Consider the following 57,987-nt stretch of genomic DNA (forward strand, 5'->3'; position numbering starts at 1 on the left):
CGTTGCCACGGGCAGGCAGAAAAAGGCATCCTTTCAATCTAGTACCGTGAACCAAACTTGACTGTTTTCTAATTTTGTCAAAAAGTTATAGGGATTGGCTACTACAGGGTATACATCTTTTGTGGTCCTATTGATGTCCCTTAAATCCTGAACTATGCGATAGGTTCCATCTGCTTTCTAACTCGGCCTATATGGAGTGTTATATTCTGACTCGCATTCAGTAATAGTCCATATTTAAGAAAGTTATTGATTATTCCTTCCATTCCCCTTCTGTCTTCCACCTTTACTGGGTATTGCTTTTAGCATACCTTGGGAGCATTTTCCTTTTCTTTTTTTTTTTTTAATTTTTTTTTACAGGCACTACATTCTTTGCTCCCCCAGGTATTCCTGTAGCCCAAACTCCCAGATACATTTGGTTCATGATTACATCCATTCAGGGAGTCCTATCTAGAGCTTTCTCTGGAGTCACCAGGAATAGATTTCAGAGTTTAATATGTTACCTTTATTTCCATTTTCCCTTGTCCAAAAGAAATCTTTGCATCCAATTTTTCCAGCAAGTCCCTTCCTAATAAGGGCCTTGGCGAATTGGGCAAGTATAAAAATTGATGTATTCAACTCATTTTTCCCCAATTTAAATTTCAAGCACTGAAAAAAAAAAAAATCAACAAAAAACACCTTTTCCTGTTGGCCAGTTGCTCCTATTACATTTACAGACTCAGCACTTTTCCAGAATCAATTTTTGGATTAACACAGAGAAAGAGGCTCCCGTAACCAACAAAAAATCCAAGCCTCTCTCTTCGTTCTCTAGCTTCATTTCTCTAGCTTGTTAGTAATAGGCAATAAATCTTACTGTCTCCCTATGCTGAGTCTGTTTTGCCCGTCACAATAATTGTTGACCGATCTCCCTGTCCTTCTCTCAACCCTTGAGCCCTTTTTATTGTATTTCTCCCCCTTTCCCTTTGAGGAAGGGGAGTGAGGGAGTTGTTGTGGTGGAGCTTGGCCACCCACCCAAGTAAAACCACCACACCTCTAGTAACCTCTAAGAGCATTCTAGAAGTCTACCTGGAAAACCCAGCAGATGCTAGAGTGCACTGGGAGTGTTGTGAGGTCTCCAGGGGTCACAAGAGCACACCATGAGGCACTGGGATGCATGCCAGGTATGTTAAACAGCACTGGTGGGTGTGGGGGAGTGAACGAATGGCTGTATGGTGTTCAGACGCCTGCTGGGTTAACCACAAGATCCAGTCATGGCAGAAAGTCAGCCAGAGATCAAGAAGCTTTTGGACAACGCTGTCAGATATATGGTTTAATTTTTAGGTAGTCCTGTGTGAAGCCAGCTGTTAGACTTGACGATCAGTCCTTGTGAACCCCTTCCAACTCAGGATAGTTGATGATGATCTCCGTGAACTTGGCCCAGATCCCATGAGCTGACCTGATGAGTCACAAAGCTGTGCACACATCTCATGCTGCTAGGAGAAGAACTTCAGGTGAAATGAGTTTTCTTGAATGGAGTGTCTCTAGAGGCCAAGTATCCTGGCTCTGATGCGCTAGCTGTAGCCAGGGTTTTAGATACCACGGTAGGCAGGCCTGGTTGGGGGAACATAGCTAAACAAGGCGTGTGCCCTGTCAAGCTCCTTATCTGGAAAGTACAGGCGCATCTTGTCCAGGAGATGGCCTGGCCAGAAGTTATTGTCGCTTGACTTTTGATTCTTATTCTTCTCAAGAGGCCTAGAGAAAAAGAAAGAAAAAAAGAAAAGAAAGAAAAAGGTAAGAGAGAGTGGCATGTTTTATGGAAATAAAATTCTCGGCAACTTCACTGCTATTACCAGTAATGGCAAATGCGAGCCTGACAAGAACCAGCTACTAGGACTTCTGGAAATCCCTGCCTGTCCTTCTTATACATGACTGACATTGGAAATGCCAACTTGCGAAGCTATCTTAAGAGCTGATGCGTTGCCTGTCACTGTAGTATATAAACTCTCTGAGATGAACTGGGAAGATTGTGCTCTATTTTGCAAAGTGTTTTTTCTCCTCAAAAGCTTCTCCAGTCTTGCAAAGTTGGATTCTTTAGGACTGCCTTTCTTCCACGAGCTCAGCTGTGAGGCTGAGTCTTTCTATTCAATCGGATTTGGGAATCACTTTGACTAAAGAAGACGCTGCAAGTGCTATGACCAAGCTGGCAGTGGACATCCCAGTTTCATGGGTCAGGAAAGACCTTTGCACACTCATGAACTCCTTGGACAGTACGAGTCTGAAGACAGCAGGGACAAGGACAGCAAAAGAACTTGGACTCGTTTGGGAAGAAAAGCTTTTGTGGGTGACCTGAGATGGAAGAAAAATTAGGGCAAACTGCCTCTGTTCTCAGGGCTGACATTGTGTCTATGTCCAGAAAACATGCATCTCCAGATCCTACAGATAAATGTTGAGATGCAAAGAATGTTGCTCCGTAAAACAGATCTGCCACCTGCATCTGACTTTCCTCCTGCAACGTTTAGTAACGTTCTGAAGGGTCAGTTTTCTAGAGAAACAGAGGAACTGAGGTATAATGGGAGGAAAATAAGCACTGCCCTACTAGGAGCAGCTGGCTGCTGGCTGCACGCTTCTGCAGCGGGCTGCTTCTGCCCCTGACTGGGGAGCTTCTCCAGGCATCCACAGCTGGATTCTTTGGGATTGCCTTTCTTATGCAAGAAAAAACGTTCTCTGAGGGGATTTCCAAGAAGTGCTGGGTTGGCCTGACGAGGACCGTCTTAGGTGAGAAGTTCTGTCATCTCTGCAGATTGGAGTACAGAGAAACTGTTCGCCAGCACCACTGCAACCCCGCAAGTCAGCACAAACACAGCCGTGGCCGTGTAGCTGAGAAGAGATCTCGCTCTCTCTCTGCTATCGCTCGCTGCTCCCTTGCAGCATCCTAATGTTTCACTTCAGTACCTCAGTACCACCTCTGATGCAGTGGGAGCTGATGCACAGCAGGGCAGCAGGAAGGGACTGATCATAAGCCCTCTTTGAACCAACCTTTTTTCTGCCTCTTTGGCCTGTTTTCCTGATGCACTTTTTGACTTGGACATGCTCAGAGAAGATGTGGCGTCAGCATGTCCTGTGCTGTAGTATCCTCCAGGCTGCCTGATCTTCCTCACGTCTTCTCCTTCTTTGATGATCTTGTCTCCTGGGTGCAGCAGGCCTGTTGACAAAGTGCACAGAGAAGAGCAACGGTGTATGGACAGCCAATGCTGAATATATTTATCCAAGAAAACTCTGTTCTCCTGTTGCCCCAAGCCTGTCCCCGTGCTGTCTCTCCCCATCCGATCCAGGTCACCTCTGGGTTTGGTCAGTGATACTGACCAGGAGGGGACAGAAAAGACGTCCCCACTCTGGAAAGGAGGAAGACATGATGGCCCAGCAAGTACTGAGAGGACACGATGGCCCTGGCCAACTTCACATGGGGCCTCTTCCCGCATTCTCTGCCCTGGGCTCAGGAGCCCCATTTCAGCTCAGCCCTTGGCTCACGTTGCAGGTATAGCAGTGTCCAGCTCTGACACAGCTGTGCCACAGCTGTGCCTGGCCATGGACCTGCCGAACCTGACCATGGTCTGGCCTCCCTGCTTGACCTTGCACCTGCCCCATCACCATGAGCTTGCCTCATTAGCTGCACTTGTGTTTGGTCCTGGCTACCAGTCCAGGGGGACGTGGCCCTGGCTGCTCTGTAGCGCTCTTTGCTAGCTCAGCCCTGCTCTGGCCCTGCTGATGGTATCGCTGATCCTAACCAGCAGCATCTGCCGTGGCCCTCCAAGGGCTGCAAACATTCTCCATCAGCAGTGCCCCACCCTGAACATGCATCGTGCTTCTGGGTCTTGGGAAGAGGCATGAGCATGTCAGGCTTAGTACGTTCACATTAGTACGTTCCTTGCTCTTTGCTTTACCTCTTTGCAGCGCTTTGTCAGTGAGACAAATGTTACGCTCCTTGCACAGCTTGGAGCAATTCAGATAGCTCACAACGGCATTTCTGCGATACCGGTCAACCAGTGCTCCCATGTCACCCTCTGTAGTTGATGGCAGGCAGTGTTCATCAACAGGTGCATCCCCAGATCTCACCAGCCGACACTTTTCTTTCCATTCTATCGGGCTGTCTTTGATCTGCAAGTAAAGGAATGGTCCCCGTTAGCTTTCAGTGAGGCCCTGGAGTTGCTACATTCCCTTTGGAGAAACTACAGGCAGGGATCCATCTCAGAAGTGTGTGTAGATGGGACTCAGCACCCTGCGATGGGACCAAGCACTTATCCGGGAGTACCATTCCCTTCCAGTGCCAGGCCCGCAGGCGGGTGCTCCCTAGAGCACCAGGCAGAAGAGCAGCATACTGGACATAGGTGCCCCAGATGAAAAAAGTCTCCCAGCCACCATCTTTTTCTGATTGTGTCAGGTTGACTAGAGCTCAGATGACTCCATCGCCACACCTAAACGTCGCTTCAACTCCCATTTCTTGCCACTTCAGTTACCCAGAAAAGAGTGTTTACATCACCAAAGTGTTCAGAAGCCAAACCAGTTGTTTGAGACAGCTTGTAGCATCTCAGCTGTGAGGCACTATGTGGTCAAGGGACTACCTGACCTTCTACTCCGAGAAGTTAATATTCAGAACAATCTCCAACCTTGTCCTTTGCTGCCCACCCCACATTCGCAAGCACGTAGAGGTGCGCCTTTTTTCCTGCCACAGTACCTTCTCCAGCCGTCTCCTCTCTCTTGAGCGTTTTCCAATCTCTTCCATTTCATCACAGTTTAAATGTCGCCGGCCTGGCTCAATGTTGACTGGGGGCACTTCCAAGAGTGTTAGCTTTTCTTTGGGCTCGGTAGGAGAGCAAGGCTTCGTCCCCACAGCTTTGTCCCCAGCAGAAGGTGGAGAAGTGGCAGCTTTGCAAGCGTTTCTCCGGACCTGAGGCTGTACATCTACAGCAGTTTAAAAAGCAAACAAATGAAAAGCTCAGAGAAATCCTGTTAGACAGTAGCAGAAATAAAAAACAAGGCTGATCAATGTTTATAAGGCAAAAAGCTCTGGCATTTTGTGCAGTCTGGAGCACCCAACAGATGACGGTCTTTGAATGGAAGCATCCTTTAGCTTTCAATCCAGGCATACGTATTACAGACTACTCCCATCTCCGCTTTGCCCCATTCTGTTTCACGCTCACAATACATGTTTAGTCTACAAAACAATTAGTACAACAACACAGCAGCAAAACGCCTCTTCTCTCCAAGATGTGAAACCTTCAGACAAAAATGACACGGGTACCATGGCAAGCCTTCAGGTTTGGGCTAGGTTTTAAAGAGTAGGACCTTTGAATCTGCATTATCCAGCTGCCCTCAACAGCTGGAGAAAGGGTCTGCTTCTGATCAGCCGGATGATCAACGCTAACCAATAAAATACAGTACAGGAGGTTAAACCTCAGGGTTCAGATTCCGAGTCAAACCGAAAAGACCGGATAAGCTGTCTCCCACAAACGGGCTGAGTATTGCACTTCCCCTGGATTCTTTAGCTTCTCCCCAGAGGTCTCCTTTCAGCAACCCCGTTGCAGGACAGTAGTGGCAAGGAGCCATATTCTGGACTCACTTTGGCATTCCCTAATGCCACCTGTGTACTTTTAGGGCATCTGTAAGGATATAGAGAGAGATTCCCAGCCCAGGGTTCTCCTCTCACCTTTGCTGGTCTCTTTGGGCTGTCCTTTCCTCATTTCCAGCCATTGCTTTTGACATTCCATCAGCTCTTCACTGCTTACATAATTCCCCCGTTTTGAAGAAGTCAAGAAGATGACCACATCCTCCAGTTCCTTGTCACTGATGGGAACTTTTGCCTGGCAACCAAAACAGAAGACGACAGTGTGATCAATAAAAAAACAAGGCTTGGCCCAGAGTAGGGGGGATGAGCTTTGCTGTTGTTTTAAATGCTTTTTCAGAAAAGGCACAGAGGCAACCTGTTGAGCTTTAAGCTTTACAGGAGTTTACCAAGCACTGAAAAATTTACCGGTCTTCTGCTGGCCTCTGCTGAGCTCTCAGTTTTCAGTGTGCCAAACTTCTCAGCCATCTGGGCGTCAAGAAGCTAATTTGGCTTGGAACAGAATACCAGAAAACACCTGAACTGCTAAACCCTAACAGACCTGGGCATGCTCTTGACAGTTCTGTACCGCTGCAGCCTGTGGAAAGTGAGACTCAGCATGAGCTCTGCTGTGCCAACAGGTACTAAAAGGCAGTGCAGCGGGCAGACATATGAAACTGGTCAAGGAAAGACCAAGTATCACCACGAGGAAACTTGATGCCACTTCAGGCCACGTTACTCAGCACCGACTGTCTTTAGAGACTATGAGGCAATGAGTTTCACTCCCTCCTGGGACTCAGTCTGGGTGACACCTCGCATCCCTGCAGCCTTCCCTTCCCTCTTCCCTTCAACATTTCACTGGCTGTGGGAGCCATCCTCTGAGAGTAACACAAGAGAAGTTGGAGCTTTTCCAGTTCTCTGGGTTGGCATGCAGCAAAACAAGGCAAAGTTGCAGCAGTTCCTTACTTTTCTCTTCCCTACATACCTCCTTGATGACTTTAATGAAGTCTGCTCTCATGATCTTTCTCTGTTCCATTCCAGCCTTTCTGAAGATGTCTACCATTGTCAACTTCTGTTGTTGTAGGAGGTTATGCAGTTTGAGAAGAGCTTGAGGGTATGGTGCACGAATAAGGGGAAGGCTACCCTTCTTCCGGGTCTGGCTCCTTGTTGGTGGTGAGCACTGAAAAGGAATTAGAAAATGCCCTCAAATCACCGTTATCCAGAATCACTGTGCCAGCAGATGCAGAAGTGGCTGGGATAAAGCAGTGTCACGCTGCCGACGTATGAGCAGATGCTGAGGCCGTGGCACGGCCACAGGAGATGAAGTACAGTAATCCCAAGAGTGGCACAACACAAGGTATACTTACGTCTGGCCTGTCGGTCACGGCTGACTTGCTTTTAGCCCTCTGGTCTACTCCAGCTGCCATTATTCGTTTCCTGACTCTACTTTCCAGTCTGCTTAAGGTAGGTTTATGACTCAGCCATTTCTCAACATCTCCAAAGCTTTCCAGCTGAGATCGGAGTTGCTTCCTCTCCTGAATCCAAGCCTCCAGCTTTTGTAGATCATCTTTTGTATCACAGGTGATCTCTGGGGAGCTGAGGCTATCTTCTTCTTCCTGTAGCTGCTGAAAAACAGACAAATGACAGAAATCGGTGTCCTGAGTTGGTTTCAAACAGGGAGAGCCTGGTCTTGCCACACAGGGAGCAAAAACGAATGCGACATCTGGAGCATGGAGCAAACCTACTTGCTTTCCGTTTAAAGACAAACTTTGGATACAGTTTTCTCCAATGGTACAGTTTGAAACCCTGCTCCAAAACCACTTCTGGCTTGACATTAGTCAAACCATCAGCCGTATCCTCGCTGCTTGTGTTAGTACTTTAACAACAGATGAGCTTCTTACAAAACCTACTGTTGAGATCGCATTGGTATAATGGTTTTGGAGGGGACTTCCTGCTCTGAGGCTTTTCTGAGATAGAGATGGGAGGGGTGTCTGGGCCTGCCACCAATCCCAGGTGTATGAGAGCGCTGAGAAACAGCCATCGGGCAGTCACAGAACAGCATCAAGACACGTGCGTCCTGCCTCTTATCAAGGTGTTGGCTCCCTGCCCTGAAAGAGCAGCTGGAACAAAACGTCAGCTGTTACGCTCACGAAAAATGGTCTTAGTGCTCTTCATGTTAACTGAAGAGACCGGAAGTAACAGCTGCTCCTGGAGCTCTCCTGCAGCATGCTGCAGCTGGAGCTGCCTCAAGCCACTGGACTCAAGTTCCAGGGCAGGGAAAAGGTGTCCTCCTGTCAAGGGACAGAGAGTGTGCTTCTGCCCTCACTCTGCTAGACTGCTCTTGGTGTCCCCTGGCTTCTACCAGGAATTCCTTCCTCATGGCAATGTGCCAGCGGCAATAAAAGCAACAGCCACGTGCCCTGCTCTCTAGAGGTGGCAATATTGCTGGGACTCAGAGACCTTCACAACTCAGCTTCACCCCAGCCAGCAAAATGCTACTCTGTGGGATGCTTTACAGGGCCTCCCGTACCTGGGCCATCCACATCTCATCCCTTTGTCTCTCATCTTGCTCTTCCAGCACTTCTGGAAATGTGACCCTTTTTGCTTCTCTGGTCTCTTCTTTCTCCTTGCTGGCCACGGATGCCTCCAGTTTCCCTCCAGCCTGCATCCCCAGTACAGAGCGTGCTTCCTAGAGGAACCCAGAAATGCAATAGCAGCAGTTATTCATCTGGTTTTTTTCTTTTTCATTTTATTTTTATTTTTAATACTGTTCTTCTCTCCCTCATCTTCTCTATTTTTCCCTGAAGGTTCGTCAGCAATTTTTTGCTCCCAGGTTCTTACAGACGCAACCAGAAAGCCGTTCTGTTATGACCAATGAGCTAACTCATGAACGAGCTATTTTTCAAAATGGGCCACTGCTTTTTTCTTTCTTTCTTTCTTTCTTTCTTTCTTTCTTTCTTTCTTTCTTTCTTTCTTTCTTTCTTTCTTTCTTTCTTTCTTTTTTTTTTTTTCTGAAGTAAACTATGCCCAAATAAAGTTTCTGGCATGCTCCATGAAACTATGGATGTGAACAGGGGATTGCTAAGATTCAGAGAAATGCACATCTTTGAAATACTCAGAACAGAAAAATGGACATACAGTAAAGGGATCTTTTCACAATAAACATCTAAGTATTTAGCGCGTACATCCTTTTCCTAAGATACCCCCACATGATCATCTACAATCAAAAGAGACACAAAAATTATCTTGGTCCATGTTACATACCTGTCCTGTGTGTCTATGATCTTCAGAAGTAAGCAATGGCAATTTAAGCCTCTTGCAGGGAGTTTCTTTGTGCTGCCTTCCTTCTGGGTCTGGACATTCAGGGAACAGTCTGAAAATAAACACCAGCATGAGTCAGGAAGTGAATCTGAGTGCAGGAAGAGTTTCTTTTCTCCACCCTCTCTCCAAACTGAGAGACCAGGCTCATGGAAATCTAAAGAACCATGCGCATGACTCGCAGCTGCTGGGATAATGATCAGCATTAATCACCAAGAAGACCTCAACACTGGAAGCAGTCAGGAGATAAAGGAAGACACATAAGAGAGTCACAAGACACCGCAACACAATTCCCACAAGCACCTGTGAGGCACTTCCCATCCAGCAAGGCAATGCTCTGCATAGTGACGTGTGTTGAGGCAGGGCACGCTTGGACAGGGCAGAGCATCCCCCCCCACTCAGGAGAATAGCTCATCTGCCGGCTGTCTACCTACAGCTAAACCGCCGTGGTCTGCACCAGGCAGAAAGCTCTTTCTAGAAAGTCTGTGGCGACCCAGACTGAATGCCCGCTCAAAAAGGCAGCAGTTCAGGTCTCTGGATGCAGGGAGTGCCTGAGCCTGTCGCTGCCATCAGAGGGTGGCAGAGACTCCGTGTGTGTGTGAGGTGTGAGCAGGTGGATGACCTGGTCAGCCTGGTGGCAGAGCTCAGGGAGGAGGTGGAGAGGCTAAGGGCTATCGGGGAGTGTGAGCAGGAGTTAGACTGGTGGAGCAACTCCCTGCCAGGCCTGAAAGAAAGGCACCGGGGTGAGACACCCCAGCAAGTGGTGGACCCCCTGCCCTGTCGCTGTCGGGCAGAGGGAGGGACCTAGGAGATGAAGAGGAATGGGAACGGGTCCCTGCTCGGTGTCGCAGGGAACCCCTCTCCCTACCAGCTTCGCCTTCCCAGGCGCACTTACACAACACGTTTGAGGCCTTGGAGCTTGAGAGACTAGTGGGGGAGGATGTGTTTGAAAGTCCACCCAGGAGGTTGCCTAGGGCGAGGAAGTTGACTCCACACCTCAGGACTGCCTCCACCAAGAAAGAAAGAAGGGTAATCGTTGTAGGCAACTCCCTTCTCAGGGGAACAGAGGGCCCTATATGTCGGCCTGACCCTACCCGTAGGGAAGTCTGCTGCCTCCCTGGGGCCCAGGTCAGGGACATTGCCAGAAACCCTCCCAACCTGGTTCGCCCCTCTGATTGCTATCCTCTATTGATAGTCCAGGCTGGCAGTGATGAAATTGCTGAGAGAAGCCTGGAGGCTATCCAAAGGGATTTCAGGGGACTGGGGCGGTTAGTAGATGGAGCGGGAGTACAGGTGGTGGTTTCCTCCATCCCTACAGTGCAAGGGAAGGGTACAGAGTGGGTACTCCCACATGCCCAGTGATAGGACGAGGGGGAATGGGCTAAAGTTGCGCCAGGGGAGGTTTTGTTGGATATTGGGACAAACATCTTTACGGAAAGGGTTGTCAGGCACTGCGTTGGGATGCCCAGGGAAGTGGTTGAGTCACCGTCCCTGGAGGTCTTCAAAAGACGTTTAGACGTAGAGCTTAGTGATATGGTTTAGTGGAGGACTTGTTAGTGTTAGGTCAGAGGTTGGACTAGGTGATCTTGGAGGTCTCTTCCAACCTCAATGATTCTGTCGTTCTGCGATTCAGTATAAGGGCCAGTTCTCTTCAATGTCTTTATCGATGATCTGGATGAGGGGATCGAGTGCACCCTCAATAAGTTTGCAGACGACATCAAGTCAGGTGCAACCAGCACCTGACTTCAGAGCAATCTGAGCAACCAGCTCTGACTTCAGAGCTGATCACACTTGCAGCAGCCCACTGGACTGAGACCTCCTGAGAAGTAGGATCCTATAAAGCATGCCACACAAGCACAAGAGCATGAGGCCACTCTAACAAATCCTTTACATCTCACCTGCCAGGAGGCTCTTTTGCCTTTGTTTTCTCCTCTGCTTCTTCCTTCACTTTAGCTGTGGCCAACGTGTTTGGAGAAAGTCTCCTTCGCAATCGCAGAAGTTGTAATGTATGAAGAGACGCTGTAAACACAAAAGGAGAAAACCTCTCAGGACATCAGGCACAGATCTGCTCTGCAATGTTATAAGCTAGTTGAGGTATCCCTGTGACTCCTTCTGAGACCTGTTTTCCAGAAGATTGCAAGCCCTTTCCTGACACCAGGTCCCATCTGACCTTTGATATCCACAGTGCTGCATTACTCCTTTTGGTGTGAGCTTTCTACTGCTGCAGCAAGTCCATCCCCTCTGAACAGTGGGGGTTTTGCGGGGAGACGCATTTTGGTGCCTAACAATCTCTTTTGGGGCAACAATTTCTTGGAGCGGCATAAATGGTTTTTATACACAGGCTTTCTATCCTGGTGCATTCAACTCAAGCACATTATATCTGTGATATTCACGAGGAATTAAGAATGAGGAGTTCCCAGCTTTAGAGGAGAACCAAAGTTTTGGCACAGCTTGGCAACCTTTGTGCACTGTTCTCTACACAATTTTTCTCTCATCAAATGACAACATGGTGATTCAAAGGGGTATGCCCAACCCCTCAGTCTCCCACAACTCAAGACGGAGTTTGTTATTCACGGTGCTAGTGGACTTGCCAAACATTTACTCCCTCCTGCACAAACAAACCCATAAAATGGAAGAGAGGCACTCTTTGGCACGTAATGCAGGGGAAAAACATCCTTCAGCACTATCTTGTTCAAAATGTGTCCCTTGAGATTTACCAGGAGGGTAAACAGAGGCACAGAGGGTGCCTCTGCTATCCCAGGCATCTCACTGTAACCTGAGTGCCAAGCACCCCCCAGTGAGGACAACAGGGAAAGGCACAAACCTCCACCAGCAGTCAGTCATTAACATTACCTTGTTCATCAAGCATCTCTTCCTCTGCAAGATGCTCCCTAGCAAGCCGAGGTACCGCCTTAATCTCAAACCTGGAAATAGGAAGAAGGCAGCATTCTGTGAAAAGGGCTCCTTTGCCAGATTAATGTCAAGGTATCTGTGGGGAGTCCAACACATGCCCTAAACCATTCAAACTGAGCAGTGCTGGCCTCGGGAACAGCTCAGCTGCCCCTCGCTAGACAGAGGTTTGGGTTTTTATTTTGCCCCAGTGCTCCTGTGTCATCCTGACACAAGAAGGCATTTCAGAGTTCCTTTGATTGACACGAGTTTCACAAAAGACATGGAAACATCACAGACAGAGGACAAGCATAGATCTGGTCCTTGTTCCACCTGCTAAGAGATCCTGTCCGTGTTGCATTCAAAACAACAGAAATATTAGGATCTTACTTCTTTTAGATATTTTGGCAGTTTTAACCACATAAAAGAGAAGAAGCAGATGAAACATTAGGTGAGTTGCTTCAACGCCTCTGCAGAGCAAACCAGTTGCCTCTGACTGGAGTAACGGTAAAATGCAGAACACAGTCAGTAACTGAGGATGATGCATAAGTCCAAGCTAAGCAAAAGCAAGGATGAAATTAACTGCAAAACAGTAATTTGGAAGAGCACTACCGATCATGAGCTGAGCACACGTGAGTGTGCACAGAGAAGGGTTGCAGGAACAAATATACTCACTGAGGGAGCAGGTGGGCACGGCCAAAATGGCTTGGAAAGAGGGCAGTTTCTTTGTCCAGTCTGACCAACTTTTTCTGCAGCAGGGACAGAAACATCTGACATCAGTCCAAGGAAATGATCTCAACAGTCACAGAGGCCTTTCTATAGCTCCACGAATTCACTGCCTCTCAGCAAACTTCTTGACAAGCGCCTCAGCCAGTTAAAACACACTGCACAGCACATGATCTGCTAGGGTGAGGAACACTGCCAACCTTTTCACAAGGACCGTAGTTAACAGCCTCAGCCTGTGAACAAGTCAACGGAGCAAACACAAGGGAAGGCCCATCGTGAGCCCCGGCTTCCAGCTGCTGCTTTCAGTGGGGTCACTTGCTTTAACTATTCCTGAATGCAGCGCAAATGGGTCAGAGCTGGTTTTATCCCCAGAGTTCTTCATAGGAGTCAGAGGATTGCATTGGCAGTGTGGAGGAACACAGAGACCAGACCTTTTCTGCTGGGTCAGGAGAACCACACCAACGGCCTGCCTGCAGCCAAAAGGGCCTGGTGTCCTTGTGCCTCAGCCTCACACCCGCAGCGGCGGGGACATCATCAGCCTAGCCGTTGCTTTGGCTTTTTTCCTATTTATGGCGAGGCCCTTCCAGGGCTATCCTTTGCCCAGCAACGATACGACTGCACGCATTGCCAGCAGTCATACAGCAAATAAAAGAAGGAAAACAAAAAGCTTTCACTGCGATGGACTGTGCCTAGCTCCAGCGTCCTGGCAGCTCACAGCTGCCAGCAGGGCTCAGTGCCCCCAGCCTTTGATGGGGCTTCAAACCCTCTCTAAGTAGGACTGCAGAAACAATAAACTTACAGCGACCAGCTTCTCTACCACGTATGTGGACTTGTTGAGACTGTGTAAAAACTCTTCAGAAAATGTCATTTTCACTCTTTGCCCTCGGATAGCAAGAGTGCCAACATCCTTTAACGTGAAGTCCGTGTCTTCCCTATTTGTGAGGATGCGGTAGAAGTATTGCAAGGTCTCCTCCAAACAGCTCTGCACAGTTTCCTTGGTGTAGGGGACGTTCAAGCGTATATTCTCATAGCTCAGCACCACTATCTTCATATCATCTGGAAAAAATGAGGAACAATGCAACCTGCACTGCAGTTGAGCAGATTCAAACAAAGTGCCAGGAGCTTCCAGCTCAAACATGCTGCTGTAGCTGCCGTCGTCTAAGCCTGGTACGACTCCTTAAAGCAGCTGATGTATGCTCCCCCTCAAGATAAACTGAAATCACTCCATCAATGTACCAAGTGCACAGCTGTGACTCCTCAGCCCAACAACCTCAGCCGTCCGCGGAACGCAGGAGGAGGAGGCGAGAAGAATGCGGCTGGTTCCCATGCAAAGAGCCCAGGCTCAGTGCACTCCTGGTCTGGGGAGACCTGCCTCGCACTGAGACAGGCAAGCACAAGAACTCTTCCAGACAGTTCTGGACAGTCCCTGTGGCCTTCAAAACTGAGGACCAAATGTCTCTGCTTTTGGTACCAGAGCCCTTTACCCCGGGGCTGCCCGACGGAAGTTCCTATCCAGGAGAAGCTGGGAGCCATTGGAAAGAGAAGAACCACCCCAAATGAAGCACCAAGCTCTCAGTGCTGCGCAGGTCTCATCCATGGCACACTGTAGCCAAAGCAATGGCAGCAGTCGACAGAAATTACAGCAAATCTGGCCATTGATGGCTTTCTATGCCAGCCGTCTTTTCTGTCTCTCAGGGCCTTCCGATGGCATCTGAGCTGTCTATCAGCACTTCTAAACAGCAATCAGCACAACCCCTTAATAGATGTACACATGGGAAAACAAGACTTTAATTGGTATTCTTACCAGGAACACGTACACAACGGTGTTTCAGCTTACGAATCTGTCCAAGAGTCTTGGACAGCGAAAACACAGGTCTCCGAAATGTGAGCACCTGGCCGTTTTCAAAAGATAACCATTTTTTAATATGGAATGTCCCCAGTCCTGTTACAGTGACGGCCCGAGGCTGGTAAAGAAAAGAAGGGGAAGCATGTTTAAGTTGGAAAACAGAGTGAGGACTTGTGACATCTTGCAAGGGGGTGCCCTGTGCCCTGCCCACTCCTAATGCGGCATGGGGTAAGATGGGGGAGCTGGGAAAGCTCATGAGAGCTGAGTATGCCCACATACTCAGGGCATTTTCTCTCCCTTTCCTTTGCCCCTCAAGAAAATATGCGGTGAAGTAAAGCAGGTGGAGGAGGTCTAGCCCATCCTTCAGCTAGGTCCCTTCCAGCAACTGGGGATAACCCTGGAAGCATCCCCAGCTGTCTGTTTGCTCTCTCCACTCTGAGAGCGAAGAACAGAGAAGCCCCCAGCAAGTTCTGAACACATTTTCCTGCCGTTTTATATCTTCGATATAAATATGAATACTTGATTTTTTGTTTGGTTGGTTTTAATTATTATAATTATTTATAATAATATATAAATTTACGGAGAAACTGGTCTTTGGCACACTTGGGGCACATCTGTATGTGTCAGTGCGGCTCTGGGAAGAGCAATGGCACTTCCTGGCACAGGGCTGCCAGGACTTACTGAAGCCGTGGGGTGAGGGGAGGGGTAGGGTGCAGTCCCACCTTTGTCAGCATGAGCAATTGCTGAACCTGCTTGGACACACCACCCCAAATCGTGACGACATCTGGAAAGCAAGGGGACGACATGTCAAGCTCGAAGTCAGCAAGTCCATGGCCCATCAGCACATTTCTTAAAAGGCGTTTGCAGATGCAGGTATGATCTGACACAGCTCCCAGGATGAACCCATCTGTGACTCTGGCTGAATTTTTGACTGATATCAGTCTAACAGCCCTGCCACGCCCCAGGAAAGGTCTGCAGCTGCAGGAGCTATTAAAAGGGTTTTGGACAAGGGAATGCAGCCTGTAGGCATCTGAAATGGGAGGGCCTCTCTTAGCCCTAAGCCTTTTCTGAGAGCCATGAGGCACAGGAGGCTGCAGCAGGAAGGAGCCACAGGCAGGGAGGGGCTCAGCTCCTCCGTGAGAGGCCTTGTTGAAATGCTGAAAAGTCAGCAGATTTCCTCCTGACACGTGTATTTCTGGCAGTTTCTTGGGAGCCCATCAGGAACCACAGGAACCTCAGCCCTCTTCCAACCGTGCACGCATCTTTCCGGTCAGAGCCAGATGTCCACGTGTGACCCACCAGCAAGCGGAACCCGGCCACAGGACTGCCACCACGGACAGGGCAGGAGGCCACACACACAGCACCCTTGAGGCCTCCCCCGCAGACAGGGAGCTCGCTTTCCACAATTTGTAGAGTTCATATTAGTCTGTAGCTACACTCATAAGAGGTCCCAAATGCCTTACCATTGACAGAAAGCTTCTTGAGAGTGGGAAACGTGACCTTGGTGCAGCCCTCAACCTCACTGCAGCGCTCAATGTTGGTGATTAGCGCTTCCAGGTTTGTCATGATCCTGCTTTGGGTCAGCACGTGAGGCTAGAGAGTGAAAGATCTGTGATTTTTCCTACTAGGAAACACTCTCTTTTTGATGTCCTCTGTGCTTCACCAAATAGCTCCTGCACCGTCCTACGCCTCCCTTTGTCCTCTGAGACTCTGAGCTACAGGAGAGACTTCTCGTGTCCTCCAGAGAAAACTGGATGCAAGAGCCTCCTTCAGCGCCCGAGCTCACTGAGGCACTGACAGAGAGGGCCTGGCGCGCTGTGGCATAAGGGGAGCTGCCATTGTGATGCGGAGGTGTCCCTTTGTGACCTGCGCTCAAGCCAGAGGGGTGCAGAGCCACTCCTTAACACAGCCCCTGTGGCCCAGCCAACTCGCTGGGCCCTGCAGCAGGAAGGGGGTTGCACGTTAGGGAACTGCTCCCCCACACACACACCCTCTCCTCACTCCCCAACGAGGCTGTGGGACAGGAAGAGCCTCTGAGATGTCACCAAAAGGAGGACACTGGGGAACACAGAACCACAGAAGGGTTAAGCTTGGACGGGACCTCTGGGTTCATCTGGTCCAAGCCCTGCTCAGGCAAGGCCACCGAGAGCCCCTTGCCGAGGACCACGTTCTGGTGGCTTTTCAGTATCTCCAAGGACAGAGGCCAGGCCCTTCAGCACCCTGGTGGCCTTCATGGGACTCTCCCCAGTAGGCCCCGGCCTCTCCCGTACTGGGGAGCTGTCCTGGTTTTGGCTACGATAGAGTTAATTTTCCTTCCTAGTAGCTGTTAATGTGCCGTGGTTTTGATTTAGGATAATAATCATGTTGATAACATGCTGATGTTTTAATTGTTGCAGAGCAGTGCTTGCACTAAGCCAAGGACTTTTCAGCTTCTCGCTCTGTCCTGCCAGCGGGCAGGCTGGGGTGCAGCAGGAGCTTGGAGGTGACAGAACCAGGACAGCTGACCTAAACTGGCCAAAGGGGTGTTCCATACCACATGATGTCTTGCTGAGCAAATAATAAGGGGTGGCTGGCTGGGGTGGGGGGACCACTGCTCAGGGAGGGGCGGGGCATCGGTCAGCGGGTGGTGAGCAACTGCATTGTGCATCTCTGGATGCTCTGGCTCTGGAGCATCCCCAAATGTGAATGGAGGGGTCCCGAGAGCATCTGGTGGCAAACAGAGGGCTCTGGCGCATCCCTAGAAGCAAACGGGGGCACCCAGAGTGTCACTGACAGGAAAGGGAACACTGGAACATCCTTTATCTTGTTCCCTGTCTCAAGTCCCCCCTTTTCTTTATCCTAAGAAAATTCTTGTGCTTATAACACGCCTTCTTGATTCAAAGTTTTCAGAAAATTCTTACCACTTTCTACTTGGTGCTTGATTTGGTTACGCTTACAGGTTTCATCTAGTCCTTTCATACAGCACCAAAATGCACACTGTACCAATACACAGGTTAAGAATACTAGTAAAAGCAAGATCAATATTCCTACTAACAATTGCTTAAGCCAAGAAAAGTTGGGGAACCAAGAGGTCAGTTTGTTCCATAATTCTCAAACCCACGAGGTGTCAGCTTGAACTACCTTATGTAAGATCTTGGTCTTTTCCCAAATATTTTTGAGATCAGCCTCAATTCGTCCTGCCTCATTTACATACATACAGCAACTAATATTTATTAAAGTGCAAACTCCCCCCCTTGGGACACTAATAAAAGGTCTAGTGCCTAAAACGTTCTTATTGAGTTGTTCTAGTTGCTTGCCCAAAACTGTAATATGTTGTTGCAGCTATAGGTTTCCTGCTTGTGTTAGATCTTCTCCTTTGTATGGCATTTGGTAAGGCCTGCCATACAGTATCTCAAAGGGGCTTAGTTCTACCAGTACATACCGGTTTCTTGACAGATTTTAGCAATCCGGTTTTTTTATCAAATGATTCTTTTTTTTCACTCGGCCATTTGTGCGTAGTCTATACAGAGTGTGTTGGTGCCAGTCAATCCCCAGAACCACACCAAAGGCATATTTCGAATCTGTCCAAATGTTAATTCTTTTCCCTTTTGCCAGCTCAAGAGCTCTTACCAAGGCGATGATTTCAGCCTTTTGGGCTGATGTTTGTTATCGCACATCCTGTGGGGCAAAGTCCCTGGTGGACGAAGCTGCTGCCGTCTACATACCAACCCTCCGCATCTTCTAGGGGCGTTTCCTTTAAGTCTGGTCGGCTGAAGTATACCGCGTCCATGGTCTTGATGCAATAAACTCTGTTACTAAAGGAAGAGGCTGGGTTCACACTACTAATGCCAAAAAAAAAATAGTAAACTAATAGTCCATTCTACACATTCCTTTTCTTCTTCGGTCGCTATCAACGGGTCATCTATGTATTGCAACAGTGTCCCCTTTTTCTGAAGGGGTTTTCTAAGCTTCAAGATCACAGGCTAGTTGTTTCCCAAATACAGTGGGGCTGTTCTTGAACCCCTGTGGTAACATAGTCCAAGTAAGCTGACTTTTTCGTCCTCTATTAGGATTTTCCCATTCAAAGGCAAGGAGTTTCTGGCTTTCCGTTGCCACGGGCAGGCAGAAAAAGGCATCCTTTCAATCTAGTACCGTGAACCAAACTTGACTGTTTTCTAATTTTGTCAAAAAGTTATAGGGATTGGCTACTACAGGGTATACATCTTTTGTGGTCCTATTGATGTCCCTTAAATCCTGAACTATGCGATAGGTTCCATCTGCTTTCTAACTCGGCCTATATGGAGTGTTATATTCTGACTCGCATTCAGTAATAGTCCATATTTAAGAAAGTTATTGATTATTCCTTCCATTCCCCTTCTGTCTTCCACCTTTACTGGGTATTGCTTTTAGCATACCTTGGGAGCATTTTCCTTTTCTTTTTTTTTTTTTAATTTTTTTTTACAGGCACTACATTCTTTGCTCCCCCAGGTATTCCTGTAGCCCAAACTCCCAGATACATTTGGTTCATGATTACATCCATTCAGGGAGTCCTATCTAGAGCTTTCTCTGGAGTCACCAGGAATAGATTTCAGAGTTTAATATGTTACCTTTATTTCCATTTTCCCTTGTCCAAAAGAAATCTTTGCATCCAATTTTTCCAGCAAGTCCCTTCCTAATAAGGGCCTTGGCGAATTGGGCAAGTATAAAAATTGATGTATTCAACTCATTTTTCCCCAATTTAAATTTCAAGCACTGAAAAAAAAAAAATCAACAAAAAACACCTTTTCCTGTTGGCCAGTTGCTCCTATTACATTTACAGACTCAGCACTTTTCCAGAATCAATTTTTGGATTAACACAGAGAAAGAGGCTCCCGTAACCAACAAAAAATCCAAGCCTCTCTCTTCGTTCTCTAGCTTCATTTCTCTAGCTTGTTAGTAATAGGCAATAAATCTTACTGTCTCCCTATGCTGAGTCTGTTTTGCCCGTCACAATAATTGTTGACCGATCTCCCTGTCCTTCTCTCAACCCTTGAGCCCTTTTTATTGTATTTCTCCCCCTTTCCCTTTGAGGAAGGGGAGTGAGGGAGTTGTTGTGGTGGAGCTTGGCCACCCACCCAAGTAAAACCACCACACCTCTAGTAACCTCTAAGAGCATTCTAGAAGTCTACCTGGAAAACCCAGCAGATGCTAGAGTGCACTGGGAGTGTTGTGAGGTCTCCAGGGGTCACAAGAGCACACCATGAGGCACTGGGATGCATGCCAGGTATGTTAAACAGCACTGGTGGGTGTGGGGGAGTGAACGAATGGCTGTATGGTGTTCAGATGCCTGCTGGGTTAACCACAAGATCCAGTCATGGCAGAAAGTCAGCCAGAGATCAAGAAGCTTTTGGACAACGCTGTCAGATATATGGTTTAATTTTTAGGTAGTCCTGTGTGAAGCCAGCTGTTAGACTTGACGATCAGTCCTTGTGAACCCCTTCCAACTCAGGATAGTTGATGATGATCTCCGTGAACTTGGCCCAGATCCCATGAGCTGACCTGATGAGTCACAAAGCTGTGCACACATCTCATGCTGCTAGGAGAAGAACTTCAGGTGAAATGAGTTTTCTTGAATGGAGTGTCTCTAGAGGCCAAGTATCCTGGCTCTGATGCGCTAGCTGTAGCCAGGGTTTTAGATACCACGGTAGGCAGGCCTGGTTGGGGGAACATAGCTAAACAAGGCGTGTGCCCTGTCAAGCTCCTTATCTGGAAAGTACAGGCGCATCTTGTCCAGGAGATGGCCTGGCCAGAAGTTATTGTCGCTTGACTTTTGATTCTTATTCTTCTCAAGAGGCCTAGAGAAAAAGAAAGAAAAAAAGAAAAGAAAGAAAAAGGTAAGAGAGAGTGGCATGTTTTATGGAAATAAAATTCTCGGCAACTTCACTGCTATTACCAGTAATGGCAAATGCGAGCCTGACAAGAACCAGCTACTAGGACTTCTGGAAATCCCTGCCTGTCCTTCTTATACATGACTGACATTGGAAATGCCAACTTGCGAAGCTATCTTAAGAGCTGATGCGTTGCCTGTCACTGTAGTATATAAACTCTCTGAGATGAACTGGGAAGATTGTGCTCTATTTTGCAAAGTGTTTTTTCTCCTCAAAAGCTTCTCCAGTCTTGCAAAGTTGGATTCTTTAGGACTGCCTTTCTTCCACGAGCTCAGCTGTGAGGCTGAGTCTTTCTATTCAATCGGATTTGGGAATCACTTTGACTAAAGAAGACGCTGCAAGTGCTATGACCAAGCTGGCAGTGGACATCCCAGTTTCATGGGTCAGGAAAGACCTTTGCACACTCATGAACTCCTTGGACAGTACGAGTCTGAAGACAGCAGGGACAAGGACAGCAAAAGAACTTGGACTCGTTTGGGAAGAAAAGCTTTTGTGGGTGACCTGAGATGGAAGAAAAATTAGGGCAAACTGCCTCTGTTCTCAGGGCTGACATTGTGTCTATGTCCAGAAAACATGCATCTCCAGATCCTACAGATAAATGTTGAGATGCAAAGAATGTTGCTCCGTAAAACAGATCTGCCACCTGCATCTGACTTTCCTCCTGCAACGTTTAGTAACGTTCTGAAGGGTCAGTTTTCTAGAGAAACAGAGGAACTGAGGTATAATGGGAGGAAAATAAGCACTGCCCTACTAGGAGCAGCTGGCTGCTGGCTGCACGCTTCTGCAGCGGGCTGCTTCTGCCCCTGACTGGGGAGCTTCTCCAGGCATCCACAGCTGGATTCTTTGGGATTGCCTTTCTTATGCAAGAAAAAACGTTCTCTGAGGGGATTTCCAAGAAGTGCTGGGTTGGCCTGACGAGGACCGTCTTAGGTGAGAAGTTCTGTCATCTCTGCAGATTGGAGTACAGAGAAACTGTTCGCCAGCACCACTGCAACCCCGCAAGTCAGCACAAACACAGCCGTGGCCGTGTAGCTGAGAAGAGATCTCGCTCTCTCTCTGCTATCGCTCGCTGCTCCCTTGCAGCATCCTAATGTTTCACTTCAGTACCTCAGTACCACCTCTGATGCAGTGGGAGCTGATGCACAGCAGGGCAGCAGGAAGGGACTGATCATAAGCCCTCTTTGAACCAACCTTTTTTCTGCCTCTTTGGCCTGTTTTCCTGATGCACTTTTTGACTTGGACATGCTCAGAGAAGATGTGGCGTCAGCATGTCCTGTGCTGTAGTATCCTCCAGGCTGCCTGATCTTCCTCACGTCTTCTCCTTCTTTGATGATCTTGTCTCCTGGGTGCAGCAGGCCTGTTGACAAAGTGCACAGAGAAGAGCAACGGTGTATGGACAGCCAATGCTGAATATATTTATCCAAGAAAACTCTGTTCTCCTGTTGCCCCAAGCCTGTCCCCGTGCTGTCTCTCCCCATCCGATCCAGGTCACCTCTGGGTTTGGTCAGTGATACTGACCAGGAGGGGACAGAAAAGACGTCCCCACTCTGGAAAGGAGGAAGACATGATGGCCCAGCAAGTACTGAGAGGACACGATGGCCCTGGCCAACTTCACATGGGGCCTCTTCCCGCATTCTCTGCCCTGGGCTCAGGAGCCCCATTTCAGCTCAGCCCTTGGCTCACGTTGCAGGTATAGCAGTGTCCAGCTCTGACACAGCTGTGCCACAGCTGTGCCTGGCCATGGACCTGCCGAACCTGACCATGGTCTGGCCTCCCTGCTTGACCTTGCACCTGCCCCATCACCATGAGCTTGCCTCATTAGCTGCACTTGTGTTTGGTCCTGGCTACCAGTCCAGGGGGACGTGGCCCTGGCTGCTCTGTAGCGCTCTTTGCTAGCTCAGCCCTGCTCTGGCCCTGCTGATGGTATCGCTGATCCTAACCAGCAGCATCTGCCGTGGCCCTCCAAGGGCTGCAAACATTCTCCATCAGCAGTGCCCCACCCTGAACATGCATCGTGCTTCTGGGTCTTGGGAAGAGGCATGAGCATGTCAGGCTTAGTACGTTCACATTAGTACGTTCCTTGCTCTTTGCTTTACCTCTTTGCAGCGCTTTGTCAGTGAGACAAATGTTACGCTCCTTGCACAGCTTGGAGCAATTCAGATAGCTCACAACGGCATTTCTGCGATACCGGTCAACCAGTGCTCCCATGTCACCCTCTGTAGTTGATGGCAGGCAGTGTTCATCAACAGGTGCATCCCCAGATCTCACCAGCCGACACTTTTCTTTCCATTCTATCGGGCTGTCTTTGATCTGCAAGTAAAGGAATGGTCCCCGTTAGCTTTCAGTGAGGCCCTGGAGTTGCTACATTCCCTTTGGAGAAACTACAGGCAGGGATCCATCTCAGAAGTGTGTGTAGATGGGACTCAGCACCCTGCGATGGGACCAAGCACTTATCCGGGAGTACCATTCCCTTCCAGTGCCAGGCCCGCAGGCGGGTGCTCCCTAGAGCACCAGGCAGAAGAGCAGCATACTGGACATAGGTGCCCCAGATGAAAAAAGTCTCCCAGCCACCATCTTTTTCTGATTGTGTCAGGTTGACTAGAGCTCAGATGACTCCATCGCCACACCTAAACGTCGCTTCAACTCCCATTTCTTGCCACTTCAGTTACCCAGAAAAGAGTGTTTACATCACCAAAGTGTTCAGAAGCCAAACCAGTTGTTTGAGACAGCTTGTAGCATCTCAGCTGTGAGGCACTATGTGGTCAAGGGACTACCTGACCTTCTACTCCGAGAAGTTAATATTCAGAACAATCTCCAACCTTGTCCTTTGCTGCCCACCCCACATTCGCAAGCACGTAGAGGTGCGCCTTTTTTCCTGCCACAGTACCTTCTCCAGCCGTCTCCTCTCTCTTGAGCGTTTTCCAATCTCTTCCATTTCATCACAGTTTAAATGTCGCCGGCCTGGCTCAATGTTGACTGGGGGCACTTCCAAGAGTGTTAGCTTTTCTTTGGGCTCGGTAGGAGAGCAAGGCTTCGTCCCCACAGCTTTGTCCCCAGCAGAAGGTGGAGAAGTGGCAGCTTTGCAAGCGTTTCTCCGGACCTGAGGCTGTACATCTACAGCAGTTTAAAAAGCAAACAAATGAAAAGCTCAGAGAAATCCTGTTAGACAGTAGCAGAAATAAAAAACAAGGCTGATCAATGTTTATAAGGCAAAAAGCTCTGGCATTTTGTGCAGTCTGGAGCACCCAACAGATGACGGTCTTTGAATGGAAGCATCCTTTAGCTTTCAATCCAGGCATACGTATTACAGACTACTCCCATCTCCGCTTTGCCCCATTCTGTTTCACGCTCACAATACATGTTTAGTCTACAAAACAATTAGTACAACAACACAGCAGCAAAACGCCTCTTCTCTCCAAGATGTGAAACCTTCAGACAAAAATGACACGGGTACCATGGCAAGCCTTCAGGTTTGGGCTAGGTTTTAAAGAGTAGGACCTTTGAATCTGCATTATCCAGCTGCCCTCAACAGCTGGAGAAAGGGTCTGCTTCTGATCAGCCGGATGATCAACGCTAACCAATAAAATACAGTACAGGAGGTTAAACCTCAGGGTTCAGATTCCGAGTCAAACCGAAAAGACCGGATAAGCTGTCTCCCACAAACGGGCTGAGTATTGCACTTCCCCTGGATTCTTTAGCTTCTCCCCAGAGGTCTCCTTTCAGCAACCCCGTTGCAGGACAGTAGTGGCAAGGAGCCATATTCTGGACTCACTTTGGCATTCCCTAATGCCACCTGTGTACTTTTAGGGCATCTGTAAGGATATAGAGAGAGATTCCCAGCCCAGGGTTCTCCTCTCACCTTTGCTGGTCTCTTTGGGCTGTCCTTTCCTCATTTCCAGCCATTGCTTTTGACATTCCATCAGCTCTTCACTGCTTACATAATTCCCCCGTTTTGAAGAAGTCAAGAAGATGACCACATCCTCCAGTTCCTTGTCACTGATGGGAACTTTTGCCTGGCAACCAAAACAGAAGACGACAGTGTGATCAATAAAAAAACAAGGCTTGGCCCAGAGTAGGGGGGATGAGCTTTGCTGTTGTTTTAAATGCTTTTTCAGAAAAGGCACAGAGGCAACCTGTTGAGCTTTAAGCTTTACAGGAGTTTACCAAGCACTGAAAAATTTACCGGTCTTCTGCTGGCCTCTGCTGAGCTCTCAGTTTTCAGTGTGCCAAACTTCTCAGCCATCTGGGCGTCAAGAAGCTAATTTGGCTTGGAACAGAATACCAGAAAACACCTGAACTGCTAAACCCTAACAGACCTGGGCATGCTCTTGACAGTTCTGTACCGCTGCAGCCTGTGGAAAGTGAGACTCAGCATGAGCTCTGCTGTGCCAACAGGTACTAAAAGGCAGTGCAGCGGGCAGACATATGAAACTGGTCAAGGAAAGACCAAGTATCACCACGAGGAAACTTGATGCCACTTCAGGCCACGTTACTCAGCACCGACTGTCTTTAGAGACTATGAGGCAATGAGTTTCACTCCCTCCTGGGACTCAGTCTGGGTGACACCTCGCATCCCTGCAGCCTTCCCTTCCCTCTTCCCTTCAACATTTCACTGGCTGTGGGAGCCATCCTCTGAGAGTAACACAAGAGAAGTTGGAGCTTTTCCAGTTCTCTGGGTTGGCATGCAGCAAAACAAGGCAAAGTTGCAGCAGTTCCTTACTTTTCTCTTCCCTACATACCTCCTTGATGACTTTAATGAAGTCTGCTCTCATGATCTTTCTCTGTTCCATTCCAGCCTTTCTGAAGATGTCTACCATTGTCAACTTCTGTTGTTGTAGGAGGTTATGCAGTTTGAGAAGAGCTTGAGGGTATGGTGCACGAATAAGGGGAAGGCTACCCTTCTTCCGGGTCTGGCTCCTTGTTGGTGGTGAGCACTGAAAAGGAATTAGAAAATGCCCTCAAATCACCGTTATCCAGAATCACTGTGCCAGCAGATGCAGAAGTGGCTGGGATAAAGCAGTGTCACGCTGCCGACGTATGAGCAGATGCTGAGGCCGTGGCACGGCCACAGGAGATGAAGTACAGTAATCCCAAGAGTGGCACAACACAAGGTATACTTACGTCTGGCCTGTCGGTCACGGCTGACTTGCTTTTAGCCCTCTGGTCTACTCCAGCTGCCATTATTCGTTTCCTGACTCTACTTTCCAGTCTGCTTAAGGTAGGTTTATGACTCAGCCATTTCTCAACATCTCCAAAGCTTTCCAGCTGAGATCGGAGTTGCTTCCTCTCCTGAATCCAAGCCTCCAGCTTTTGTAGATCATCTTTTGTATCACAGGTGATCTCTGGGGAGCTGAGGCTATCTTCTTCTTCCTGTAGCTGCTGAAAAACAGACAAATGACAGAAATCGGTGTCCTGAGTTGGTTTCAAACAGGGAGAGCCTGGTCTTGCCACACAGGGAGCAAAAACGAATGCGACATCTGGAGCATGGAGCAAACCTACTTGCTTTCCGTTTAAAGACAAACTTTGGATACAGTTTTCTCCAATGGTACAGTTTGAAACCCTGCTCCAAAACCACTTCTGGCTTGACATTAGTCAAACCATCAGCCGTATCCTCGCTGCTTGTGTTAGTACTTTAACAACAGATGAGCTTCTTACAAAACCTACTGTTGAGATCGCATTGGTATAATGGTTTTGGAGGGGACTTCCTGCTCTGAGGCTTTTCTGAGATAGAGATGGGAGGGGTGTCTGGGCCTGCCACCAATCCCAGGTGTATGAGAGCGCTGAGAAACAGCCATCGGGCAGTCACAGAACAGCATCAAGACACGTGCGTCCTGCCTCTTATCAAGGTGTTGGCTCCCTGCCCTGAAAGAGCAGCTGGAACAAAACGTCAGCTGTTACGCTCACGAAAAATGGTCTTAGTGCTCTTCATGTTAACTGAAGAGACCGGAAGTAACAGCTGCTCCTGGAGCTCTCCTGCAGCATGCTGCAGCTGGAGCTGCCTCAAGCCACTGGACTCAAGTTCCAGGGCAGGGAAAAGGTGTCCTCCTGTCAAGGGACAGAGAGTGTGCTTCTGCCCTCACTCTGCTAGACTGCTCTTGGTGTCCCCTGGCTTCTACCAGGAATTCCTTCCTCATGGCAATGTGCCAGCGGCAATAAAAGCAACAGCCACGTGCCCTGCTCTCTAGAGGTGGCAATATTGCTGGGACTCAGAGACCTTCACAACTCAGCTTCACCCCAGCCAGCAAAATGCTACTCTGTGGGATGCTTTACAGGGCCTCCCGTACCTGGGCCATCCACATCTCATCCCTTTGTCTCTCATCTTGCTCTTCCAGCACTTCTGGAAATGTGACCCTTTTTGCTTCTCTGGTCTCTTCTTTCTCCTTGCTGGCCACGGATGCCTCCAGTTTCCCTCCAGCCTGCATCCCCAGTACAGAGCGTGCTTCCTAGAGGAACCCAGAAATGCAATAGCAGCAGTTATTCATCTGGTTTTTTTCTTTTTCATTTTATTTTTATTTTTAATACTGTTCTTCTCTCCCTCATCTTCTCTATTTTTCCCTGAAGGTTCGTCAGCAATTTTTTGCTCCCAGGTTCTTACAGACGCAACCAGAAAGCCGTTCTGTTATGACCAATGAGCTAACTCATGAACGAGCTATTTTTCAAAATGGGCCACTGCTTTTTTCTTTCTTTCTTTCTTTCTTTCTTTCTTTCTTTCTTTCTTTCTTTCTTTCTTTCTTTCTTTCTTTCTTTCTTTCTTTTTTTTTTTTTTCTGAAGTAAACTATGCCCAAATAAAGTTTCTGGCATGCTCCATGAAACTATGGATGTGAACAGGGGATTGCTAAGATTCAGAGAAATGCACATCTTTGAAATACTCAGAACAGAAAAATGGACATACAGTAAAGGGATCTTTTCACAATAAACATCTAAGTATTTAGCGCGTACATCCTTTTCCTAAGATACCCCCACATGATCATCTACAATCAAAAGAGACACAAAAATTATCTTGGTCCATGTTACATACCTGTCCTGTGTGTCTATGATCTTCAGAAGTAAGCAATGGCAATTTAAGCCTCTTGCAGGGAGTTTCTTTGTGCTGCCTTCCTTCTGGGTCTGGACATTCAGGGAACAGTCTGAAAATAAACACCAGCATGAGTCAGGAAGTGAATCTGAGTGCAGGAAGAGTTTCTTTTCTCCACCCTCTCTCCAAACTGAGAGACCAGGCTCATGGAAATCTAAAGAACCATGCGCATGACTCGCAGCTGCTGGGATAATGATCAGCATTAATCACCAAGAAGACCTCAACACTGGAAGCAGTCAGGAGATAAAGGAAGACACATAAGAGAGTCACAAGACACCGCAACACAATTCCCACAAGCACCTGTGAGGCACTTCCCATCCAGCAAGGCAATGCTCTGCATAGTGACGTGTGTTGAGGCAGGGCACGCTTGGACAGGGCAGAGCATCCCCCCCCACTCAGGAGAATAGCTCATCTGCCGGCTGTCTACCTACAGCTAAACCGCCGTGGTCTGCACCAGGCAGAAAGCTCTTTCTAGAAAGTCTGTGGCGACCCAGACTGAATGCCCGCTCAAAAAGGCAGCAGTTCAGGTCTCTGGATGCAGGGAGTGCCTGAGCCTGTCGCTGCCATCAGAGGGTGGCAGAGACTCCGTGTGTGTGTGAGGTGTGAGCAGGTGGATGACCTGGTCAGCCTGGTGGCAGAGCTCAGGGAGGAGGTGGAGAGGCTAAGGGCTATCGGGGAGTGTGAGCAGGAGTTAGACTGGTGGAGCAACTCCCTGCCAGGCCTGAAAGAAAGGCACCGGGGTGAGACACCCCAGCAAGTGGTGGACCCCCTGCCCTGTCGCTGTCGGGCAGAGGGAGGGACCTAGGAGATGAAGAGGAATGGGAACGGGTCCCTGCTCGGTGTCGCAGGGAACCCCTCTCCCTACCAGCTTCGCCTTCCCAGGCGCACTTACACAACACGTTTGAGGCCTTGGAGCTTGAGAGACTAGTGGGGGAGGATGTGTTTGAAAGTCCACCCAGGAGGTTGCCTAGGGCGAGGAAGTTGACTCCACACCTCAGGACTGCCTCCACCAAGAAAGAAAGAAGGGTAATCGTTGTAGGCAACTCCCTTCTCAGGGGAACAGAGGGCCCTATATGTCGGCCTGACCCTACCCGTAGGGAAGTCTGCTGCCTCCCTGGGGCCCAGGTCAGGGACATTGCCAGAAACCCTCCCAACCTGGTTCGCCCCTCTGATTGCTATCCTCTATTGATAGTCCAGGCTGGCAGTGATGAAATTGCTGAGAGAAGCCTGGAGGCTATCCAAAGGGATTTCAGGGGACTGGGGCGGTTAGTAGATGGAGCGGGAGTACAGGTGGTGGTTTCCTCCATCCCTACAGTGCAAGGGAAGGGTACAGAGTGGGTACTCCCACATGCCCAGTGATAGGACGAGGGGGAATGGGCTAAAGTTGCGCCAGGGGAGGTTTTGTTGGATATTGGGACAAACATCTTTACGGAAAGGGTTGTCAGGCACTGCGTTGGGATGCCCAGGGAAGTGGTTGAGTCACCGTCCCTGGAGGTCTTCAAAAGACGTTTAGACGTAGAGCTTAGTGATATGGTTTAGTGGAGGACTTGTTAGTGTTAGGTCAGAGGTTGGACTAGGTGATCTTGGAGGTCTCTTCCAACCTCAATGATTCTGTCGTTCTGCGATTCAGTATAAGGGCCAGTTCTCTTCAATGTCTTTATCGATGATCTGGATGAGGGGATCGAGTGCACCCTCAATAAGTTTGCAGACGACATCAAGTCAGGTGCAACCAGCACCTGACTTCAGAGCAATCTGAGCAACCAGCTCTGACTTCAGAGCTGATCACACTTGCAGCAGCCCACTGGACTGAGACCTCCTGAGAAGTAGGATCCTATAAAGCATGCCACACAAGCACAAGAGCATGAGGCCACTCTAACAAATCCTTTACATCTCACCTGCCAGGAGGCTCTTTTGCCTTTGTTTTCTCCTCTGCTTCTTCCTTCACTTTAGCTGTGGCCAACGTGTTTGGAGAAAGTCTCCTTCGCAATCGCAGAAGTTGTAATGTATGAAGAGACGCTGTAAACACAAAAGGAGAAAACCTCTCAGGACATCAGGCACAGATCTGCTCTGCAATGTTATAAGCTAGTTGAGGTATCCCTGTGACTCCTTCTGAGACCTGTTTTCCAGAAGATTGCAAGCCCTTTCCTGACACCAGGTCCCATCTGACCTTTGATATCCACAGTGCTGCATTACTCCTTTTGGTGTGAGCTTTCTACTGCTGCAGCAAGTCCATCCCCTCTGAACAGTGGGGGTTTTGCGGGGAGACGCATTTTGGTGCCTAACAATCTCTTTTGGGGCAACAATTTCTTGGAGCGGCATAAATGGTTTTTATACACAGGCTTTCTATCCTGGTGCATTCAACTCAAGCACATTATATCTGTGATATTCACGAGGAATTAAGAATGAGGAGTTCCCAGCTTTAGAGGAGAACCAAAGTTTTGGCACAGCTTGGCAACCTTTGTGCACTGTTCTCTACACAATTTTTCTCTCATCAAATGACAACATGGTGATTCAAAGGGGTATGCCCAACCCCTCAGTCTCCCACAACTCAAGACGGAGTTTGTTATTCACGGTGCTAGTGGACTTGCCAAACATTTACTCCCTCCTGCACAAACAAACCCATAAAATGGAAGAGAGGCACTCTTTGGCACGTAATGCAGGGGAAAAACATCCTTCAGCACTATCTTGTTCAAAATGTGTCCCTTGAGATTTACCAGGAGGGTAAACAGAGGCACAGAGGGTGCCTCTGCTATCCCAGGCATCTCACTGTAACCTGAGTGCCAAGCACCCCCCAGTGAGGACAACAGGGAAAGGCACAAACCTCCACCAGCAGTCAGTCATTAACATTACCTTGTTCATCAAGCATCTCTTCCTCTGCAAGATGCTCCCTAGCAAGCCGAGGTACCGCCTTAATCTCAAACCTGGAAATAGGAAGAAGGCAGCATTCTGTGAAAAGGGCTCCTTTGCCAGATTAATGTCAAGGTATCTGTGGGGAGTCCAACACATGCCCTAAACCATTCAAACTGAGCAGTGCTGGCCTCGGGAACAGCTCAGCTGCCCCTCGCTAGACAGAGGTTTGGGTTTTTATTTTGCCCCAGTGCTCCTGTGTCATCCTGACACAAGAAGGCATTTCAGAGTTCCTTTGATTGACACGAGTTTCACAAAAGACATGGAAACATCACAGACAGAGGACAAGCATAGATCTGGTCCTTGTTCCACCTGCTAAGAGATCCTGTCCGTGTTGCATTCAAAACAACAGAAATATTAGGATCTTACTTCTTTTAGATATTTTGGCAGTTTTAACCACATAAAAGAGAAGAAGCAGATGAAACATTAGGTGAGTTGCTTCAACGCCTCTGCAGAGCAAACCAGTTGCCTCTGACTGGAGTAACGGTAAAATGCAGAACACAGTCAGTAACTGAGGATGATGCATAAGTCCAAGCTAAGCAAAAGCAAGGATGAAATTAACTGCAAAACAGTAATTTGGAAGAGCACTACCGATCATGAGCTGAGCACACATGAGTGTGCACAGAGAAGGGTTGCAGGAACAAATATACTCACTGAGGGAGCAGGTGGGCACGGCCAAAATGGCTTGGAAAGAGGGCAGTTTCTTTGTCCAGTCTGACCAACTTTTTCTGCAGCAGGGACAGAAACATCTGACATCAGTCCAAGGAAATGATCTCAACAGTCACAGAGGCCTTTCTATAGCTCCACGAATTCACTGCCTCTCAGCAAACTTCTTGACAAGCGCCTCAGCCAGTTAAAACACACTGCACAGCACATGATCTGCTAGGGTGAGGAACACTGCCAACCTTTTCACAAGGACCGTAGTTAACAGCCTCAGCCTGTGAACAAGTCAACGGAGCAAACACAAGGGAAGGCCCATCGTGAGCCCCGGCTTCCAGCTGCTGCTTTCAGTGGGGTCACTTGCTTTAACTATTCCTGAATGCAGCGCAAATGGGTCAGAGCTGGTTTTATCCCCAGAGTTCTTCATAGGAGTCAGAGGATTGCATTGGCAGTGTGGAGGAACACAGAGACCAGACCTTTTCTGCTGGGTCAGGAGAACCACACCAACGGCCTGCCTGCAGCCAAAAGGGCCTGGTGTCCTTGTGCCTCAGCCTCACACCCGCAGCGGCGGGGACATCATCAGCCTAGCCGTTGCTTTGGCTTTTTTCCTATTTATGGCGAGGCCCTTCCAGGGCTATCCTTTGCCCAGCAACGATACGACTGCACGCATTGCCAGCAGTCATACAGCAAATAAAAGAAGGAAAACAAAAAGCTTTCACTGCGATGGACTGTGCCTAGCTCCAGCGTCCTGGCAGCTCACAGCTGCCAGCAGGGCTCAGTGCCCCCAGCCTTTGATGGGGCTTCAAACCCTCTCTAAGTAGGACTGCAGAAACAATAAACTTACAGCGACCAGCTTCTCTACCACGTATGTGGACTTGTTGAGACTGTGTAAAAACTCTTCAGAAAATGTCATTTTCACTCTTTGCCCTCGGATAGCAAGAGTGCCAACATCCTTTAACGTGAAGTCCGTGTCTTCCCTATTTGTGAGGATGCGGTAGAAGTATTGCAAGGTCTCCTCCAAACAGCTCTGCACAGTTTCCTTGGTGTAGGGGACGTTCAAGCGTATATTCTCATAGCTCAGCACCACTATCTTCATATCATCTGGAAAAAATGAGGAACAATGCAACCTGCACTGCAGTTGAGCAGATTCAAACAAAGTGCCAGGAGCTTCCAGCTCAAACATGCTGCTGTAGCTGCCGTCGTCTAAGCCTGGTACGACTCCTTAAAGCAGCTGATGTATGCTCCCCCTCAAGATAAACTGAAATCACTCCATCAATGTACCAAGTGCACAGCTGTGACTCCTCAGCCCAACAACCTCAGCCGTCCGCGGAACGCAGGAGGAGGAGGCGAGAAGAATGCGGCTGGTTCCCATGCAAAGAGCCCAGGCTCAGTGCACTCCTGGTCTGGGGAGACCTGCCTCGCACTGAGACAGGCAAGCACAAGAACTCTTCCAGACAGTTCTGGACAGTCCCTGTGGCCTTCAAAACTGAGGACCAAATGTCTCTGCTTTTGGTACCAGAGCCCTTTACCCCGGGGCTGCCCGACGGAAGTTCCTATCCAGGAGAAGCTGGGAGCCATTGGAAAGAGAAGAACCACCCCAAATGAAGCACCAAGCTCTCAGTGCTGCGCAGGTCTCATCCATGGCACACTGTAGCCAAAGCAATGGCAGCAGTCGACAGAAATTACAGCAAATCTGGCCATTGATGGCTTTCTATGCCAGCCGTCTTTTCTGTCTCTCAGGGCCTTCCAATGGCATCTGAGCTGTCTATCAGCACTTCTAAACAGCAATCAGCACAACCCCTTAATAGATGTACACATGGGAAAACAAGACTTTAATTGGTATTCTTACCAGGAACACGTACACAACGGTGTTTCAGCTTACGAATCTGTCCAAGAGTCTTGGACAGCGAAAACACAGGTCTCCGAAATGTGAGCACCTGGCCGTTTTCAAAAGATAACCATTTTTTAATATGGAATGTCCCCAGTCCTGTTACAGTGACGGCCCGAGGCTGGTAAAGAAAAGAAGGGGAAGCATGTTTAAGTTGGAAAACAGAGTGAGGACTTGTGACATCTTGCAAGGGGGTGCCCTGTGCCCTGCCCACTCCTAATGCGGCATGGGGTAAGATGGGGGAGCTGGGAAAGCTCATGAGAGCTGAGTATGCCCACATACTCAGGGCATTTTCTCTCCCTTTCCTTTGCCCCTCAAGAAAATATGCGGTGAAGTAAAGCAGGTGGAGGAGGTCTAGCCCATCCTTCAGCTAGGTCCCTTCCAGCAACTGGGGATAACCCTGGAAGCATCCCCAGCTGTCTGTTTGCTCTCTCCACTCTGAGAGCGAAGAACAGAGAAGCCCCCAGCAAGTTCTGAACACATTTTCCTGCCGTTTTATATCTTCGATATAAATATGAATACTTGATTTTTTGTTTGGTTGGTTTTAATTATTATAATTATTTATAATAATATATAAATTTACGGAGAAACTGGTCTTTGGCACACTTGGGGCACATCTGTATGTGTCAGTGCGGCTCTGGGAAGAGCAATGGCACTTCCTGGCACAGGGCTGCCAGGACTTACTGAAGCCGTGGGGTGAGGGGAGGGGTAGGGTGCAGTCCCACCTTTGTCAGCATGAGCAATTGCTGAACCTGCTTGGACACACCACCCCAAATCGTGACGACATCTGGAAAGCAAGGGGACGACATGTCAAGCTCGAAGTCAGCAAGTCCATGGCCCATCAGCACATTTCTTAAAAGGCGTTTGCAGATGCAGGTATGATCTGACACAGCTCCCAGGATGAACCCATCTGTGACTCTGGCTGAATTTTTGACTGATATCAGTCTAACAGCCCTGCCACGCCCCAGGAAAGGTCTGCAGCTGCAGGAGCTATTAAAAGGGTTTTGGACAAGGGAATGCAGCCTGTAGGCATCTGAAATGGGAGGGCCTCTCTTAGCCCTAAGCCTTTTCTGAGAGCCATGAGGCACAGGAGGCTGCAGCAGGAAGGAGCCACAGGCAGGGAGGGGCTCAGCTCCTCCGTGAGAGGCCTTGTTGAAATGCTGAAAAGTCAGCAGATTTCCTCCTGACACGTGTATTTCTGGCAGTTTCTTGGGAGCCCATCAGGAACCTCAGCCCTCTTCCAACCGTGCACGCATCTTTCCGGTCAGAGCCAGATGTCCACGTGTGACCCACCAGCAAGCGGAACCCGGCCACAGGACTGCCACCACGGACAGGGCAGGAGGCCACACACACAGCACCCTTGAGGCCTCCCCCGCAGACAGGGAGCTCGCTTTCCACAATTTGTAGAGTTCATATTAGTCTGTAGCTACACTCATAAGAGGTCCCAAATGCCTTACCATTGACAGAAAGCTTCTTGAGAGTGGGAAACGTGACCTTGGTGCAGCCCTCAACCTCACTGCAGCGCTCAATGTTGGTGATTAGCGCTTCCAGGTTTGTCATGATCCTGCTTTGGGTCAGCACGTGAGGCTAGAGAGTGAAAGATCTGTGATTTTTCCTACTAGGAAACACTCTCTTTTTGATGTCCTCTGTGCTTCACCAAATAGCTCCTGCACCGTCCTACGCCTCCCTTTGTCCTCTGAGACTCTGAGCTACAGGAGAGACTTCTCGTGTCCTCCAGAGAAAACTGGATGCAAGAGCCTCCTTCAGCGCCCGAGCTCACTGAGGCACTGACAGAGAGGGCCTGGCGCGCTGTGGCATAAGGGGAGCTGCCATTGTGATGCGGAGGTGTCCCTTTGTGACCTGCGCTCAAGCCAGAGGGGTGCAGAGCCACTCCTTAACACAGCCCCTGTGGCCCAGCCAACTCGCTGGGCCCTGCAGCAGGAAGGGGGTTGCACGTTAGGGAACTGCTCCCCCACACACACACCCTCTCCTCACTCCCCAACGAGGCTGTGGGACAGGAAGAGCCTCTGAGATGTCACCAAAAGGAGGACACTGGGGAACACAGAACCACAGAAGGGTTAAGCTTGGACGGGACCTCTGGGTTCATCTGGTCCAAGCCCTGCTCAGGCAAGGCCACCGAGAGCCCCTTGCCGAGGACCACGTTCTGGTGGCTTTTCAGTATCTCCAAGGACAGAGGCCAGGCCCTTCAGCACCCTGGTGGCCTTCATGGGACTCTCCCCAGTAGGCCCTGGCCTCTCCCGTACTGGGGAGCTGTCCTGGTTTTGGCTACGATAGAGTTAATTTTCCTTCCTAGTAGCTGTTAATGTGCCGTGGTTTTGATTTAGGATAATAATCATGTTGATAACATGCTGATGTTTTAATTGTTGCAGAGCAGTGCTTGCACTAAGCCAAGGACTTTTCAGCTTCTCGCTCTGTCCTGCCAGCGGGCAGGCTGGGGTGCAGCAGGAGCTTGGAGGTGACAGAACCAGGACAGCTGACCTAAACTGGCCAAAGGGGTGTTCCATACCACATGATGTCTTGCTGAGCAAATAATAAGGGGTGGCTGGCTGGGGTGGGGGGACCACTGCTCAGGGAGGGGCGGGGCATCGGTCAGCGGGTGGTGAGCAACTGCATTGTGCATCTCTGGATGCTCTGGCTCTGGAGCATCCCCAAATGTGAATGGAGGGGTCCCGAGAGCATCTGGTGGCAAACAGAGGGCTCTGGCGCATCCCTAGAAGCAAACGGGGGCACCCAGAGTGTCACTGACAGGAAAGGGAACACTGGAACATCCTTTATCTTGTTCCCTGTCTCAAGTCCCCCCTTTTCTTTATCCTAAGAAAATTCTTGTGCTTATAACACGCCTTCTTGATTCAAAGTTTTCAGAAAATTCTTACCACTTTCTACTTGGTGCTTGATTTGGTTACGCTTACAGGTTTCATCTAGTCCTTTCATACAGCACCAAAATGCACACTGTACCAATACACAGGTTAAGAATACTAGTAAAAGCAAGATCAATATTCCTACTAACAATTGCTTAAGCCAAGAAAAGTTGGGGAACCAAGAGGTCAGTTTGTTCCATAATTCTCAAACCCACGAGGTGTCAGCTTGAACTACCTTATGTAAGATCTTGGTCTTTTCCCAAATATTTTTGAGATCAGCCTCAATTCGTCCTGCCTCATTTACATACATACAGCAACTAATATTTATTAAAGTGCAAACTCCCCCCCTTGGGACACTAATAAAAGGTCTAGTGCCTAAAACGTTCTTATTGAGTTGTTCTAGTTGCTTGCCCAAAACTGTAATATGTTGTTGCAGCTATAGGTTTCCTGCTTGTGTTAGATCTTCTCCTTTGTATGGCATTTGGTAAGGCCTGCCATACAGTATCTCAAAGGGGCTTAGTTCTACCAGTACATACCGGTTTCTTGACAGATTTTAGCAATCCGGTTTTTTTATCAAATGATTCTTTTTTTTCACTCGGCCATTTGTGCGTAGTCTATACAGAGTGTGTTGGTGCCAGTCAATCCCCAGAACCACACCAAAGGCATATTTCGAATCTGTCCAAATGTTAATTCTTTTCCCTTTTGCCAGCTCAAGAGCTCTTACCAAGGCGATGATTTCAGCCTTTTGGGCTGATGTTTGTTATCGCACATCCTGTGGGGCAAAGTCCCTGGTGGACGAAGCTGCTGCCGTCTACATACCAACCCTCCGCATCTTCTAGGGGCGTTTCCTTTAAGTCTGGTCGGCTGAAGTATACCGCGTCCATGGTCTTGATGCAATAAACTCTGTTACTAAAGGAAGAGGCTGGGTTCACACTACTAATGCCAAAAAAAAAATAGTAAACTAATAGTCCATTCTACACATTCCTTTTCTTCTTCGGTCGCTATCAACGGGTCATCTATGTATTGCAACAGTGTCCCCTTTTTCTGAAGGGGTTTTCTAAGCTTCAAGATCACAGGCTAGTTGTTTCCCAAATACAGTGGGGCTGTTCTTGAACCCCTGTGGTAACATAGTCCAAGTAAGCTGACTTTTTCGTCCTCTATTAGGATTTTCCCATTCAAAGGCAAGGAGTTTCTGGCTTTCCGTTGCCACGGGCAGGCAGAAAAAGGCATCCTTTCAATCTAGTACCGTGAACCAAACTTGACTGTTTTCTAATTTTGTCAAAAAGTTATAGGGATTGGCTACTACAGGGTATACATCTTTTGTGGTCCTATTGATGTCCCTTAAATCCTGAACTATGCGATAGGTTCCATCTGCTTTCTAACTCGGCCTATATGGAGTGTTATATTCTGACTCGCATTCAGTAATAGTCCATATTTAAGAAAGTTATTGATTATTCCTTCCATTCCCCTTCTGTCTTCCACCTTTACTGGGTATTGCTTTTAGCATACCTTGGGAGCATTTTCCTTTTCTTTTTTTTTTTTTAATTTTTTTTTACAGGCACTACATTCTTTGCTCCCCCAGGTATTCCTGTAGCCCAAACTCCCAGATACATTTGGTTCATGATTACATCCATTCAGGGAGTCCTATCTAGAGCTTTCTCTGGAGTCACCAGGAATAGATTTCAGAGTTTAATATGTTACCTTTATTTCCATTTTCCCTTGTCCAAAAGAAATCTTTGCATCCAACTGGGGACTACTGGGGAAACATGGCGCACTGGGGACGCTGGTGCAGATCCCGGCCCGCCCATCTTCGCCTGCCTGGTGCCGCCCTCCCCCCGCCCCTGTGCCCCGTGCCGGGCTCGCTCCGCCCGCTGAGCCCCCGGCCGCGAGGGAGGGAGGGGCCGGAGGGGAGGCAGCGAGTGCGTCACCGCTGTTGCCATGGCAACGGGCGGAAGGGGCCTCGCGGGCTCGCTGGGAGGCCGGAAATGACGCTGCGGCTCGCGCGGAGGCGGTGGAGCCGGGCCGGAGCCATGTCGGCGGGAGGTGCCGGGCAGCGAGACGCTGGGGCCGCCGGCGGGTGAGGTTGGGGCCGCCGGGGCGGGGCCCGGGGCGGGCGGCCCGCGGGCCGGGGCTTCGGCGCGGCGGCTGCCAGGCGCGGCGGCTCGGCCGCTGGAGCTCCGGGGAGGCCGCGGCCGGCGGGGACTGAGGGCTCTCCGTTTTGCAGGCGTCGCAGCAAGTGGGACCAGCCCGGCCCGGCCCCCGCCTTCCTCCTCCCCGGCACGGCCCCGCTGCCCGGGCGCCCCTTTCCTGGCGGCGGGGATGGCGGGCCCGCTGCGGCCGGTTCCGAGAGCTCCGCGGCTCCATCCGGGGCGCTGGATGCGGCCGCCGCCGTGGCGGCGAAAATCAACGCGATGTTAATGGCCAAAGGGAAGCTGAAGCCGGCGCCCAGCACGGCGGACAAGGTGGGTGAGCGGGGTTGGCGACAGGAGCCGCTGGGACCCCCTGGGCCGGCCGGAGAGCGAGGGCAGGTGTCACGTCCCTTATTTGCAGCCCCACGGGTGGTATTTTTCGAAATGTCCGTCAACAAGCCAGAGAACGGATGGGGGTTTCGTTCTTGGAGTAGGGTGTAACAAAAACAACTGGAAAAGTTTTCTTGGTGTTCCCAGAAGAATGGAAAACTGCCATAGCTGTAAGTCCTCCTCCACAAGTCTTAACCAAAGTGATTCTTGGTAAGAAGATAAATACTTCTGACGTATCTTTTAAATAGTACAGCTGTCTTGTGTATAAAACAATTTAAAACATGGAAACCAAATTACTGTCGTGGTTAGACAAGCTATCAGTAGGAGCATATGTCCATGTTCTAAATAAAGAAAGTGTAACTTAAAGCTGCTTTTTCAGTTCTACCAACGGGAACAATCCTGCTTTTCTGCATGTTATTAGGCTACATTAGAGCTGAATTTAAAAGACTACTTCAAGTTTCCTTCCTAGTTGGTTGAAATATGAGGTTAACAAGAAGAGTATGATTTCACAGTGTATCTTATCTTTTCTTGACATCCGTAGTGTTGGTGAGACTGACAGTTATTTTTTAAGGGTTGCCTTATGAAGTGATATCAAAATGAATACTTGTTTTGTCATGGAATCGTTTGTAGATAATGAGAGAGAGAGTGGCAAATGTGCCCTGCTGTGTAGTCACCACAAATGGTTCGCTGTTGGTCGTGTATCTGAAATGACGATTACACCCCTTTTAACACGTAAGGTTTAGTGGCAAGTAAGCCCCTGGGAGCGGAGGCACAGGCGCTGTTCTCTTCTCTCTGGTGACAGCAACGGGACACGAGGGAATGGCATGGAGCTGTGACAGAGGTTTGGGTCGGATGTCAGGAGATGGTTCTTCACTGAGAGGCTGGGCACTGGAACAGGCTCCTCAGGGACATGGTCATGGCACTGAGGCTGCTGGAGTTCAAGAAGCGTTTGAACACTGCTCTCAGACTGATGATCTGATTTTTGGGTCGTCCTGTGTGGAACCAAGAGTGTGTTCCTTGTGTGTCCCTTCTAATATTTCAGTAACTAATTATTAAAATAACTAATTATTAAAATGTCCTGAGAATATAACTAATAATGTTTTTTATTTGAGGTTGAGGTTGTGCAGAAGTGAATTAGTAAGTAGTAGGTAGGTATAATGTACTTTCTGTTAATATTTGTGAAGCTTTTGGGTCCAACAGCTAAAGGGGGAGAATGTAAAAGGTATTCACCTCCCTAGATTGCTAGGGTCGATGTGTATGTTACGTGGTTTTTCTCAGCTTTCCAACCACTGGTCTGTTGCAATGGTTGTCTTTGAAGCTGCAGGCTCTGGGAAAAGGTCCGGCTACAAGTAAAAGCAAAGATGACCTTGTGGTGGCAGAGGTAGAAATCAATGACGTGCCCCTCACATGCAGAAACCTGCTGACAAGAGGACAGACTCAGGATGAGGTATGTTCAGGAGCTCCTGCTGATTTGTTAGGCTTGGCAGCTCAATGGTTGTACCTTTTTTGTATGGTTAAAAAACCTTGCAATAAACTATGTTTAGTGGTTGTTTTCTGTTTTTTACAAAACTTACTGTGTTTTCTAAGACACTTCTTGAGTAGTTTATTGGTTTGTTCAATAAGGTGTTGTATCACGAGGTAAGGTAGCATAGCCAGTATCCTTTAGCAGGCACCAGTTGTTCTCTTAGCACTTCAGTAATGATTTCTGTTCTCTTTATACAACAGCTTAGCTTAAACCACTTTAATGTTTGTATGTTTTATTATTGGTAAACTTGTCGCTTTTTTACTTGCTTGTAGATAAGTCGACTGAGTGGAGCAGCTGTCTCTACTCGAGGGAGATTCATGACTGCAGAAGAGAAAGCAAAAGTGGGACCTGGGTTTGTATTTTTCTGCCCCATTTTTTTGTAATTGGCTGGTTAATAATGAGGTTTTCTTGTTTTTCATGAGCAGCGTCATGTTTGTGTGACAGTAAATTGACCATTGAATATTTCAAATGTGTTTATCGTTATGATAATGCTGACTGCATAGCTGCTTTCCTTCCTGCTTAGAACTGATAAGGTGAAATAAAAAACAAACATGACAGATCAGAGTGTGCTGAAGTTCTTCTGTTTGAACCCTATCCTAGATTTCTTGAGCACTTTGTCAAGAATGGGACCCTTCCAATTCTGAAGCGAGCTAATATTTCGTAGACTTGGTGCTTTTAATTGTCCTTTCATGTGGACAAGCAAGTTAGAGTTTTCAATAGAATAACTTTTATAAGTTGTCATGTAATTAACTTCTGAATCTTTGTAGTTTCTAGCGCAAAGTTTTGCTTACTGAGTGCTGTGATATTAAATTTGAATGGATTATTTTTCTATTTCATGTCTTTTGCAAGATTTTGAGGAAGAATTCATATAGCCAGATGACTGTAATAGAATTAGATTGAATCCATTACTGTATGTGCTCTGTGGATTTAATAGAGTGTTTGACATTTCCTTCCTAGAGATCGTCCTTTGTATCTTCATGTCCAGGGTCAGACAAGGGAATTGGTTGACAGTAAGTGTGCAAAGCATTCTGTTTTTATCTAATTATTTGCAATATGTTAAGACAGTCTTAATTAGTCTAGTACTAATAGGTTTTGTTATGACTGGTACGGATTTGTGCCATAAATAATGTCAGTGCTAATCATTGATATTAGTTTTGAGCAGAGACTTTATCTAAAGTACTGTGTCCTGTAAGTCATGGAACTAAAACCTTTGATTTACTACGAGAAAGCGCAGTATGTGCTTTGATCACTGCAACTAGTGTTGCCTTCAAAATTAATTTCTGTAGATGGATGGTGTGTGTGCGTGTGGCAGGCAGGGGATGTGGTTTTGTTTTTTAAACTCAGTTGCCTGAATTTCTTTTTTCTATACTCAGGCATGAAGGGAATCACTTATGTGTTGACGTGTTGAATCTAGTCTGCTGTAGTTACCAAGAAGATCAGTGTTTGGGTGGCTATCCCACTAGTATAAATTCTTCTTGTGAAGAGAACTAAGATCTCTTAGTAATTTCCCTCTACTGAAATACAAATATATTTCATATTCTGTCAAATAGGAGCTGTTAACCGTATTAAAGAGATTATTACTAACGGAGTAGTGAAAGCTGCCACAGGTTCTAGTCCAACATTCAATGGAGCTACAGTTACTGTCTACCACCAGCCGGCCCCCATTACTCAGTTGTCTCCAGCAGTTGGTCAAAAACCTCCGTTCCAGTCAGGGGTGGGTAATTAATTTCTGTGTCTTTCATTAAATGTCATTGATTACAAAATTTGCCTATTGCAAAGTATAAATGTTGTGTCATTTACTGAGGGGAAAAAAAAAAAACAAACTTACATGTTGTGAAATCTGGAGGACTAATCAGACTGAGTCTGAAGAGTGAGACTCAGGTGACAGTAATCTCCTAGAAGAAAAGGGATGGAGAGAGCAGTCCTACTTAAAGAAAAGCAAAGGGCCTACTGTGCCATCCAACATGAACTGTGCTGACTCACAGAAATAAGTTTTTTTGGTCTCCAGTGAAATGAACTAAGAATCCAGTGAAATGAACTTAGAATCCTAATTCTAAGAGTGAAATAATAAGTCTTTACTGTTGCATTTACAGATGCATTATGTTCAGGACAAATTATTTGTTGGTCTGGAACATGCTGTACCTACATTTAATGTGAAGGAGAAGGTGGAAGGGCCTGGTTGCTCCTACTTGCAGCATATTCAAATTGAAACAGGTGCCAAAGTCTTTCTTCGCGGGAAAGGCTCAGGTTGCATAGAACCAGCATCAGGCAGAGAAGCCTTTGAACCCATGTACATCTACATCAGGTACGAGGAGGCTTTTAAAAATAGAATAATAAAAAATCCCAGTGACCACTTATGAATGTAGCTTAATTTTTTATTGTTGTGGGGAGTTCTTAGTCTCAAAATCTTTAAGAAGATGACTTTAAGAATTATGTCTTAATTCTGTCCGATTAATGCAAATGAGACAGGTTTTATACTTCTATTTTAATAGAGCTATCTATGAAGTGGTAAAGATAGAGGAAGAAGGATCGTGCATAGCTTTTAACTATAATGTACTACTTTTACTGGGAAGACAGTAAAGCTATGTTCTTCTTGTGCTTGGGTTGTGATGTTGAGCTTTAAGAGCTCAACAAAATGCATTGAGCAACAAGTCATTTCTCTTTGCATGTTTCTTTCAGTGTTTAGAGTACCCTGAATTTTCATCTAGAAAATAAATGTTCTTCACTGTTGTTCACAATTGTGCTAAAGTAGCTGCAGAGCAACTAGAGTCCTGTTGTGGTGACTGATGGCTCTTTAAAGGGATAAGATTTGACAGTAGGTTGCTGATGGAAGAACCAGCTCCCAAATTTGGTGGTAATGTTTGTGCTTATGAGACTTTTTTGTATATGTTTTCAGTCACCCAAAGCCAGAAGGTTTGGCAGCTGCTAAAAAGCTGTGTGAGAATCTGTTGCAAACTGTGAGTAGCTTTTACAAATATGGGATTTCAGATCCTGTCATAACTTTAGCATGTGCCTGGCTAACAAAGATTTTACTTTATGCTCTCAGCAAAACAGTATATTCTGATTTGCCATTAGTTTTTTCCTCAGAGTGTGTGGAATTTTGACTGTGTACATAAAAAAGCAGGATTCTTTTGTTTGATTCCTGTAGCTTACCTTGTCTTAGCTTTAAATGTTGTCCAGAGGCACACAGCCTGCTTTCTTTCCTAGGGATATTGTTGTCCTTGGCACCAAATGAGTTTTTAGAAAATTTCACAGTGTACACATATAACAAAACCTAAAAAAATTATTTGTATGAATGCACCACCCCAAAATAAAGTAAAATCCTGTCAGACAGTCTTCCTGTTTGGAGCCTGTACTCAAGTATCAATACTAAGTCTCTCTTCAAAAAATGCTTTAGATGCTTTGACTTAAGTATTTTGCATCTACTGAATTCATTTGCCATAGTACATTTCCTGTGAAAGGGTATCCTGTGTTTTACATGAATTTGTCACAGAGACCAGCAGTTTCTCACCAGTAGTGGTTTGTTCTGCAGGATTTTGCTGGTTTTTGGTCTGTGGGTTCTCGATTTTCTGTTTTCGTGTTTGGATTTTTGTTATGGCTTTGAGTATAGTGTGTTCTGTAATCAAAGTCCACTTACAGTTTTATGGTGATACATAGTTAAATGCCCTTTGCCTTCAGGAGAGTAATAAAGGAAATAGATGCTTATTTTCTAATCTTTGACATCCTTTGTAGGTTCATGCTGAATACTCTCGATTTGTGAATCAAATAACCACTGCAGTACCTTTAGCAGGTAAATGTTACGAAGTCTTTAGAGCTGCGTTCTATGGAGCTGTACTTACAGCTAAGTTTTGTAGAATTTCTTTACCTGTGGAAGTCTTGTGTGTTAACTTCTTTAATTCAGAAGCAGTCCAGCTTTTTATACTTGGTAACTGAATTCACTGTTTGTGTGACTGCGAGCTGAATTGAAGATGACCCTTTTGTTCCTTCTTCCCTCTCTCTCCAGGCTTCGCGCAGCCTGCTGCTATAAATAGCGTACCTTCTCAGCCATCATATTACCCTTCCAATGGATATCAGTCTGGTTATCCTGTCGTTCCCCCTCCTCAGCAACCAGTTCAGCCACCGTATGGTGTACCAGGCATAGTACCACCTGCTGTGCCATTGGCACCAGGAGTCTTAACAACACTACCTACAGGAGTTCCGCCTGTGCCGACACAATACCCAATATCTCAAGTACAGCCTCCAGCCAGCACTGGCCAGGTACTGCCACAGATGAACTGTTTGCCTTACAGCTGTCAACTTCCTGAGCTGTTTCTTGCTAACAATAAAATACTTACAATAAAGTACTTACAGATAGAGAATTCTTCTTTATGGTATGCATAGGCAATTTCTACGGTTATTGCTTTGATGCTTCTGTCTAAGCAATGACGTTTTTGGTATGGCTGTTTTATACTGCAGTTTTCATACTGTAACCACCTGTTAGCATAAAGGGTGTCTGCAGGGATAGGTCACTTATGAAAAGCATTACCACAGGCTATATAGGTACAGTGAGTTGCAGATAATGATTACTTTGAGGTGAGAGCATTCCATAAATCAAATGTTTGTTGTGAATTTAAATTGTAAATTTCCTTTTTGGCTCTCAAGTTCTGCAAAGAAAAACTAGTTGTGTTTTCTGATCCTATGCATGAAACTGTACATTGGGTTTATACTTCATACACATGTATTATCAAATTATTTTTTTTTTTCCCCAACTTCTACATGCCAGAGTCCACTGAGTGCTCCTTTTCTTCCTGCTGCCCCAGTAAAAACAACTTTGCCAACTGGTACACAGCCACAAGTCCAACCCCATCCCCAAGGTCAAAAGAGGCGCTTCACTGAGGAACTACCAGATGAGAGAGAGTCAGGACTGCTGGGATATCAGGTGGAATAAAATCAGCAATTCTACTTAATTCAACAAAATAGAACTTGGCTAGAGAGGGATTGTTATTAGCACAGTTTATTTAGGACCAGACAGGCAGGACCTTTGGCAGACAGTAATTGTTACGACACATTGAGACCATGCTACAGTTTCTTTGACTGGGTGCACTGTTCTCAGGCTGTCTTATTTGATTAATTGGCATCTGGCTTTCCAGACCTGCATTCTTTCATGAAGAATAGCAGTGCATTCAGGTCAAAGAGATGGCAATAGTGTTTTACTGGTTAGTTTAAAGGGAGGTTATTTTTTCTCTTTGCTTTCTCTGTTGGGTCTCTTGGGCAGGCTTGTTTGAAGGGAGGGGAGGAAAGCAGGGTAATAACTTCCAGATTTTCCTATTTACCTTTCTTGTAGGTTACACTTGAGAGGATTACAAGAAGCCTAGTTTTAAGAGATTGATTTTATTTATTTATTTTTAGATAGCGAATGTTACACAGTTGATTTTAATAAAAATAACTTCGAGTTTTTCTTCAGACTTGTATGTGAGAAAAGGGAAATTCTGGAAATGCTTGTGATATATCCCTGCTCATAGGCAGAAACCCTTAATAAAAGCTTTGCCTAGAGAATATAAGGAACTGCCTACATACCAGACCTAATATTAGTATCTCAAGCAGAGTTTACTGTGGCTTGAGGCCTATACAGTATTCAGAATTGGCTGATTGAGGAGATAAGTCCTCATGAAGATAGACTAAGTGGTGAGGTGTCTTCTATATTGGTGCTCAGATGTGTTTCTTACTACTTTACTCTCCTCAGTATTTTTAGGAGAAAGTATTTTGTTTAACAGTGGTGATTAGTGGCTTCTTCTAGTAGTTGGCAATATACTCTGAAAAGTTGGGTTTCCTATCATTATCATTAAGGAGCTGTAGCTTATGTTGTAGTTGTAGATTTGCTAATGCCGTGTGTTTTTCTGCTCATAGCATGGACCCATTCATATGACTAATTTAGGTACAGGCTTCTCCAGTCAGAGTGAAATCGATGGAGCCGGATCGAAGCCAGCAAGTTCCTCAGGAAAGGAGAGAGAGAGGGACAGGTAAGTGGTGAAAGAAATATGATCAGACCTTTGCTAATTCTGATGGAAAGCTTATTCCAGACCTGTTTTCATGGTCTCTTCTGTGACTTGGTATTTTGCTTTTTTTGTTTGTTTTCATAGAATCATAGAATGGCTTGGGTTGGAGGGGACATTAAAGGTAACCTAACTCCAACCCCCTGCCATAGGCTGCATGCTAGATCAGGTTGGCCAAGGCCCCATCCAGCATGGCCTTGAACACCTCCAGGGATGGGGCATCCAACACTTCTCTTGGCAGTCAGTTCCAGTGCCTCAGTACCCTTACTGTGATGAATTTTCTTCTAGTGTCTAGACTAAATCTATCCTCTTTTAGTTTAAGACCATTCACCCGTGTCCTATCACTAGCTACCCAAGTAAAGAGTCCGTCTCCCTCCTTTTTATACAACCCCTTTAAGTATTGAAAGGCCACAATGAGGCTTCCCCAGAGCCTTCTCTTCTCCAGGATGAACATGCCCAGCTCTCTCAGCCTTTCTTCATAGGAGAGGTGTTCCAACCCTCTGATCATCTTTGTAGCCCTCCTCTGGACTCATTTTAACAGGTCCACATCTTTCTTCTGCTAGGGGCCCCAAACCTGGATGCAGTACTCTGCCTCAAGAGGGCAGAGTAGAGGGGGACAATCCCCTCCCTCGACATGCTGGCCACTCCTTTTTTGATGCAGCCCGGGACACAGTTGGCCTTCTGGGCTGCAGGCACCCGCTGCTGGCTCATGTTGAGCTTTTCGTCCACCAGAACCCCCAAGTCCTTCTCAGCAGGGCTGCTCTCAATGAGTTCTTCTCCCAGTCTGTACTCCTGTCTGGGATGGCCCCGACCCAGTTGCAGCACCTTGCACTTGGACTGTTAAGTCTAAGGCAAACACAGAAAAGAGAGGGTGAAATATAAGACTTATGTTATTACTCATTTTCTGTGATTTCAAAAATAGCCTGTGGCTTTATAAGACCTAATGTATGAAAGAGTTGGTAATAAAAAAAAAAAAAAGATAGTTCATCTGAAAAGATAGTTCATCTGGAGAGCTGGTGGTATGCTTCCTGAATTCATTTAAGAAGCAATTTCATAAGAAGCATCATATAGCTTTATTCCTCTTTTTAAGTTTTAAGTTTATCTTGTATTGCACATTTTTGTCTCTTTAAGTTGCTTGGAGTGCTAAGATGCTCTAGGTGAAATGGAACCACGTGTTTGCTGTTATCCTTTATACGTTCCTATCCATCCTGAATTTTAGAGTACAATGAATCTAATTAAAAGTTAAACTCAGTCAAGGACTGCATTTTGAATTTGTTTGCTCTTACCTTTGTCTCTGCTTGCTCTTAATATATAAATAAATAATAATAAAGGCTTGCACTTGTTTAAATAGGCAGTTGATGCCTCCACCAGCTTTTCCAGTCACTGGGATGAAATCAGAATCTGAAGAAAGAAATGGTGTGGGGTCTTTACCAGGCAACCATGGTGAGTGCAGTGAGTAAAACACACTTGTAAGTCAAGTTTGAGTTTCCAAACAAGTTTGCACTGGTCTTACTGCCCATTTAAATAAATTAGTGATTTTTTTGGCTGCTCTTCATACTGCGTTCAGTGAAAGGGATTTTAAAACATTGCCCTGTTCTAAAATCTCTTGTGTTCACTGTGACTATATACACAGATAATGCTTCTCATAAAACTTCAGTAAATACCTATATGAATGATGAGGGTGTGATTAAGCGAAGGCAGAGTTGACTGAGTTTTTTGACCCATCAGTCAGCTGAGGCATAGAATCTCATGGGATTGTTTTGTAACACAGATGTCATGTGGCTTTTCATTGTGAACAGCTATCTCTAGAAGCACTAAGGAGTATCAGAGGGAGTTATGGTTCAGGTGTGTATTTACAGACATGAGTTACGTCTACCTCATCTGCAAACAACAGAAGTGTTACTAGATTTCATCCTTTCATAGGGCTTTCATGCATCAAGTCTTTGCAACTTGGTAAAACACGTAATCACTTTAACTCTCCTAGTAGTTTAGTGCCTTCCATATCAGATCTGCAGGCACATCGTGCTAGTTTGTTTAACCTTAGTTTTTCTGCAGTATTGGTCCCAGAGATTGCTCTTCTGTTAGCTTTCTTTTGAACAAAATTTCTACTTTTCTTTACATATTTATCTCTTTAACGGTGAAATTGCCATCACTTAGACCCATTTGCTAACTTTACCTTTTTTGTGTGTTTGTTTCTTCTTTCTCTGTTCTCTTACATGGTTCTGATGGATCACTTGTGCTGTTGCTGGTGCTGTTTCGTGTGGCCTTCGACCTTGGATGACCGTTGGCCTTGTGACCTCAAAATGGTGTCCAACTAACAATTTACAATTAACATCTTTTTTTATTAACTTGTTTTGGGGCATTTTATCTCTTTTTATTTTTGTTTTTCCTTCTTGGGGGCTGGGGGGTTGTTTTGTTTTCCCTTCCTAGATCATCAAGCTAAGAAGATGAAAACTTCAGAAAAGGGCTTTGGATTAGTGGCGTATGCTGGAGATTCATCAGACGAAGAGGAGGAACATGGTGGCCATAAAAATGCAAGTACTTTTTCACAGGGATGGAGTTTGGGTTACCAATACCCTTCCTCACAACAGCGAGCCAAACAACAGATGCCATTTTGGATGGCACCATAAAAGCTACAGAGCAGTTTTCATTCATCCTCTTTTTTTTCTCTAGCAATAATGCATGTATATTACAAAATGAACTTTGCAAATATGCATTGTTTTTACATTTACAGAAGCTAAAGGTTCAGTATTCCCCCTTGAAAGGGCTCCGTTATTTCTAAAAATCCTTATTTCTGCAGTGGATTTGTCAACTCTGAAAAATATTTGAAATAGTATTTTGACAGGGCCAGTCCCTTAAAGAGTGGGGGAAATACTGTAAAGGAAAACTAGGGAAGCCTGTTGGTCTGTTTCCCGTCTTTCCAGGATAACTTAAAAATGGAAAGTGTCAGTCACACTGACTTCATTATACATCTGTTGTTTGTATTTTATCTAGTGTTCCTGCTGTCAGCCTGTGTTTGCAGTCCCATTAAGACAATGGTGACTATGGATTCAATGTTTGGACTTTCACCAAAGGAAAGGAATATACAGTAGTTCAGAAAAACGTGGATCACACTTCCTAAAGTCATAATTTAATTTTACTTTAAGTGTCTCCTGTAACTCCACATTGTTTTTTTTTCTTTGAAATGTGGTTTTACTAACTCCGCAACTTCTGGTTCTAGCCTAATGTTGGGGACGGGAGGGTGCTCAGGTCTTTAATTGGTTTATCTTGATGCTAATCCCCAGGTGGACTTGGTACTGTAACACCGGTACTTCATCTTCTCAAATTATCCCTGTGTATTTCATTCCATTCAGCGGTTCATATGGAACTACTTCCCATGAGGTTCTCCCAAACTTCTGTCAATCTCTTAATGCGTTCACTTATTTGATTTTACCCATTTTGTTCCATGGTGATTTAACAAGGAAAAGAAATGCAGCAACTAGCCTTATACAGCGCCAGAGACCTGACCGCAACCATTGCTCTTGCTTTGAAGAGCAGGAGTGGAGTCTGTGAATAAATGAATAAATGTCTGTTGTTTACGGGCATGAACTGCACCACAGGCTTTCTTGGCAGGGCAGGTCGTTGCAGGAGGAGCTCTTGTAATGAGAACATTGGTGTGTGGGGCAGCCAGGAGGTACCGGTCAGCTTTTGAAACAGCAGTAAAAAGTTTTAAAAATCAGAACGTGTGTCCCTGCTGCACACGGAACGACCGTGCTGGCTCACTTGTACAAACGTCGTCTTTCCTATGTCTTGTAAATAAGTAGAACCATACTTGCATTATAAATAAATGTATAAATATTCTGCTTCTTGCTGACTTTTTTGTTGAACCTCGCTGCCCTCGGCCTCCGCCGGGGGGGGGGGGGTGAATCCTGTCAGGGGTGGGGGCGTGGCCAGGATGGGGAGAGGCGGGGCTGGGCTCTCGCGGAGGAGCAGGAGCCGCCGCCATTTTGGTGTCGCTACCTCGGCGCGGAGTGGGGCTGGAGCAAGGGCCGGGCCGGGCCGGGCGAAGGTCGCGGTCCCGGGCAGCGGCCGGGAGGATGCGGCGCGGAGGAGCCTGACGGTAAAGGGGACGTGAACGGGGCGGGGTGGGGCCGAGAGAGGGGCTGCCGGCGCTTACGCTCTTTTCTCCTCCTCAGGGGCGGCGGCTTCTTGGGCGCTGAGGAGATGGACGCTGGAGCCCGCCCGGGCGGCGGCACCCCGGGGCAGTCCCGCGAGTACAAGCTGGTGATGCTGGGCGCCGGCGGCGTCGGCAAGAGCGGTGCGTGCGGGGGAAGGGGCCGCGGAGAGGCCTGAAGTCCCGTGGCCTGCTCGGCCCCGGCGCCGTCTTCGCGGGCCGGGTTCGTGTGCTGCCCGCCCGGGGCGGGAGGGAGCGCGGCGTGTCGTCGCTTTCCGTGCCCTGGAAAAAACAAACAAACAAAAACAAAGCTTCCAGCTTTGTTTCTGAACCCTCTAAGGCCGCGTTTGTTGAGGATAAGAGCGTAGTTCTCCACGTTTCTGCGTTGTTTAATCTGTTTGGTTCTTGCGTTGTTTTTTCTCTGTCAGTTTTATCTTCTAGTTTTTAGTTGAATAATATCAGGTAAATAACACGCACAGATGTGTTGTGAAGTGAATGCCGAAGTGGCAGACTTATTTACCAGACTTATGTGACTGTAAGCCTCCGATTTTTGTTTCCAGCCATGACTATGCAGTTCATCAGTCACCGATTTCCGGAGGATCACGATCCCACAATTGGTATGAAAAATCTCTTTTCTCTTTCCTCTTTGCCATTCACTCCATCTCCTAGGAGACTGAGGTGCTGTCGAGTCCATTTCTTTAATGTGTTCGATGTAAAGGAGCATGTGAACTTGGCTGTAAATTGAGGAGTCAGGTCCCTTAGTTTACTAATTTACAGTGTTAAAAGTTTTGAGACTACCGTAAGGACTGGGATACATATCCCGAGTTTTCTCTCTTGAATGTTTTTCCCATCATGTATTCATTTATTTGGGCCAAATGCTACCTTGTATTTGTATGTTGACAAATAAGAATAAGAAACTTCTGAGGGGTGATTACTAGTTTTCTGTTCAAAAAATCTAATCTAATCTGATGCAGATCAGTTACTGTTAATTTGTCAGGCCAAACTGTGCTTTGTGGTTTGGAAATTTCACATTAACAGGGGTGAAGTGCTTCAGAGCTGAATATGTTGTTATGTACAGTGATGTTGAAGGGCTTGGAATACCTCTGCTCAGGTTATTCAGAGAGACTATGGACTCTCTGTCCTCGGAAATATTCAGAAGCCACCTGGATGTGATCCTGAGCCAAGTGGCTCTGGGTGAGCATGTTTCAGCAGGGTTTGGACCAGATGGACCCAGCTGAGAAGATCCTAAATCACAAAGCAGTCAAATTTTAATTTGTTGTTAAGTGAAGAACTGGCTAATTTACTGTTATAATATTAACAGCTTACGTGGTTCTTGTGTAACATTCTGTGTAGTGATGACTAATGCATATTGCAATTGTACTCCAACTTTGTTTTTTCTGATGTGCCATGAATTCACAGAGGATGCTTATAAAATACGAATACGCATTGATGATGAACCTGCTAATCTGGATATCTTAGACACGGCGGGGCAGGTATGTAAGCACTAATCAGTGAGTGGGAGGGTGTTAGAAGTCTGTAATGATCAGTTACAGAGACAGAAGTCCTGTAAGAGTATCCCTATCTTTTCTTCCAAATCGTTTTTAGAGCTGTCGTAGTTCTTCTAAGTATCATATTGTTTATAGCATCTGTATCATTTTATATATGTTCAGGCATCCCAGGCAGTACTATTTTCATATACTGTTTTCTCCATTGCATCTTGCTATTCATGCTCAGCAAGTGATTGATATATATTGGCTGAAAAAAATACACATTTGCATAATTTCTATAGCAAGGGAAGTTTGGTATTAATCCAATAGTATCTCGTCCTATATGTAACAGGACGAGAAGATAGATGACCCGTTTGCTAATAGTGTTTTTATGCAGCTGTTTTTGGAATACATACTTCGTTTCCGATTTTAAGCAGATTGGAAAGTCATCATATTTGTGCAATTGAAATGTAATTGTCTGTTTCTAGGCAGAGTTTACGGCCATGAGAGACCAGTACATGAGGGCTGGCGAGGGATTTATCATCTGTTATTCAATCACAGACCGACGCAGTTTCCATGAAGTGCGTGAATTCAAACAGCTTATCTATCGCGTTCGGCGCACTGATGACACTCCTGTGGTCCTGGTGGGAAATAAATCTGATCTGACACAGCTACGGCAGGTAAATGGCTAAGAAATAGGCCCTCAATTACATTTCTCCTGTAAAGTGTGGTAATAAAAGAGGTCAGATTCCCTTTCTCAATTTTTTTCTGCATGTTTACTATACAAGTTGAACATTAGAGAAGTACATATTTAACCTGGTATGTGTTGAATAACCAAATGCACATAGCAATCACAAAGGTAAAGTTTTCAGATTGATTCTTTGAGTTTCAACCTAGGTTTTTTTTTCCAAACCTAGGTTGAAACTCAAAGAATCAATCCTTTTTAATTCCTGAAGAGAGATGCTGTTAATAGAGATACAGCATTCCATAAACCACTTGCAAATAGTAGTACAAATTACAAAGTACAAATTACAGATGCAAGTGTGATAAGAATAGAGGCATAATAATGGGGAACTTAGAATCTAAGAATGGGCAGAAAGGAAAATGAGTTTCAGCTTAAGGAAATTGTATTGTCTGTGGGGAAAACAGTTTGAAGCAGAGGTTCACTGCGTGGAAAAGTAACATGAAAAACAATTTCCAGAAGTGCTGTTTCTACACCTGATTTTTTAGTGTGCGTTGTGGCAGGAAAGTCATGGTAGTTAAGGTAGAAGCCCCATGCTGAGGTGTAAAGCATAGGACAGGGAGTGGGTGCTTGTCTTTGTATGTCTTTGGCAAGACTGGTGTTCAGGAAAGGTTTTGTTCAGTTCCGGGAAGTGATTTGACAAAAATAATAGATTTTAACCAAGAGATGGAAATACCCTTAACTGACCAAGCTGACAAATACTTGTGTTAGGGCTGAGAACTGCTCGTATTAGGCAGTCCCTGATTAAGTTCCAAGAAAGGAATATTCCTTCAATGGTGGTTGTTTTTCTATAATGACCAGAAGCTGCTATGTCTGGAGAATCTCTTACAGATGATTGCATTGCTTGAGAAGCGATGAGTGAAAAAGAAATGGTTTTGTAAAGATTTAGACATCAGTGGAAACGTGCTGTTAGGAAAGTGGGAGAGGGTGCATGTAAAGTTCTGGGCTGAACAGAGTAGGAAGAGGTAGACTTTATGGTTTTGCCTTTCTTGATAAGCGTGAACTTTGTTTTAGGTCTCCAAAGAAGAAGGCTCTGCTTTAGCTCGAGAATTCAACTGCCCTTTTTTTGAAACTTCAGCTGCGTACCGTTATTATATTGATGATGTATTTCATGCTCTTGTGAGAGAAATCCGCAGGAAAGAAAAAGAAGCAGTAATGGCAATGGAAAAAAAATCCAAACCTAAAAGCAGCATGTGGAAAAGACTAAAGTCACCATTTAGAAGGAAGAAGGACTCAGTCACTTGAACGGAGATAATTCCTCTGCAGAATAAAACCTGTGAACGGCCATTTGTAACCGAAGTGGTTTAGTGACATTTCAACAGTATGTTTTAGACTGACGGGACTTTTATGAGGGAGTGTGTAACTTTACCAATTATTTTTGTTTAAAATGGTATCTCTTCATTTTGGATATTTAACTTAAGATACAGTAACAATTTTGTTTGTTGTCATTTTTTGACTGGATCCAGCAAATACTGTTTATATGTTGTTGGTTACAAATGCCGATAGGTTTATGACACTGCACTTTTTAATGTTTGTCTTTGGTCACTGCATACTGGAAGTTGAACTGTGTAAAAATATCGCTGAACTTCTACCCAGCCTAACTTAATTTTTTTTCCTAGTTGTTTGCACAACAAAATTTTGCTGCTCTCCAGAACAGTAACCCACATCATGAGAGAAGGCTTTCTGAGGTCGTGCTGAGAAGTAGTTTACAAAGTGTATGTCATGACTGTGTCCAGCTACATATTGGTGGCAATGAAGGGAGATGTACTAGAGGGGTTTTGTTGTTGTTCTCACTGAGAAGAATTTTTCTATCAAAAGTAATGTGGCATATCTTGTGCAAGTTTATCTGAGTTATCAGTTAAACCTCAGTGTGGTAGGTGGGATTCTAAACAAGTCAGAAAAAGCAAATTACGGTTCCTATGGCAGCTATAACTTGGCAACAGTGCATGAATATGTAGCATTTTCCTACTGTATATAGCATTTACTGTGTTGTCATAGCATGTGTAATGTAATGATGCTGTAGATGCTCTAGAAACTACAGCTTTGAATTTTCTGACTTGCTTTTTAAAATGACAGCTGTAATGGTGCAGTGGCTTATTTATTTACATTCAATTTTATATTATTATTTTAAAGGAGCCAGTATCATTGAGTAGAAGTCTTTAATGTAGTCATTTCAAATTATTCTATGATAACTACTTTGTAAAGAAAATGACTGAAACTGAGGTATCTGGGCCCAGGATTCTTCCAATACTGTCTTAAAAGTAGAACTAGTGATGCAGTAGAAGGAAGCAGTTAGCTGGGCACCAATGACAGATTTCTCTTGACAGATATTCATATCCCTGATCTTAAATATGCAAGAGGTCCAGTTAGTGCATGTACATGTGTTTTTTTTATGCTCAGTAATCAATGATTCGGTTAAGAAAGTGCTTCTGAGGCAGATGCTCCGTGCATAGCAGATCTTTTTTTGCTTTTGAGGTGATTTACATATACATTGGTTATAGAATTTAAATCCAGAGCTGGTGTCACAGTGCTAAAAGGTCACTGGAGAGATGAATGTCTGGTGTTCATTTTTTAAATAGTACAGCAAATCATGATGAGATGACTCAGATGTGTTTAAAACACTTTTCTCAGAGACCTAAGTGCCTAGACTCTTTCAGTTTAGGAATGAAAGAGACTCTAGTCTGTAGGTGTAGTATAGCTTCTGTTAATCTTTGATCATCCATGTCAGTAACTGTTAATCTTACTGACTAAAAATAAGATCTGTAACGTCAGTCTTAGTGTGCTGCATATGTGCAGTCAAAACTGAAAATGAAGTTGTTCAAATTTGTATGTAAAAGGATCTAGTACAAGTAAGGATAACAAATATAATCCTTTACACTTTCTTCTTTCTAAACTCTTTACTATTTAAGTTACCACTGGAAATTCTGTGCCTGGTGCTTTTAAGAATATTTGCTTTGTGTGGGATTAAAAACAAATTTATAATAAAAAATGGGGGGTGAGCATTTTTTTTATTTTGTTTGTAGCTGAGCTAAATATCTAAATTGGTCTCTGTTTCTCACTTCCTTCCAAAACTCCAGTGTTACGATACGCTAGTAATCATTGCACATAACGCCGATTGAAAAAGAGACTGAGAATAATCTGGATTGTTGGGAACGTAAGATCTCTTTTAAATTAACAGTGTGAGCAGTTGTGCATATCTTTCAGTAGCTACTGGTTTAGAACTTAAAGCCTATTATTCATTCATTGTCGGAATAAATAAATGCTGTCTATAACCCTTAAAAATCCTAGGAAAACCATTCGGCAGAGAATTTGGGGAGGAGGGGAGTGACAACTAAGATGTTGCTCTAAAAGCAGTTGCTGATTCTGTTGTCATAACAATTTCTTCAAACCAGACTTTTGGGACTGCTAAGCAGGGGCCTGATTGTGATTACAAGTTTTCCCTGTGCTTTTCCTTAATTCAGTAATTTAACATAAGTATTAGTCAGCTTCCTACATTCAAAGTTTTCAGATAGCATGCAAAGTTAACCTGCCAGCAGTACTGAAAGCTATATGGGACTAATATTTCACCTTAACGTAACTGATGTCTGTGCCTTACCTGATTCCTTCAATGCAATTCAAGTGTTTACTAATGCCTTTTGTGACCCTGTTGCTTATAGAACTATTAAATCAGAACAGCAGCAAGCACTTTTTTTACAGTATTATTCAAACAGAGTTTTATTTTTGTCATATATAAATTTGTACACGGGATTATTGTTTTATTTGACACAATATAGAATTTTTAATACAAAATTTGTATTTGACGTTTTAATGTGTGGTGTGTAGTATGGTGGGTAGAAGGCTGCTTAGCATGAGAGTGCTGAAGTAGCAAAGCTCACGGTGTGTTTTTAAGTTACTTTGGAAAATGCTCATCTTGCTAGCTGGTGGCTTGAAGGTAAAATAATAGTAATAATAAATTTTAAAAATGGAATTGGTAATTTATGTTTAAGTGGTGCAAAGCTTAAAAATTAAGATGTCTGGTGCTAAAGCATTTAAATGACCTAGATATTTTGCAATTGTATTACTTTACGTTTCTATGCTCTATATAATGTGTGTTAGCTTTCACAGTTCTAGTTACGAGGAATGAAAGAATTACTGGACGAGTTAAGTGTCTAAATCTTCATCCAAATACTTCGGTACTGAGATGCTGGGCTAACCAGTCCTGCGTTTTCTGATGAATCAGATTCTCTGAGCATTGGTTGTTTGTATGTTATTATTTTGTACTGATAGAAAGCAGCTGTTTGGAGGCTCCTTTTGGTCTATGTCATGGTTTTTTCACCCCTTCAAGATGTTATTAGAAACATAAAAATTACTTCAGTATATTTTCTAAGTAGTAGTAAATAGCACAATTGTGACGGCCTTGGTGGTGGTATTTTCTTCCTGTATTAGTGTGCAGTTTTCCTTGTCATTTAATACTGTGTCTCCTTTGTAAGCCAACTATAAAACATTACAGGTCTATCTAGCTTTAATACCTTAGAAGCCATGTTACATTGCTGCTTCCCCGATTTTGCAAGCAACTTAAGAATATACTGACTATCACATTTTCTTAGGGCTTTCCAGTAACTCATTCTGCTGTCACCTTGCTCATGCTCCTTTTGGTTTTTGTTTTTCACAGTTGAGGACATTCATTCTTATTTCCTGATAGCTTTGCTTCTTTACTTGTCTTGGGAGAGAGAGAAAATATCCTAGTACATCTCCCTATTAACCCTGTACCTTCATAAACCTTCAATACATCCTGAGTCAAGTTCAGAAATGCAATGACCTTGTTCTCATGCTCGGCTGTCACTGGTCTTACTGTTGCTCCTGTTATTTGCAATGGAGTGGGCCGATTTATTCGAAGTCAGCATGTTAAAGTGTAGTTAAGTGGTAGGTAGTGGTTCATTTTGCTACATCACTGTCATACTTCCCTAAAAACAGCAAACATAATTTAGCCCTAAGGAAAAGGCTCTCTTTGAATCTTTTTTTTTTTTTTTTTTGGCTACATGTCTTTCAAATGTAGACTGGAACAGACTTCTTTGCCAGCATTCATACTAAAAAATTATAAATACATAAGTGCTGTGGTAAGATCTTAGAACGAATTAGGGGAAAAATTCAAATTACCTTCTTGGAAGCATCTCTTCCTTAAACAGCATGAAAATATCGGTGGAATGAAAAAACGTAACACCACTGCATTCCTATAACTCTTTCTCCAAGGTGATTGTCAGCTGCCGTTTGTCATCTAAATAGTTACAGGAGGTTTCTCCTTTTTTTTTTTTTTAATATAAAAGCTTACTGTAATGGCAACTTCGATCCATAAGGTAGTTTTTTGTTTACAGAAGTCAGTACTATTGCATGATTGTTGTCTGGGTCTCCAAGAGTTTGGAAAGGTGTCAAATGTGTCTTGTATGGGAACAGGGAGAGCTTTTCAGTGTTTCATCCCCCTGAGGCCAAGCTCAGAGGTGTGTTTAAGGCAGTAATTACCAAGATACGTTCACAAACATTCCCAGGAACAAAGAAATCATAGCTAAGGGTCTAACACTATCATAATGCATGTGTAGTTGAGCAAATGTTACTGTTGTCCACTCTGAGCATACTAAGAAAAGCTTTGTTATATTCTGTGGTGCTGATACAGCTTTACTTTTGCTTGCTTTTATTGCAGGAATGCAAAACCGTAACACCTTCTTACTGTTGATAAAGGTCAGTCTTTTGCTGACATAACAAATTGTTTACAAAAGTGCAAAACTAGTAAAAATTTAAAATACGCAGATGTTAATTACATATAACTGAGAAATCCTGTGACTTTCTTACTGAATTAAAGTGGCAATACTTCATGTTGCAAGACTG

The 57,987-nt window shown here is 45.9% G+C and overlaps 4 protein-coding genes across 13 annotated transcripts; 2 read left to right on the plus strand and 2 right to left on the minus strand.

Annotated features, from left to right (window-relative positions):
- Positions 1-1,423: 1,423 nt before the first annotated feature.
- On the minus strand, positions 1,424-18,979 carry LOC310887540 (EF-hand calcium-binding domain-containing protein 12-like). Its single transcript, XM_083813549.1, has 16 exons — positions 18,941-18,979; positions 15,077-15,138; positions 14,313-14,472; positions 13,308-13,564; positions 12,458-12,531; positions 11,747-11,817; positions 10,792-10,912; positions 8,840-8,948; positions 8,106-8,264; positions 6,943-7,200; positions 6,561-6,755; positions 5,681-5,834; positions 4,709-4,935; positions 3,918-4,131; positions 2,929-3,178; positions 1,424-1,728 (listed from the first exon to the last, which is right to left on the minus strand). Exons 2-16 carry the CDS (start codon positions 15,086-15,088, stop codon positions 1,566-1,568), a joined length of 2,424 nt encoding a protein of 807 aa, XP_083669675.1. The 5' UTR covers positions 15,089-15,138; positions 18,941-18,979; the 3' UTR covers positions 1,424-1,565.
- Positions 18,980-19,732: 753 nt separating this feature from the next.
- Positions 19,733-37,497, minus strand: LOC310887539 (EF-hand calcium-binding domain-containing protein 12-like). Of its 7 annotated transcripts, none has more exons than XM_083813545.1 (16): positions 37,372-37,490; positions 33,517-33,578; positions 32,753-32,912; positions 31,748-32,004; positions 30,898-30,971; positions 30,187-30,257; positions 29,232-29,352; positions 27,280-27,388; positions 26,545-26,703; positions 25,382-25,639; positions 25,000-25,194; positions 24,120-24,273; positions 23,148-23,374; positions 22,357-22,570; positions 21,368-21,617; positions 19,863-20,167 (listed from the first exon to the last, which is right to left on the minus strand). In XM_083813545.1, the coding sequence occupies exons 2-16, from the start codon at positions 33,526-33,528 to the stop codon at positions 20,005-20,007; spliced, it is 2,424 nt and encodes an 807-aa protein (XP_083669671.1). In that variant the 5' UTR covers positions 33,529-33,578; positions 37,372-37,490; the 3' UTR covers positions 19,863-20,004. The 7 variants fall into 7 exon arrangements, with proteins under 7 accessions (XP_083669670.1, XP_083669671.1, XP_083669672.1 ...); XM_083813546.1 differs by lacking the exon at positions 37,372-37,490 and adding an exon at positions 36,395-36,534; XM_083813547.1 differs by lacking the exon at positions 33,517-33,578 and having other exon boundaries at positions 37,372-37,497.
- Positions 37,498-37,590: 93 nt separating this feature from the next.
- KHDC4 (KH domain containing 4, pre-mRNA splicing factor) lies at positions 37,591-49,591 on the plus strand. 4 transcript variants are annotated; one of them, XM_083813552.1, is made up of 15 exons: positions 37,591-37,747; positions 37,895-38,132; positions 39,508-39,636; positions 39,987-40,066; positions 40,672-40,724; positions 41,265-41,428; positions 41,808-42,019; positions 42,611-42,671; positions 43,447-43,504; positions 43,718-43,971; positions 44,477-44,632; positions 45,601-45,713; positions 47,098-47,189; positions 48,177-48,280; positions 48,741-49,591. In XM_083813552.1, exons 1-15 carry the CDS (start codon positions 37,656-37,658, stop codon positions 48,786-48,788), a joined length of 1,854 nt encoding a protein of 617 aa, XP_083669678.1. In that variant the 5' UTR covers positions 37,591-37,655; the 3' UTR covers positions 48,789-49,591. The 4 variants fall into 4 exon arrangements, 3 of the variants coding, with proteins under 3 accessions (XP_083669678.1, XP_083669676.1, XP_083669677.1); XR_014575744.1 differs by lacking the exon at positions 48,741-49,591 and having other exon boundaries at positions 45,629-45,713; positions 48,177-48,223; XM_083813550.1 differs by lacking the exon at positions 48,741-49,591 and having other exon boundaries at positions 48,177-48,509.
- A 101-nt stretch (positions 49,592-49,692) lies between these two features.
- RIT1 (Ras like without CAAX 1) lies at positions 49,693-55,917 on the plus strand. The gene is made up of 6 exons (XM_083813563.1): positions 49,693-49,845; positions 49,922-50,043; positions 50,460-50,516; positions 51,319-51,392; positions 51,875-52,066; positions 53,143-55,917. The coding sequence occupies exons 2-6, from the start codon at positions 49,950-49,952 to the stop codon at positions 53,371-53,373; spliced, it is 648 nt and encodes a 215-aa protein (XP_083669689.1). The 5' UTR covers positions 49,693-49,845; positions 49,922-49,949; the 3' UTR covers positions 53,374-55,917.
- The last annotated feature ends 2,070 nt before the right edge of the window (positions 55,918-57,987 follow it).

Source organism: Anser anser, assembly GCF_964211835.1.
Source record: "Anser anser genome assembly, chromosome: 28".
Taxonomy (NCBI): domain Eukaryota; kingdom Metazoa; phylum Chordata; class Aves; order Anseriformes; family Anatidae; genus Anser; species Anser anser.

What these genes read in the sequence shown, in the direction of transcription:
- LOC310887540 (XM_083813549.1), bottom strand. An exon ending in ATGAGATGTGGATGGCCCAG is followed by an intron (nt 7,201 to 8,105) that starts GTACGGGAGGCC and finishes TCTGTTTTTCAG; the next exon opens with CAGCTACAGGAAGAAGAAGA. An exon ending in GCCCAAAGAGACCAGCAAAG is followed by an intron (nt 4,936 to 5,680) that starts GTGAGAGGAGAA and finishes AAACTGCTGTAG; the next exon opens with ATGTACAGCCTCAGGTCCGG.
- LOC310887539 (XM_083813542.1), bottom strand. Translation starts at nt 33,071, where the DNA reads ATGTGGGCATACTCAGCTCTCATGAGCTTTCCCAGCTCCCCCATCTTA. An exon ending in ATGAGATGTGGATGGCCCAG is followed by an intron (nt 25,640 to 26,544) that starts GTACGGGAGGCC and finishes TCTGTTTTTCAG; the next exon opens with CAGCTACAGGAAGAAGAAGA. An exon ending in GCATCAGAGGTGGTACTGAG is followed by an intron (nt 20,168 to 21,367) that starts GTACTGAAGTGA and finishes CTTTTTCTCTAG; the next exon opens with GCCTCTTGAGAAGAATAAGA.
- KHDC4 (XM_083813550.1), top strand. Translation starts at nt 37,656, where the DNA reads ATGACGCTGCGGCTCGCGCGGAGGCGGTGGAGCCGGGCCGGAGCCATG. An exon ending in GTGAGAATCTGTTGCAAACT is followed by an intron (nt 42,672 to 43,446) that starts GTGAGTAGCTTT and finishes CATCCTTTGTAG; the next exon opens with GTTCATGCTGAATACTCTCG. An exon ending in GTCTTTACCAGGCAACCATG is followed by an intron (nt 47,190 to 48,176) that starts GTGAGTGCAGTG and finishes TTCCCTTCCTAG; the next exon opens with ATCATCAAGCTAAGAAGATG.
- RIT1 (XM_083813563.1), top strand. Translation starts at nt 49,950, where the DNA reads ATGGACGCTGGAGCCCGCCCGGGCGGCGGCACCCCGGGGCAGTCCCGC. An exon ending in CGGCGGCGTCGGCAAGAGCG is followed by an intron (nt 50,044 to 50,459) that starts GTGCGTGCGGGG and finishes TTTTGTTTCCAG; the next exon opens with CCATGACTATGCAGTTCATC. An exon ending in GGATCACGATCCCACAATTG is followed by an intron (nt 50,517 to 51,318) that starts GTATGAAAAATC and finishes ATGAATTCACAG; the next exon opens with AGGATGCTTATAAAATACGA.